Here is a 69,814-nt window from a genome sequence, read left to right as displayed (position 1 = left end):
CACCACCCAGCCTGTCGGCGCATGAGACAGACAGATGTGGCAGAGGTTCTGTCCGAGCAGTTCTGGTTTATTTGGGAAACACGAACTCTTATATAGGAACAGTGAACAGCCTCAGGCCAGGAGTTCCAGGAGAGGGAAGAGCTAATCACCGTGCGGAAGCCGCCTCCCCCAGACCAGGGGCAGGTGGGCACAGGGTGTTCAGGAGCACAGACACGGCCCTGGCCAGTCTTTCTCAGAACAACTGATCCCCGCCCTGGTTCATGCCCAGGCCTCTTCCACTGGTCACCATCTTGTTCGACACGTGTGACCCAGTGGCCTCTTTGTCCTAAAGCCACACAGCATGTGCACTGCAGGAGTGGAAGGGTGTGTGTGGACAGGAGCCCATCCCTTGCACGGGCATCCCACTGTGAGTGCAGCACTCTCACCTGTCACTGTCAGCACCGCTGGACTGGGGACTCCAACCCGGGAACTCTGGAGCACGTGTTCTCACACCGAGACACCCAGTCTAACCTCCTCCATCTCACGCTCCTAGGAGCTTTCAACACAGTGTGGAAAGCCGAGCTCGCTGCCTCACCGTGCGACTCACGGCTCTCCGAGCTGCTCCGCGTCCATCCGCAGTGCTGGTGCATCCCACCTTGCAGTTTTTGCTGCTGGGTACAATTTTGTGCCCCACAACCAACGACTCATTCAGTTCAGCGAGGACTCAGCGTTCATGATAAGATTGCTTATGCCTGTCCTCTCGGGAAACACGAAGGATGGAGGCGTGTCTCAGGTGACCCAAGCCCTCCCGACCTTGTTCTGAATGCCATCACTGGCAGCCTGAGAGTTTTAAAAGCTCATTTCACTTGCTACCACTGAAAGCAAAGAGTTCACGCCTTTGGAATATCACAGGAAGAAAGAATTTCAAATACTTACTTCCCAGCCCTTGGTTTTACAATTCATGTACCATTTTCAGTTCAACTGAATTGGCAAACAGGAAGATGAGGCTTCTGCAGCAATTTCTGTTCATTAGTTTTAATCTCTTGGAGACATTTCGTTTATTTAAAACAGCCTCAAACATTGTAAAGGCATGATTGGGTATAATCACACTAAATAACAGATTTTACCAACAAAAGTGTGTCACTGAAATTCGCTCCTCTTACTTTTTTTTAAAGTAACACTGATGAACCAGTGGCAGCAACTTCCCCTCTCTGTGAAGTCTATGTGTGTCAGTTGCACCTCCAATAAAAGTTCCATTGACAAATATTCTTGGAACCTGTCAGATAAATAAAAGGTAAATTAGGCCTCACTCAAACATTAGAAGTGCAAAGTCATCTCACAGCAGTAATAATAAATGTGCACATTCTGGTTACGATGCTTAGCCCTAGTGGAGGAAAAACGAGGAGGAACTGGTTCCAGATCATGGCAGTAAATGATGGAGCTGAGATTCAAATCTAGGACAATGTGACTCAGAGTCCTTCCTCCGGTGGAATTCTGACTCCTAGTAACGTCTAAGTGGTTCTTCTACATGTATCCATTAAAGAACAAACTTCCACGCACACATACCCAAGCATGAAAGCAACAACACTGCCCGCAGCCCTGAAGCAGCTGGCAGGTCATGCAGTTCTGCAGTGCCCAGATAAGGGCGGGGCACTCCGAGAGCACCCGCACGACGCACAGGTGACGGCTCAGACAGCGCCATCACCCCGCCGCGTCCCGGCCAACGCAGACACACAGACAGCGAGCGGTGCTGTTGTCATGTCTAACCCTTGCTTTCTCGATCGATGCATGATCCCTGGGGACGTCTGGCTCGTTCCTCTCCCCACCCACAATGCGGGAACAGCTCCAAGGTAGGTCTACTCACTGTTCTCTCTCCAGTCATTTTGTGAAGAGCATCCTGAAACTGGCTTCCGTACTCCAACATGTCCAGTTCCACCACTTTATAGTTGATATTCATATCGTGGAAAAGCTTTTTTGCCATCGTACAGTAAGAACAGGTTGTTTTTGAGAAAATCACCACACAATTATCAGAAATTGTTTCCTGTAATCAAACCCCAAAAATCATTTTAATTCGAGACATACATTTTGGGAAAGGAATTACAATACAATAGAAAGGGTGTTGATGGTAAAGTCCAATGAATCAGCACTCAGACTAAGCTGCTACCATCTATTCTATTCATCTATAGACAAAGGATAACAGTCATTTCAAAGGAATGTTACTGGAAAAACATGCAACCAACAGACAACAATTACCTGTCCATACCCACATTAAGAGTAGCTGAGTCTCATAGCCAGCAATGTGGTATAGCAGGTAAAGACGCCACCTGCGACTCTAGCATCTCATATGGGCTCCTCCCATTCAGCTCCATGCTGGTGGCCTAGGAAAAGTACTGGACGAAGGTCCAAATACTTGGGAGCCCAACACCCACCTAAGAGACCCAGATAAAGCTCCCAACTCCTGGCCAGGCTGTCACAGTCATGCTCAAGCAGCTGGACCCTTGCTACACATGTGGGAGACCTGGATGGAGTTTCCCAACCCCAGCAGGTGTGGGCATTTGGGGGATGAACAAGCAGGTCAGAGCTTGATGTGTATATCTCCCTTCTCCCTCTGCACCTGTCTGCTTTTCAAACAATTTAAACTTAATAAGTCTCATACTCAACTCACACACACCTGCATATGCCAGGCCCAGTGTTCCACACCTGGCCTCTTCCAGGTCACGTAAGCCTCGCCAGTCCTGAGGTCGCAGCATGCACCTTGCAAGGGAGCAAAGTGGGTCACTTCAAAGCAGAGCGAGCATGTGCTCACGGTCCTCAAGTTGTAAATGGGGGCGCCAGATGCCAAGCCTGGCCAGTAGACGTGGCTGTACGGCCGGGGCACTTCACCACTGTCTCACCACTCACACGCTCAGCAGGCATTCAGATCTTGGCTGCTCACCTCATGCAACTGCCAAAGCTGAGGAAGGATATGAGATTTCTCTGGGAGGTGAGGTTTTCACTAACCCAAGTGCAACAATAGCTGACTCCTCCCATATGTCCTCCCAGCACACCAGCTAGCCCAGGACACCGATAAGGTGTTCTCACACTGCTGGTCCCGGGAAAGCTCCTCTCGGACGCACAGGAAGCAGAGGCTAGCAGGAGTAGTTTGCAAAACTCCGGAGATGATGCCTCTCTCAGCCTGGTCTGGAAGCCTCCCGCCAGGCTCTCTCCACAAGAAGCACGAGGCTGCCCTGTGCATCTGCGCAGCCAGCGACACTGGGTTTGTTGTTCGCTTCTGGGAGTGTGGCGGTCCAGGTCCTCCCGGCAATCTGAATGGGTATAGCCAGCACCAGGCAGCTGTCTACGCTGCTCTTCCGTGTGGGCTGAAGAAAAGCACCTTCCAGACCAAGGTCACGAAACCAAGGAGAGTAACTAGGCAAAAATGCTGCCGAAGCTACACGCCAGCTTGGATGTCAGAGGGACTTGGCTCACAGACCCACTGTTGGTAGTCTGTCTAGTTATGCTTTCTCGTGGTTAAGTATACAAATATCTCAGGAAGGACCACTCACCTTAGGAAAGTGTTCACAAATCCATTTTACAGATGACAAAACTGAGGCAGTGGGATTCACAATATCTGAATGCTCTTTTTCAAAAACTTCCCTTAATATTCCAACACTTTACTTATTTGCATTTTATTGAAAATCAGGGACAGATCTTCCATCCTCTGGTTCATTTCCCACATGACTCTAAGAGCCAGGACAACTCTGGCTCTCCCACATGGGTAGCAGGGACCAAAGTATTTCAGCCGCTGCCGGATGCCTCCTGGGATGTACGGCAGGCAGGGGCTGGGAGTAGGACATCATCCCAGGCGCTCTGACACCGGACATGGGGAGGTCTCAACTACTGCACTAAGCACCTGCCCCATTCCAGAAAATTCCTAAAAATCAGATTCAGGACAGGAAGGAAGGGAAGGTGTGGGAAGGCAGAAGGGAGAAGGAGAGAAGGAATGACTGATGGCATCTGCTGGTTACACGCATGTTCACAACAGCCAGGACTGGCCCAGGCCAAGGTCAGGACTGAGGACCTCCACCAGCTCTCCGACATGGGTGGGTAGATCATCCACGCAGCAGCACAGGTGGGCCGGAGCAGAGGCCGGCCTCCACCCAGGCACACCAGGGTGGAATGCAAGCCTCTCCAGCACTGCTTCACCCGCTCCATCACAACACACACCCTCCCTTCTCACACACTTTAATTACCCAAATGATCTAGGGCTGCTTGGGCTCAGGGATTGTTTTAATAGCAGATTTAAAAATGAGTATTAATTCAGTAGCTCATTTGATGAGCGATGCCTGGTTTGGACATTGAGTGAGCATAACATGTATGTGTCAAGACCCAATTCTGTTCCAGAACATGGTTCTTGCCCTTGTGTCTCCCACACACCACTCACCTGGATCTGGTTCACAGGAGAGGTTGCTGACGACCCCAAGGACGTCGATGTGCTGCTTCCCATCCTGAAGAGAATTAGAAAGGACGGTACAGTTCAGTAAGCAGTAGTCAAAATACAGTGCATGTGTTATCTGAGGAAAATTTTTAAGCACCAATACATCCAAACTGGGAAGGGCCAGAGTTGCAGCACAGTGCGTTGGTTCACATCCAGCTGCTTTGCCTCCAATTCAGCCCCCGGCTAGTGCACCTGAGACCGGGGGCTAAAGCACCTGAGACCGGAGGCTAATGCACCTGAGACTGGAGGCTAGTGCACCTGAGACAGCCTCGAAATGCGGACCCTCGTACCACCCTGGCTCCTGGTTCTCCCTCTTTGTCATTCTATAGCTTTTATTTTTAAAGATGTATTTATTTGAAAGAGAGGGAGACACAGAGAGAGAAAGATCCTCCATCTGCTGAGTCATTCTTCAGGAAGTACAACTGCCAGGACTGAGTTGGGCAAAAGCCAGGAGTCCAAGGCTTGGGCCAGCCTGCTTCTCACAGGCTGTCAGCAGGAAGCTGGATCAGCAGTGTAGAAGCTGGGACTCGCACAGGTGCTATATGGGATGCCGGTGCTGCAGACAACGTCTTTATCCACTACACAGCAACACCAGCCCATCAATGCTTTTACATCAAGTTCTAGGATAAGAAACACACCTGCCAAGCAGCACCAACACCTGCGTGCAGTCCCAAGAAGGCTATTTTTACTACAGCTTCTTTTTATAAGGTCCCAATCAACCCTTTTTTTTCTTTTTCACTCAGTATGAACATGTAGTCCCGTTTGTCAGTGAATGTTTGAGCAGGCTACCCTGGGATGCCATTAGTCTATGCAGTGGACCTGCACATTCCGGGGTGGGGGGGGGGGGCGGAAGGAAGCTCTAACAACCACCAACTTCAGTTGTAACAAAAATGCATGAGACACTGCAACACTGCAACTACCCAGTGCCTCCAATCTGTTATTCCTTGCTTCTCAACAAATCAGCAAGGAAATCCAACAAACATAAAAATAGGAGCTGGCCCAGTGGTTAAGGCGCCCACCTCCCACCGCAGTACCTGGGTCCAACTCCATTCCCAGTGCTAACTCCAGTTTTCCACAGCTGGCCCTGCACTGAGTTCCTGCCTCCTAGCCCCAGCCCCGACTGATGCTGGCATTTAGGAGTGAATTGGCAGGCACGGACTCCTGCATACAACTCCCTCTGGGTGTGCGCTTATACTGGACAGGGCTGAGGAGTAACCAGATGAGGGGGCTGGACCAGGGCCACCATCACCGAAAACACCACTGTAGGCCGGTGGGGCGGGGGGGTGGGGGGGGAAGCAAAACGATTTGGCAGTTGACACTAACTTAAGGTTCTCTGACGGAATACATCAGCTTCTGGTCTGCTCAAAACCATCACTACAGCATTTACCCCTAAAAGAACAAGCCCTCTAGAACATTCCTAAGAGGTGGGGGGATGAGGCTAACTGAAGATTCTGAGTAGTACTCCTCGCTCACCTCCCCCACCGCATACAACAAGCTTCTAGAAGGACCTTTCGCCTTCCATTGCTAGCTGCGTCTAGGAACACCAGCTTCCCAGGCAAGGAAGGGGCCTGGAGAGACAGCGCATCACCAAAAGTAAGCAGTGGACGCAGAGCCTGCTTGGGGGCCAAGTGAGCCCATGTGTCCGCAGAGGCCAGTATGGGGGTCTCCCTGTGGTCGGCAGAGCGAACCCCGAGTCCCGGGGAGGCCGTGAGGGACTTAAAGCGGCACCGCCTCCCCCAACACACACCCAGGCCGGCCGCGGATCTCGCTCCAAAGCCCGCGGGGTGCCCAGGGCGAACACCTGATCAAGCCGTGCTGCTTGGGTCACCGGTTCCGACCGCAGACCCCCGCGTCCCCTCGCGTCCTTCCCGAGCAGCCGCCCCCGTACCCGGCTCTTCTCGCCGTGCCGACCAGCCGCTGGGCCGCGCCGCCCCCTCTCCGGAACAGCTGCGTCCCCACCAGCGCCGGGCGCCGCCAGGACATGGTGGGAGCTCGGGTCCGCGACCGGCGAAGGGGCCTGTGGCTGCGGCGCCGCACTGCCCGCCCGCTCCGCCGGGCCCCGCCTCCGGCCGCCGGGCGCCGCGCCCCGCCCCGGGCTGCCCGCGCCGCCGCCGGCCTCCTCGGGTCAGCCGGCCTCCTCGGGCCAGCCGAGCCCCGGGTGTCCCCGGCCATCGCGGCCCACGTGCCGCCGGCGCGCCAGCGTGGGCGCCGCTCACCTGCGCGCTGGGCCGGCGCGCTCCGGCTGGCCCCTGGATGCCACGCAATGCTCCTGGAGGCCACGCGCATTGCGCGAAGCAGCGCCAAGAGGACCCCTGACGGCGTGCGTGCTCACGGCCTGGGTGGAAGCATCCTCGCAGGGTCCGGCCACACGGGATTCCTGCGGCGTGGTACAAACTCTTCGGTTGCCACCCGCGGATCAGGCCCGGGGTTCAGGACCCTCAGAATTCATGCTGCACGGGGAGAGGTGGGGTGGGTTTCACGTTCAGAACTTTTAAATTGTGTTCCGGTGTTGAACAGTTCTGTTTCCAAAAACTACAGGTGACATTCGGGAACCAAAGGCAGTGGCTCCGAGGTGCTCCCTACCCCGGTGGCTCGGCGAGGGCCGCCGGTACACAGCTTCTGGTCTTGGTAATAAAGGCCTGTTGGTGCGTCACTCTCAAGTCACGGAGTCAGCCTTCATTTGTAAGGGGAACGCTCAGATCTTAGCATCAAGGGGAAGTAGTGGGTCTCAAACTCCATCCACTGGGATTGGGATCGAACACTTTGTCGCCACTAGTTTACTCCCCCAGCTCGCACGGCTGAATTTCCTTTCGCTCACGGGATGAGAAAGTCAGCTACAGAAACACATACTGCTCAACTGTGGTCGCTCTTCATAAATACAAACTCAAACTTTGTTTTTATTAAGGTATATCCTCTACAATGTTGCTTTTACTATTTTTTTTTTTAAGGCAAAACAGCTCTTTGGGCGACTTTATTTTTTGTTTAAGAATATTAACTAATTGTCTGAAATTTTATCTCAAAGATAAATGAGATGGGGCCCGGCGCGGTGGCGCAGTGTTTAAGGTCCTCGCCTTGCACGCCCGGGATCCCATATGGGTACCGGTTCTATCCCGGCAGCCCTGCTTCCCTTCCAGCTCCCTGCCTGTGGCCCGGGAAAGCAGTCGAGGACGGCCCAAAGCTTTGGGACCCTGCACCCGCATGGGAGACTTGGAAGAGACTTGGGGAGTGAATCATCAGGTGGAAGATCTTCCTCTGTCTCTCCTCCTCTCTGTATATCTTTGTAATGAAAATAAATAAATCGTTTTAAAAATACACATATTTTTATTGGAAAGGCAGAATTACAGAGAGGAGAGAAACAGATCTTTCATCCACTGGTTCACTCCCCAAATAGCTGCCATGGCTGGAGCTGAGCTGATCTAAAGCCAGGGACCAGGAGCATGGAAGTGGAGTAACTGGGACATAAACCAGCACCCATATGGGATCCTGACGCTTTAAGAGGTAGGATTAGCCAATTGAGCCTTTGTGCTGGGCGCAGGTCTCAATTTTTTTTTAAAGATTTATTTTATTTTTATTGGAAAGTCAGATATACAGAGGAGAGACCGAAAGAAAGATCTTCTATCCGATGATTCACTCCCCAAGTGAGCGCAACGGCTGATGCTATGCTGATCCTCAGGCAGGATCCAGGAACTTCCTCCAGGTCTCCCACATGGGTGCAGGGTCCCAAAGCCTTGGGTGACAATTTATACGTCTTTCCTAAGATCAAGGACAGTGCAGAGCGGGACAGACACAGCCCTCACAACAAGGGACGAGACTGAGGGTGTCACTGCTTAAGGAATGGAAGAACACTCAAGGAGAATGCAGGCAGCAGGGGCAGGAGGGCTAGCTGCTCACTGGCCACTAGCAAGGCCAGCGCCAGCAGAGAAGGGAGAGTAGACACCAGCAGGCTCCCTGGGCAGACAACTGCAGAAACCACAGAGCCTGCATGTGAGTGACCGCAGCCACGGGCGGGTCCAGCCAGGTAGTTGAATGGCAGGGAGCAGGTCTTGGGGGGGAGCTGGGGGTGCTTCCCTGTGCTCCTGGGGCTGAGGATCGGCTGGAAGCTCTGAGAACTTGCTTTCTGGTGGTCTCAAGGGCAGTTGGAGAGGCACAGTCTGGGTGTACAAGTCTGAGCATGGCTGCGCCAATGTTTTGGCATCTGGTGTGGACTGTGGAGTGACGGCTGAGCACAGGCAGGAGGCACATCAGAACAGCAGCCAGGAGGCAGCTGCTGTCATCTCAGAACCCAGCAAGCATGCAGAGGGGGAACTCATCAATCTAACATGCTGAAGTCAGGCATAACACTTTGGTCTGAAGTACAGTCCGGGAACATATATGTAATTATTTATGTTTATTATACAAATTTACAGATGAGAGAAAGATCTATCTGCTGGTTCACTCCCCAAGTGACTACAACAGCTGGAGCTGAAATTAAAACTCAAGAGCCAGGTACTTTTTCTGGGTCTTCCAGGTAGATGCAGGTTCCCAAGGCTTTGGGACACCCTCCACTGTTTTCCCAGGCCACAAGCAGGGAGCTGGATGGGAAATGAAGCAGCCGGGACACAAGCCAGCACCCTTATGGAATCCCAGTGCTTCAATGCTTAAAGATCAGCCAGTTGAGGCACTGTACTGGTTCCAGTCTGGGATCTTTCAAGATGAAAACATTCTGTCCATAGAATCTCGTGCTTAATACAGTGCCAGTCCTCTGCAAAAGTTAGATGGTAGGGACCAGCATGGTGGTATAGAGTGCTTAGCATCTGACTGCAGGGAGCAGTTCACATCCTGCTGCTCCAGTTGCAATCTGCCTCCTGCTTATGGCATAGGAAAGCCACCGAGGATGGCCCAAGTCCTTGGGACTCTACCCATGTGGGAGACCAGAAAGAAGCTCCTGGCCCCTGGCTTCAGATCAGCTCAGCTCTAACCATTGTGGCCATTTGGGGAGTGAACCAGTGGGTAGAAAATTTATCACTCCTTCTCTTTGTAACTCTGCCTTTCAAATATATGTAAGTCTTAACAATAAAATAGATTATAACCAAATTATTTTACAACATATTGATCTATAATATTCAGCCTTTGAAATGAAACTGAATCTCAGAAAAGCGTTTCACCAAAATTGTTCAGTTGATTTTTACAAGTTCTCGCTGAAGTTATAATTCAAGAAAATGTTAAGAATAATGTAAATACTAGGGTAAAATGACTCTTTTCTATATATACTCATATTGTAACTGCACAAAATATATATTTCTCTTTTTTGTACGCTAATGAACAAAATAAGCCCTGAGCCTATGACTATTTGTCTGTTCACCTCATTGATAACACTGGAATCACCACCACAGGGCTTTGTGGCTTTCAGATCTCAGCTCAGTAATGTCCTGTAGCTCTTGAGAAGAGCAGCCTGCTATCCTTTCCTCGTGATAAAGCCAATCTGCCTACCAGTTCCCCAAGGCCCTCTGTCCGCATCGGAGATGCCCTGTAATGAGCCTTGCACTGGGCTAGCATGTGGCCACCTGCTCCTGATGAGCCGAGAGTCACGCCCCCAGTCACCCTCCCTCAGGAGGAGGCTAGTTCTGTCCTACACCCATCTGATGTCCTCATCTACCGCCAATTCAACTTCATCTTTTTATTCTCAAACGTTGTCTTCATTATTCTGGAACAATGAGGAATATGCCCCACTGACAAGGACGCAGGGAGCTATGTCTCTTCCAATGTCTGTGATGGACAGGGTTGCACTGCGCCAAAGTCAGGAGCCAGGATCCCCATTTGGGTCACACACATGAATGGCACATAAAGAGAGGTAATTGTGTGCTTGGAAAACCAAAAGATTCTACTTTGAAAATCCATTGTACCAAGAAAATTTAATGAGGTAATCACACAAAATAAATGTATGAAATTCAAAAGCTGTTCACGCACTAGCAATTCACACAGTAGCAATAAGCAAAGCACTGTGGCAATAGTAAGTCAAGTCTACAGTGCCACACCCCATATGAGCACTGGTTCAAATCCTGGCTGCTCCATTTACAATGCGGCTTCCTGTAATGCAGCTGGGAAAGCAGGCAAGGCTGGTCCAAGTCCTTGGGTTTCTGCCCCCATGTAGAACTCAAAGGAAATGAATTCTGCATATGAGAAGGGATCTGTAATCCTATATTTACAGCAGCACAAATAGCAAAGACATGGAAACAACCCAGATGCTAAAGAAACCCAGTGGCTAAAGAAACTGTGGTAAATTTACTCCATGGAATATTACTCAGCCACTAAAAAGAATGAAATCCTACAATTTGCAACTAGATGGTCCCAACTAGACACCATTATACTCAGTGAAATAAGTGAATCCATATATTCTGACATAAGGCAGCGTTTATGTAAGTTGTAAGATCAATAACCCTTTCCATACTGTTTTTGCTGCATCCCATATTTTGAGGTTTTGTTTTTACTTTCATTTCTTCCAAATACTTTATTTTTTTCTAATCAAATTCATCGCTGGCTCATCGATCACACAGTGGCGTCATTTACCCAAGAGGCTTTTGCGTTTTTTCATTTCTTCATCCTTGCATCGGTAATCCAGTTGCACATTTTTTGACTCCATGGTGCTGTAATTTTTTTTATCTTAATACCTGTTGTTGACTTAGTTTCATGGCTTCTCATTTAAGGGAATGTACAGTGATGGTGTAATAGATCATCACATCCAGATGTGAAGATACAATGCAGTATGCATCTCTGCTTCCAAATCAAAGACAAATTCCCAAAGAAACTGTTGGACATATCTAGACAATAGAATGCTGGATGGTCTCACATTGTCTGTCCCAGCAATGTCAGGGAACACTTAAATAAGTAACTGATGGACTTATGACTGCTTATGAAGGACTATACTATTGTAATAATATGGAGAAAATCAGTTGAGTGGTGGTAATTTAGGCAGGGTGTAGGGAAATCCCAGACCCTATGGAATTGTATCATAACATTCAAAAATTTTAAAAATCTGTAAAGAAAAAAAGCCCAAACTATGTTGTTCAAAGATGAAGGGCCTTGGATTTTAAAAACATACAACCACCACAAAATTCGTACTTTCTTTAGATTTATTCATTTGCAAGCTAAGAGTTTGGTGGACAGAGATGTCATGCATCCACTGGCTCACCCTCCAATGGTGGCTGCTGCCAGGAGCTACATCTGAGTCTCGCTTGGTGTGGCAGTGTCCAAGCAATTGAACCATCTTCCACTGCTTTTCTTACAGTGTTAGCAGTGAACAAGGTGGACACTAACTGGCTGTCACAGGTAGATACTCTGCTCATTACGCCACAAGAATGGACTGAAAATTCAGTTACTGAAGAAAAGAGACGCTTTCTTGATGTGCATAGTGTTTATTTGGTACACATATTAACGTCTACAATAATGAACTGATGAGTAACAGTCCACCTGTATCCCAGGCCTACAGCAATTTACAAGTTGAGCATCCTTAGTCCAAAAAACAAATGCTCCAAAGCCCAAGACCTTGTTGAGTACTGACAAGATGTCACCAAGTGGGAAACTCAACAGGTGGATCTCTGTAACAGGTTACACTGGAAACAGTGCCCAAGATTAGCGTCTCAGGAATTTGTGAACTGTTTCCCAAGCACTTCACTGGGTAAATGGAAACAGAAGCCCACAACCATTATGGCCCATGTTGCGGACGAGGGATACTCCAACCTGCGTGAAGTAGGAGTGTGTAGGGCTGGAAAGGAGAAGTGGAAGATTTTACAGTATTAGTGAAAACTTGCATCATTAAATAAACTGACACATTAGTACATTCACCCATTTCCCACGAGCAAACAGAATTATTACATACTAGCTGTACTACTTACAGTGAGAAGTTGGAAGCATCAGTTTGTTAACAAACCTAGGAAACTCCCATCCCGCCCACCTTGCCCTTTCAGTTTTCTGGAAATGAAATAACTTTGTTACATATCAGATTTATACTTTTTTAAGCAACACCTTGACAATTTACAGTTTTCTTTCAGTTTTATAAAATATTTCTTCTTTGAAAGGTGAATATAAAAGAGTCCATGTAAATATACCGCTGGCCTGTTTTAATGAAGTCACTACTGTATCCGTTTCTGTGTATGAATTTGCTTGTAGATTCAAAACAGTCTGTTTTTAAGAATCACCTTAAAAATAAGTCGTTTTGGAGTTGTGCAACTCTTACATTTCATTGTTAAATATGGAACTTGGTCCCTGGAGGCCACAGAATAGTCAAAGTTCAGCTTCTTGGATGACTGGTTATATGAAACAGTAAGAAAGCAAAAACACTTTAATCTGCAACAGGCTTGGATGTGTAACAGTGCAGCCAGAGTATCATGTTTAGATCACTGAAGTACAATCAGCTTTTAAAACTTAATAAATTCGGATTCATTTGGGGTAACATTAAGAGTGTTAAGAGACCCTTTGAGTCCCAAACTTCTGATATGTTAAAACATTATTAAGGCATCACTTCACACACAGACCCTGTGCTAACGGAAGAGACAAACAACAATGCCGGTGCTGGATAGCTAGTCAGATTTTAAGGCAGGCAAAAGGCTCCTCTTTCTTTTTTTCCACTTTAAGGCTTGCATTCTTAAACTGAATCTATGCTGACATTATTTCATGTAATTTATACATTAACTAATAGTCAATTGTGGAAATCAAACCTCTGATATAGTTTAGAACTAACACACTGTCCCTCTGATTCTTTAAAAAAAAAAAAAAGATTTATTTTATTTTTATTGGAAAGTCAAACATACAGAGAGAAAGATCTTCCGCCTGGTGATTCACTCCCCAAGTGACCTCAACGGCCGGTGCTGTGCCAATCCAAAGCCAGAATTCAGGAGCCTCTTCCAGGTCTCCCACGCGGGTGCAGGGTCCCAAGGCTTTGGGCCGTCCTCGACTGCTTTTCCAGGCCACAAGCAGGGGGCTGGATGGGAAGTGGAGCTGCTGGGATTAGAACCGGCGTTCATATGGGATCCTAGTGCGTTCAAAGTGAGGACTTTAGCTGCTAGGCTGCAGGGCGCCAGATCCCCTCTGATTCTTTTTTTAAAAGATGATTCCACATTTTGGGTGATTTCATCATTTTGGGTGAATTTCTTCATTATCAGAGGCAGCCAATAAAAATATAACTTGAAACATTATAGAACTTGTATATTTAGAATCATGACATTAAAGTCTACATTTAGAATGGTTATTGCCACTCATTAATTCTATATTTCTAATTTAATTTGATTGTGTATAGATTGTGAAGTTTACAAATTGCAAATAAAGTCTAAAAATTTGTATCAATAAATTGTATCTTTTTAATCTCATTCATCATCCTAGCAATTCAAGTGTTCATTAAGTGAAGCCAGCAGAAATGTTATTTCATTAGCATCTTCTTGGTTACAATACAGATTCGGGTAATTTCCACAAGTGCAGGAAATGTAAACAATTTAAAACTAACATGTATTCATGAAATTAAATTTGATGCACAGCATGGCTAAGACAAGTCGAAGCAAGGGAGTCTAGGATCTAAACCCACTTTTTAATATTTTTCTTGCACTTACAAATCCATTCACATTGAAACTTTTCATGATAATTTAAAAACTGTTTTTAAAATGAAAGATATATTTTACTTTTATTTGGAAGGCAGTCAGAGAAGGACAGAGAGAGAGCTTTCACAGACTGGTTCACTCCCTAATGGCTGGCCTGGGCCAGGCCACAGCCAGGAGCCAAGGTCAAAGCCAGCAGCCAAGAGGTTTTTCCAGGTCTCTCACATGCCCCAGTGCTTCAAATCAACAGGGAGTTCTCATTTGCAAGTCCTCAAAATTTTACTTTTTATAGAAATATTAATCATTTCTTTTATGACCCAAGCATTAGATGTTATTTTTTCGAGATAGAAAAATAGTTAGTATAGGTTACACTGGTTATCTATCATCTCACAGTTAAGTTAGAGAGAAGCAGTTCCAAAGGGATGACATTAAACGCCATTCACTGGCACACTGCCTCAGTAACATTCTTGTAAAAGTTTCTAGACTAGTGTAAGTGGTGATAAATGAAACTGGCAAAGAACTTCAAATTCTAAGACAGGGTAAGATTATAACAGCAGTTTCTGTTTTACTAGTTACAACTCTATGCTGGATATATTTACATACTAGCTAGGAAAGAAAGCTTCTCCTAGGATTGTTTTTAAAGCAGATTTCCCCAAATATCAATTTAACTGCATTTGTAAAATTTAGAAAATAAAACGTTTATCACTCAAGTACATTCTCTTTATAATGAGGTAATTCTTTTCCATAGGACTAGGTTAAACAGCAACAGTTTATTAAAAACAATACTAACTGTACTTGAGGATCATTACAGATTACAAAATTAAGTGTTCACAATCTGTTCTCCTATTCCTACAACTGTGTATAACTATTATTTTCTACAGTCTAAGAGGTGTCAGTCCTTTCCTTTGGAGTCAGGGTGTGCTCATGCTAGAGGCATGCACACTGGAATGGGTGCCAAGAGACTGGGATCCCTAATTGCAGGTCCCGGAGCCACCCTGGGCTGCACCCCGGCTCTCCCGGAGCTATCCCGGGCCGGACCCCGGCTCTCCCGGAGCCATCCCGGGCCGGACCCCGGCTCTCCCGGAGCCATCCCGGGCCGGACCCCGGCTCTCCCGGAGCCATCGCGGGATGCACCCCGGCTCTCCCGGAGCCATCCCGGGCTGGACCCCGGCTCTCCCGGAGCCACCCCGGGCCGGACCCTGGCTCTCCCAGGCTGGACCCCGGGCCGGACCTCGGCCTTCCAACCAAATCACAAAGTTTGTTTTCATGGTGTGAACACTTGTTTCACCTCTAGTTCTGTGGTTTGAAAAGAGAGCTACTTTCTGTGGTTGCATCTCTTAATTTTTTTCTGAAATCTTACAATAATCCATCTAACCAGACCGACTTAAAACAAGCAATAGATAGTCCTTGATGGATTTAATATTAGTGCCTTGATATACTGCATTTGTCTAAAAGCACTATGAAAACAGTATATAATGGAAGGATATAGACATGTATTTTCTGCTTCATATTTCTATTATGAATAAAAAATTTAGTTTCAGGAAATTCTGAAGAATTTCAGAACTATTGCATAATTCTATGGTTGTTTAGAAAGATTTATTTCTTTTTATTGGAAACTGAGATATACAGAGAAGAGGAGAGACAGAGGGGAAGATTTTCCATCTGATGATTCATTCCCCAGGTGGCTGTAATAGCTGGAGCTGAGCCGATCCGAAGCCAGGAGCCTGGAGTTTCCTCCGGGTTTCCCTCGTGGGTGCAGGGTCCCAAGGCTTTGGGCCGTCCTCGACTGCTTTCCTAGGCCACAAGCAGGGAGCTGGGTGGGAAGTGGGGCTGATGCAATTAGAACTGGTGCCCACATGGGATCCTAGCACATGCAAGGCGAAGGACTTCAGTTGCTAGGCTACCGTGCCAGACTATATGTTGTTTATTTTTAAAAAATATATAGTCTCAACAGAATTTTCATGTATCAAAAATAGTTAACATGAAACTCCATGACTGATAGAACCAGAATAAAATCAATGGCAAAGCCTGTCTGTGTATGTATATGTGTGTCTGTCTATGTAGAGGGAGGGAGTTGTCACTGGCTCTGCGGACCAAAGATATCTCGAGGCAATTCACATTTAAAAAGTGTTACCAGCTTTTGCCTTGAAGGAATGGTTACATATCAAAGCCATCATTAATATGTCTAGTACACTGAAAAGAATATTCTTAATTCCTGTTTCCCAGTTACCCATGAAACAGAATATACTCATAAATTCTCATTCTACTCACTTCCCTTTCCCCAAACACATAAAAGCTTAAGCTGAATCACATAACAGACTATAACTTATTTACCCGAGTTTGATTTATACCTTCAATTAATATTTCAAGAATGAAAAACTGCAATTTCATATGTGAGCTATTTTAGGCAACTGATAAAGTTATGAGGAAAGAGATGAACATTTCAATAGACAGCCTAAATGTGTCTGCCAGTGAAAGGCTACTTGTTTAAGAAAATAATGCAGTTAGTGTAAAGAACAGCGTGTGTGACGCACACAGGCACAGACGAGCTGCTAGCAGGGCCCTGAAATACTGCCTTTCAAATCTCGCCTAGTTTTCTACACAATTTCTTTATCAAAAAAGAATGTTTTGTCACAAAATGAGTCATGGAAATAAGCAGCTGCTGAGAAGTTTACAATTGGAAAACATCAAAATCCACATTTAAATGACTAAAGAAATAATTAACAGGAAAGCAATTTATAAGAGGAAGGACAAAACTAAGGTTAAATGGAGACTCTACCTTTCAGCATCAAGAACGGGGAACTTGAAATGTTGTTTTCACTCATGGAATATAGAAAAGTGACTACATGTTACTAGCTCAAATCAGAAAACAGTTACAATCCTCATACAAAATAAAATATAGTAAAACAAAACAAAAAGCAAACCAAATAAAATTCCTCAGCCAATATAAGCTTTAGTGTTTCAGGAGTTTCAATATTCCTGGTTAATTGTAACAGACTCTACAAGTACAAACAAAATATCCAAACTACAACATCCTTTTCATTGAATAACAAAACTAATGTGAAAGGAACCTGTAAAACTTATTGCCAACCTAATCAAATGCAGCGCAGCTGCCACCGTTGCACGCACAGTGCAGAAGCTCCCAGGTGAGCCGACTTCCATCACAGTTACGTGGTCTGGTGCATCTCCGAGGGTTTGAACATGATCAAGGCTGCGCTTTCCCAGGGATAATGTTTAAGAAAACGCTAAGCATTTCTCCAAACAAGTGACGTGATGTGCATTGGGGTCATCGCTTTGTTTTAAAAATACAAACGAACTCACCAAAATAGCAGAGTTTGACTTTTGCACGGTCTATGGACAGGGAGTTCACGGCGGGAGGAGCTACAGTGTCCTGGCTGTTTCCCAGGACCGAGTGTAGTAGATGAACATTGGGCTAATCTTGCTTTGCCTGCAGCTGGTGAGGTAAGCGTCTCTATGCACACACCACACCACCACGTGTAATGGAACTGGGACTCGGCGGGAAGTCACTGCGTATTTTTGGTGAGCTCACTGCTCGGCGTGGGGCTCTCAGATCATGCTGGTGCTCGTGACTAAATCACACCCAAGGTGAAATTTCGCATCACATCCAGAGCTGCAGCATCAAAGCCACACATATCCAACATGCCCCTGTCATCTGGGTCTGCAACGGTGAAACCATTGGATGTCATTCCACAAACTATCAATTTAGCTGGAATATCCATTTTCTGTGGGGGGGAAAAAAAACAAATCAAAATACATCATTAAGGAATTAAGGAAAAGCAAAAAAAAAAAAAAAAAAAACCTGCCAAAATTAAAACATTAAAATTTATTTCTCTAATACACCTTTTATTATAAACCAGTTTTTTTTTGTTTTAGCCAATAATTTAGGGTCAGACTGAATTTTAGAAAAATGGAAAATCGAATTTCTACCTATTCTATATTTTGATTTGTCCTTCAGAGTAGATTTCTGAGCTGCCTAGGCACTTCGTAGCTCTGAGGTCTGTCAGGACAGTCAGGGAGGCCAGAATTTCCTTTCTTTTTTTTTTTTTTAAATCAGCAAATCAACTGCTGGGAAAATGTTTTGACTACAAGTAAATATAAAGAAGCTATTTCTTTGAGTTTATCAGTATATGGTACGTATAACATGTCCCATGAAACAACCTGTTTCTTCACAGATGCATTTAAGATTAAAATAACTGATTTGTTGAGGCTGTTCCAGACACCATCATGAACTCTAGGTGGTGAAGATTCAGCTCACGGCCTTTCACCCGGAAGGGCTTGTGTAACAGAGCGCCAGGCAGAGTGGGCTCAGAGTGTACCTACGAGGCCTCAGCAATTGAATTTTAACAGGTCCACATGATGCCAAGGCCACAGGTAGGAAGCCAAGCGCCAAGAATCATGGTCCTTCATCAACAAACTCCTTTCGACTTCCAGCCACTGCAGTGACATCTCAGTGCTCAGTATGCCCTGTTAGCAGGAGCTGCCATTGGGGAGCAAGCAGCTGGCCATGCGTGTCATTCAGAAAGCTCGAACGGAAGGCACTAGCTCGAACACAGGTGTGTATGCAAACCTCACACACAGATCTTAGCTTTGCTTTGAATTTCTGTAGTCATTCAGCAGAATTCACAAACACTTTCCCTGGGAACACAAGAAATTGCTTTTAAAAGATAAGGTAAGACATTTTCTTTTCCAACAATATGCTCTGCAAAGGATATTCCTTGTAATGTTTAATGCTGGAATTTATTAAAGTGCCAATAAATTATATGTGTAGGCAATGCTTTCTCTTATTTCAAGTATTGCTGCATGCATTTCTGATGCTAGTTTCCTACAAGTAGGGTGCTGGATGACCTGTAGTGATATTTTGAAAAACACAGTGAAAGAAAATGGGGCTGTGGCTAGGCGAGGAGCAGGGAGCTGGGTTTACCTGGCGATAGTCCCTCAGAGCCACAGCGGGACGGACGCCGCCAGCGCAGGCCTCGCTGCCCGTGAAGACGACGAAGACATCAGCGGCCGTGCCCGTCCTCTGCGCCCAGAGCATCGGGAGGGCGCAGTCCGTCCCTCCTGCGGGGATCTAGATCACAAACAGAACCGAGGACGTCTGCGATAACTAAGTCTTAAAAAAATCAGGACACAGGACTCTTCCCAAAGTCTAACTGCATTTTTTTATTTTGTGTTTTTCATGGGAAGAATCAAGATAAAACTAGACATGACATCAACACAACACAAGGTAAGTACCGTAGCAGACGCCGCACGGCCCCATCGGATGGGTTCTCACCTGATTCAGAGCTGAAACAACCTGAGGCAGGGTCATGTCTGCAGTCACCGCACAGGGCTGCATTCCGTGGGAAAACGCAACCACACAGGGATCTGGCTCTGTGCGGGCGGCAACCTGAAAAGTTCAGCAGTGGCAACTATCAGCAGACTTGTCGGGGAAACAGAACACCTTGAAGTTTGAGAAGAGACAAAGAGGAAGATCTTCCGTCCGGCGATTCACTCCCCAAGTGACCGCAAAGGCCAGAGTTGAGCCAATCCAAAGCCAGGAGCTTCTTCCGGGTCTCCCACACAGGTGCAGGGTCCCAAGGCTTTGGATCATCCTTGACTGCTTATCCAGGCCACAAGCAGGGAACTAGATGGGAAGTGGGCTGCTGGGATTAGAACTGGTGTCCATACAGGATCCCGGCGCGTTCAAGGCAAGGACTTTAGCCACTAGGCTACCGCACAGGGTCCTACAGCATAGTTCCAAAACAGTGATAAAAATTTAGAAATAAGGTGTTACAGTATTCTTTTAAAGATATGCTAGTATAGGCCTGGCATGGTAGCCTAGCAGCTGAAGTCCTCACCTTGACCGTGCTGGGATCCCATATGGGTGCCGGTTCTAATCCCAGCAGCCCTGCTTCCCATCCAACTGCCTGCTTGTGGCCTGGGAAAGCAGTAGAGGACAACCGAAAACCTTGGGACCCTGTGCCCACATGGAAGACCTGGAGGAAGCTCCTGGCTCCTGGCTTCAGATTGGCTCAGCTCCGGCCATTGCAGCTGCTTGGGGAGTGAAACATCGGACGGAAGATCTTCCTCTCTGTTTCTCCTCCTCTCTGTATACCTGCCTTTCCAATAAAACTAAATTAAAAAAAAAAAAAACTATACTGTAACAGTATAGTTTTATATACAGTAATATACTTGTCAAAGTACCTCCCACTAATTCTTAAACTGGTTTTACAATAATCATTTGCAGCAAATTTCATAATTGATCTTCAAAGTTCATAGCAAAATGTCTATCATGAAAAAAACCTACATGGATTTCAAAATTTTTCACCAAAATAAATTTACCTTTAATTTTATTTTCCTTCAATTTTCTTGAAGTAACTCACATATTCATTTCATTTCAAGCTGTACAAACTACAAAAGTCCCTAGGAGTTTGTCTGAGATTTGACTGTCTGGTCCTCAATGACAGGCTCGGGCTAGAACTAAAGTTTTATCACTCATATTAGCCGCTTACTATTTAATCTTAGAAAAATTAAAGTTTCTACGAATTATTGCTTAAACATGCTTTTACAATACACTTAAAATTTTGCTTTATAAACATTATCTTTGCATATAAAAAGTGCCAAAAAAGCCGAAAGACCAAAATAAGCGAACACATAATTCTTTATCATATCTAACTTTACAGTTCTGGCCCATGGTAAACACACTTAGGTTCTTGGATTTTTCTCACCATGCACATTGCTGCAGCCACTGTGCTTGCGCTGAGCGTGCTCCCCAGCACTCTTTGGTTCATAGAAGCACTAACATCCACAGCAAGCAGCAAACGCTTCCCAGTCGGCTCGACCGTCTACAGGGAGAACAAGTTAGAAGCAACCAGGAAGTGTAAGTAAATGATGTCTTGCGAATCACACTTACTTGCCTCAGATACACACTTCTTTTGTAGGTGCGTTAAAATTAGCAAGGAGCTCTCCAAGCCACATCCCCGGGGGCCAGGGACCACATTTACAGGCGGTAGCTTCATTTCCATGTCAGTATGCCAGCCCCCGAAGGGGAATTTCTACCAAACACATTCTGAGCTAAATGGTAACATCTCATTTCCACCTTCCCCTACCTCTTGGTACCTTCTATTCCATTTTCTGTCTTGATATTTTTGCTAATTCTAGATACTTCATCTAACAAATTCATGAAATACTTGTCCTTTTAATGTCTGGTGTATTTCACTTGATATGTTTCAAGGTTTATCTGTGTTATAATAAGCACATTTCATTACGTTTGGAGGCTGAATAATAATTTTACTATATGTCTATAATACATTTTATTCAGGTGTTGGACAGACACTTGATTGTAGCTGTGGACTATTGTGACGGATGTATGACATCAATGGACAAGGATTTGTTAAAGCAGTGATATTCAAGTCCTTTGGGAATGTTCTAGACCTGCTACATGTTACTTCTGAGCACCATTTTACACTGCTGAATTTTGTAAACTGCTTCCTCTTCAAGTAAGACGACCATGTGGACGCCACAATGGCCTGTGAGAGGGAGGCATTATCAACTCCAGCTTTCATGGAGAACTAGCCTGACAAGCCAGCAGTATTACTTGGTGCTGCTGTATAAGCCTTGTAGTTTACTGATGGGTTTCATTATCTATTAGGAACATTTTAAAAATCAGTACTTTTAATTTATAGCTCTGATGTAAATTTCCATTTTAAAAACTATCCAGTCAGATACACTTACCAATTGAGGTTAAAAAAGACTAACCACAAGCACCTCATAGAAATGCACATTTTTAAACTTAGCAAACTTTCAAACAGATTTATCAAAATGATGTGATAAAAATGTTACTGCCCAAAGGTAAGTGAAAAACACTGTCCATCAACTTTCAGTGTGGATTACAGAACCAGCTTCCCATGAACGGAGGAAAAAGAAATGACCAATGTAATCAAGAACTAAAATACGGTAAGGTGTATTAGCCACTAGACTAAGCCCTATGTCATCTGTCTTAAAATAAAAATCGCACCAATACCTTGAATGTTTTATAAAAAGCAGTGTCCAAAGCTTTCAAGATTTCTTCATCAGGGTGCCACTTCAGCTTTCCTCTGAGAGCGTGACCTGTTTTGTAAGTTTCTAGAGCAATTAAAACATGAAGTGGATGTATACAAGCCTGGAAGCAAGACAAAGACAGAAAGCGCAAAATTCAAGCAAAAAATGGTCATTCCGTGTCTCAGACTGACGCTACTACATTTCATAAAGAAGCAAGTGCAATGAGGGAGTCTCCTTCGCTTTACTAGTCAAGGGCAGTGTGGTCCACAGCTCAGCACAGCTTCGCACACCGATCCCATCTCCCAGCTCGGAGCTGACCGAGGCCGTGGGCGGTGCTCACCTTCTGTAGAAGCTGTTCATCGCACAGTTTTTCACACACTAGTGATACTTCTGAGCTGCCTGGTCCAAGCACCGAGTTCGCAGTCATCTTTCCTAGGTTTCTCAGCAATGTGGTCAGAGGCATTTCTTGTAGCAAAGCCTTCCACACCTTTCACAGTAACAGAAACAAAACATTTAGGGGAACATGATTCATTGTAACAGAGCTACACCGAACCTGCATAACACATTCACTTAAGTCTTTTCACTTGGAATTCAGAATATTTTCAGAATTAAACTTTTCTTAATTGATAAAAAATTTATCAAACAAGCTAAATTGATTCTTTAGTAGACTAAAGAAGTAAAGTATATTTTACAATGAAAATGCACGGAATTTTTTTTTAATTAGGACAACGTATGTTCTGGAGTATATGTAATACGAAATCGATACTGACAACTAACTTTGGGTGTCATTGCAGGTTTTCAAAGCAGACATTAATTTTAGGGTTTATCGGTGTCACGCGCCCCTCCCCCGCCCCGAGCGTGGCTGACTCACCTCTCTGGACTTGAGGTGATCCGTCAGCAGGTGCTCCCGACCCAACCTGTGCTCCTCTATCAGATGGCTGACTTCCAGCTCGTCTCTCGTGCGCTTCACCTTCTCCACCGCCTCCAGGTACTTCAACAGCTTCTCCGATTCCACAGAGAGCGCTTTTTCTTTGTATGATTCACGGACTTCTTTCCAGCCCTTTGTAATGTATTTGGTCACAATGGCAAGTCCTTTAACAAGACACATAATTGAAAAGGCAAGTAGAAGTACTACGTCAAACACATTGTATTTTCTGAGAGTGTATAAGGCAGGCTTAACTAGACAGAAGTTTTACGCAGGCTCGAACTCCCTGACACGGGGACTCTGTCTTCCGTGTTAGCATGAATACATTATCCTTTGGTTATCCCATTACTGTACTGTTTAAACATGGCACTTTGCTGAAAACTGAAGCTCTTAATATTCTGAGTAATAAAATCAAAGAGGTTTCTTTTTGGAGACACCAACATTGTAAACTGTGGCTGAGTGTTTACGTCAGGTCCACAAATCTGAGAACCACTGACAATAAAACCTCTCTCAATGAATATCATATTGACTCGGGCCTCTTTCCTGCTGAATAAATTTGTATTTATGAATAAAGGAGATGGCAGGTCCAGACAAGCTGATAGGTCTTTTCAAAGCACTCTTTAGACGTCTTCTCATGCCTTTCCCAAGCGGAAGTGGAAGAACCCAGGGACAATGCATCCCGTATGGATGCCGGCATCCGCAGGCCACGGCTTCAGGAGTTTTACCATGACGCCAGTCCCGTGGCCAAATATTTTTAAAAAGGGAACATAATCATTTTTTTTTTTTTTTTTTACGGTACAGTTCTTTCAACAGTAGAAAGAGCTTTGGATTGAGGGTAGGAAAATCTGGGTTCTACTCTTTCAATAAGTGGTAGTCCTTTTAGGTCCACTTTTTAAAAAGGTAGAGATGAAATCCTAATCTCCAAATGCTCACGATGGCAAGCAGGGAAAATACAGACGTGAAACTGATCATGTGATAGAATAGTCTCAGGACTGTGCAAAACTAAAGACAGCATCTACTGTCAAGCACTTCGGTCAAGTCTTCACTCAGCGTCACTAAAAACATGACGCAAGGAGCTGGAATACAGATTTTTATGTTGTCTTCTGATTTCTCTTTTAGGATTTATCTTTATTGGAAAGTCAGATTTACAGAAAGATCTCTCACTCGCCACTTCACTCCCCGAGTGGCCACAACTGCTAGAATCAAGCTGAACCAAAGCCAGTTTTTATGTCAGTCGATTTCCAAATGTCCACAATTCTTACAGTTTATCAAACTAGCTAAGGGGTTTACAATGTCAAGATGAGGTTTCTCATGGTGTAAGATGTCATTTCTCTCTCTTTTTATAAATATTCATTGATTTTTATTGGAAAGGCTGGTTTACAGACAGAGGAGAAACAGGAAGACCTTTCATCTGCTGGTTCATGCCCCAAATGGCTGTAATGGCCAAAGCTGAGCTGTTCTGAAGCCAGGAGCCAGGAACTTCTTCTGGGTCTCCCACGCAGGTGTAGGATCCCAAGGTTCTGAGCCATTCACTACTACTTTCTCAGACCACAAGTAGAGAGCTTGATGCGAAACGGAGCAGCCAGGATATGAACCAGCATTCATACGGGATCCTAGTGCATGCAAGGCAAGGACCATAGCCATTAGATTACCATGTGCCAGGCCCGTTGTCTTCTGATTTTTAAAAATATTGACAAATAATCCATTCCATATCCCATCTCCATCACTGTGTAGGTCAAAATGAAACACAGCTCTGAGCCAGACTGAGCCTATCTGCTTTGTGAACTCTAAAGTTAGTGCCCATATACAGGAACTTCTAACATACTGTGACTGCTGCTACTTTCCAGATTTTGGCATAAAAATGTCCTTAAGCTCTGGGCTGCTTCAATTCCCATCCTGTGTCCTGGTAATGTGCCTGGGAAGGCAGCAGAATATGGGCCAAGTGAGTGGGCCCGGCCACGTACATGGGAGAAACTCCTCCTGGTCCAGCCTCAGCAGTCATGTCCATTGGGGGAATGAATTAGTAGATACAATATCAAACTTTCTCTATTTACTTCTTCAAATGAATAAATAAGTTTTATAAAATCCTAACTTCTCCATGCCAAAAACACTTCCAACCACGTCATAAAAAAAGAACTCCATACGACAAAGAAAAAATTGGGTGGGTGGGTGGGGGGCTTCTGCCAGGGTTGGGGAAATGGGCCTGGGGACTTGCGCACACTTTTGGGTCTCAGGTGGGTAGGGTCCTAGACCACCGGGTTGGTATGGGCCAGAGGACTCCTACACACTTGGGTACCAGGTGGGTAGAGGCATAGGGAACCAGGCTGGTACGTTGGCATGGTGTGTTGGTGGACTGGGTCTGAGGACCTGTGCATGCTTTTGAGTCCCATGTGGATTGGTAGAGTTCCAGGTTAGCATGCTACCGTGCCATAGCACTGGGCTGGGGAACCCATGTACTTGTGGGCACAGGGCTACAGACTGGTTAGGAGAGGAGGTACAGGAATGTGTGTGGGGGGGTACAGTTGAGGGACTGTGTCATAGCTGAGAAATGACTTCTGGGGACTTCCACTGAGCAGGCCACTGTATCTGCAGGCAAGTGAGGGCGATTTGGAAGGCAAGTGTATCTGCAGGCAAGTGAGGGCTGGAGGACCTTTCGGGTCAGACCTATGCGCCCACCCACACGGGAGAACTGAGCTCGGTCAGTTAGCATTAACTGACTGCCGCCCATTGCTCACCAGAGTACACAAAACCAGGGCTGGGGGACCTGCCTGGCAGGGCTAGACCACAGTATCCGCTAGTGAATTTCCAAGCAGAGGATGGGTCATGTTTGGCTGGACCATGACACTAAGCGACACATGCCTGTGTCAGTACTGGGCCTTCTCGGCTGCTGTAGCCTGTGCGGTGGATGGCATGCAGCTGGACACGGGGGACATGAAAGCTCACTGCGGCCTGCAGAGGACACACAGTACCACAGCAGAGGAAAGAGGGCAGAAGAAACCGGACAGCTCTCCCTGCCAAGCTTTGACAGCAAGTATCTGGGTGAGTGGAGACTCTAAGGTGGACCATGTCATCCGGTGGACCTTGGAAGGATTTACTCAAGCCTGGAGCAACAAAATTAACACCATCTCAGAACTATCAAAACCGCTTAAGCAATACTGTTAGAACACGCTCCACACCGGGGACCTTAGGATGACACTGAGCGGCTGTCTCCCGTCCCTGGGTACTGATGCGGCTAGGCGGCTGGAGTAGTCCCCTCCTCTTCTTCTTCTCCCTCCCCCATCACAGAGGAAGAAAAAACACCAGAAGCACCTGTCCCATGTACTTCCCCTCCCACCTTGACCTGCCCATGCTAATCAAAAGTCTACATAAACACACATTCTTCTTGACTATGCAAACATTATCAAAAACAAATTTATTAAATTAAAAAGTTTTAAAAACGGTACATAATATATATGAAACGACTCATCTCTCTGTGTCCAGTTTTTAGCAGCGTCCTCCATAACAGGTGCTACATGAATACTAAATGGATGCTTACCATGATCAGTATTACAGATAGGATGTTTAGTCACAGGAACTCCTGAGGCTTGCTTTCCTTTCCTCTTCACAAAAACTCAGAAAGCTTGTTACAAAGTAACAGGCATATCTTGGGCCCAGCCCTGTAGCCTAGCTGCTAAAGTCCTCACCTTATATGCACTGGGATCCCATATGGTCGCCGGTTCTAATCCCGGCAATCTGCTTCCCATCCAGCTCCCTGCCTGTGGCCTGTGAAAGCAGTCGAGGATGGCCTAAAGCCTTGGGACCTTGCACCCGCGTGGGAGACCTGGAAGAGACTCCTGGCTCCTGGATTGGCTCAGCTCTGGCCGTTGCAGCCGTTTGGGGAGTGAATTAGAGGATGGAAGATTGTTCTGTCTTTCCTCTTCCTCCCTGTATGAATGACTTACAATACAAACAACAACAAAACCACAAAGTAATAGGCATATCTAAACTTTCAGTGGTTTTCTTTAGTTCAGTGTTCATACTACTCCAGCCCGGGAGTTTCTATTTCTCTCCAGAGTTGGACCATTAATTATGATAGATCTGCTGAGGCTGTCATAGGTTGTCTTCCCACAGTAGAGACAACCACCCCCAGCTTCCATGTCCCCCGGCTGAGTGTTCGGAAGCAATTCACCTGCTGAACTGGTAAGTTCAGCACTGTCTCAGGTAGCCCTTAGGTCGGCATGGAACACAGTCCTGGGAGACGGGGAGGGAAAGGCGGGACGAGTGGGGCAGCCTGGCTACCGCCACCTGCTGGCCGAGAGCTGTTCTGCTAACAACCTTCATCTTCACGCTGCTTTCACAACCCATCATCACTTGAGTGTGCATCCGGTCTGCCGTGATAACTTTTCAAGATTGAGAATATTAACCTGCAGATCTGTGATGAGATTCTTGACCGTTCGGGTCTGGACTGCCTGTTGTCCACGTCCTGCATGCATGTCCTGCCTGTACTCAGTCTGATCCTGATCATGTCTGAATGGATCTATCCGTGCACAATTTAACAATAAATGTGTATTTCTAAAAATGTTACAAAATGACGCCAAAGCAAACATTTCCACGTGCGGGGCGCTCCGTCCCCACCCTCCCCCGAAGCCTTACCTTCACTGGAAGGCTTGAGGTGCGACAGCCGTAACAGATCCTTGTGAGCCCAGCCATTTCTCTGTTTGTATTTCGTAACTGCCAGAGCCAGGGCCATGCCGCCTTTCTCGTTGTACCAGTCAGCGACTGCCTTCCGCAGAGCGCGCCCCCACATGCCACACTTCATGCTCTCCCTCAGATCTTTCTTAAACTGAATGAAAGTAAAGAGATGGCTGGGGACGCGGCAAACTTCAGAAACGGCTTTGAAGGCCGCCTGCTTCGTGCCCGCGTCGGAACACTGGGAGCACACGGCAAGCGCGAAGAGCACGGGCTCCGGCCTGGCGGTCCTGCCCTCCTGACTGAAGAGCTTTATGTCCTGGATCACCTCGCAGCCCCTGCCGTCCTCGATGAGCCTCACCAGAGCCTCGGCTTTCTCCAGGCTCAGTTTCTGCTCTCTGACGGAGTAGGTTCCGCCTTCAGAGCCGAAGCACAGGAAGCGGCGCAGCCTGCTCTCGTCGGTGACCTTCCACCCACAGCCGTCCTTAGAGCTGCCAGGCCGCCTGGCATCCGCGTCCTCCATGGCCGCTGTCCTGCAGAGTACCTAGCAAACAAAAAGCAAAATATCATCATGATTACGTCAACACAACATAACTGTGCAGAGGAAAACCACACTTATTATATGTTTACTGAAATCTGTAACGGAATAGTCTTATTTTTAAAGAGTTTATTTATTTTTATTGGAAAGGAGGATATATGGAAAGAAGGAGAGACAGAGAGGAAGATCTTCCGTCCGTTGGTTCATTCCCCAAGTGGCTGCAACAGCCAGAGCTGAGCCACTCCGAAGCCAGGAGCTCTTCCGGGTCTCCCAGGCGTGTGCAGGTTTCTCAGGCTTTGGGCCGTCCTCAACTGCTTTCCCGGGCCACAGACAGGGAGATGGATGAGAAGCGGGGCTGCCAGGATTAGAACCTGCACCCATATGGGATCCCAGCGCATGCAAGGCGAGGATTTTAACCACTATGCTATCGTGCTCGGCCCCTGTTATGGAATATTTGTAAGATTTTACTGAAAAGGGAGAGTTACGGAGAACGAGACCAGCAGCCAGGGCAGGAGCAAGCGAGAGAGATACCAACACTATTTCCCACCCGATGGTTGGCTCCCCAGGCAGCCGCGCAGGCAGGGCGGACCAGGCTCAGCAAGGAGCCCTGAGCTGCCTCTGTTCTCCCACACATGTGAAGGATTCCAGCACCAGGGCTACCCTCTGATCCCTCCCCAGGCGCTTTAGCAGGGAGCTGGACTGGTGGTGGAGCAGCCAGGACTTTCACAAACGTGCAGAGTACACCGGTGTTGCAGGGAACAGCTTAACGTGCTGTTTCCGAAGCCAACTCACTATGGACTTTGCTTCTGAAAGACTTAATTCTATGTGAAAGGCAGAGACAAGGAGAGACAGAAACTTGTCATCCACCCCCTGGTTCATATCCCGAATGGCCACAAAGGCTGGAGCTGAGCTGATCAGCAGCCAGGAGCTCTGCACAGGTCTCCCATGCGGGTACGGGAGCCCAAGCACTTGGGCCAGCCTCCACTGCGTTCACAGGTCACTAGCAAGCAGCTGGAAAGGAAGTAGAACAACTGGCACGTGAACTGGTACCCAGGTGGGTACCAGTCCTGCCAAAGCCAGGAGCCAAGAGCTTCCTCCAGGTCCCCCAGGTTGTTACAGTGGCCCAGGGACTTGGGCCATTCTCTGCTGCTTTCCCAAGCCATAATCAGGGAGCTGGACTGGAATTGGAGCAGCCAGTGATTAGCCTACCACAGCACCGCTGCAGCCCATCAGACTGACTCTTGCCCCTATTTCACTTTGGCTTTTGTCTTTCAAACCAAATACATATGAGAACAGTTTCCTCTTCGGGAGATGACGTTTTTAAAAAACATTTATTTTGATTGAAAAGACAGATATACAGAGAGGAGGAGAGACAGAGAAAGATCTTCCGTTTGCTGATTCACTCCCCAAGTGGCTGCCCAGCCGGAACTAAGCTGAGCTGAAGCTAACAGCCGAGAGCCTCTTGTGGGTCTGCCATGTGGATGCAGGGTCCCAAGGCTTTGGGCCATCCTCGACTGTCCCTGACTGTTTTCCCAGGCCACAGGCAGGGAGCTGGATGGGAAGCGCGGCAGTCAGGGCATGAACCAGTGCCCATATGGGATAACAGCTAGGCTACCACGTCGGGCCCAGGAGATGACATCTTAAACTGACAATTGCAGCAGTTTTGTCTTAGTTTGACCATGACATTGTGCTGTCCATTTCCAGCCTCTCCGTCGGCAGGTCCACCCAAGCTCACTGGTTTCATGTTGGAAGAACACTGGAGTCCCATAACGCTAGCCCTTGCAGTCACATCTACTTCCCTGCGCCAAGGCCCACCGGCTAGAGCAAGGGTCCCACCCACGCCTCGGGCTTCACCCACCGGCTAGAGCAAGGGTCCCACCCACGCCTCGGGCTTCACCCACCGGCTAGAGCAAGGGTCCCACCCACGCCTCGGGCTTCACCCACCGGCTAGAGCAAGGGTCCCACCCACGTCGGGCTTCACCCACCGGCTAGAGCAAGGGTCCCACCCACGCCTCGGGCTTCACCCACCGGCTAGAGCAAGGGTCCCACCCACGCCTCGGGCTTCACCCACCGGCTAGAGCAAGGGTCCCACCCACGCCTCGGGCTTCACCCACCGGCTAGAGCAAGGGTCCCACCCACGCCTCGGGCTTCACCCACCGGCTAGAGCAAGGGTCCCACCCACGCCTCGGGCTCACCACGGCTAGAGCAAGGGTCCCACCCACGCCTCGGGCTTCACCCACCGGCTAGAGCAAGGGTCCCACCCACGCCTCGGGCTTCACCCACCGGCTAGAGCAAGGGTCCCACCCACGCCTCAGGCTTCACCCACTGGCTAGAGCAAGGGTCCCACCCACGCCTCGGGCTTCACCCACTGGCTAGAGCAAGGGTCCCACCCACGCCTCGGGCTTCACCCACCCCCAGCCACAGCTCACTGTGACAATGTCGAGCGACATCATTGGTCCCTTGGACCGCAGGAAGCAGGCCTGACTTTTAAGTAATTAGTAACACCTAAGGACAATGAAATCGCATTAGAGGCAATTTTTGGAAGCATTTGTTTAAGGATTAGGTATGACTGGTGTCCTTTCCTATAACGCATTTATTTTGAAAATAAGAATCTCAACACACATGATGAAAAAAATACAGGCATTCAAATCAAATTTTATAGTGAGAATAAATAAATGTGCTATATACAAGTGATGGGAACAAAAGAGAAAAGAAAAAGGGAAGCAATGAGTAATGAATACCGAGTCAAATGATCATGCGAGACAGCAGTTCTCTGTTAAGGCGGTCTTACTCTCACGGCCTATGCAGGTATCTTTTGTAGAGCAAACAGCTCAATCGATTTTTAAAATTAGGAAGGATGCCGAGAGAGGTAGTCCCCAAATAAACTCGCTGTAATTCCTATTACACGTATCACTCAACATGGGAGCTCACTGTTCCTGTGTTGAACTGGGCCTTTTTCCTGAAAGTAGGAGAGCCCAGGCCACTTGAGTCGGCAAGGGATCTCGCCCTCCCCACCAGGCTGCACACAGGGCAGGCCCCAGCTCGCCCTCCCCACCAGGCTGCACACAGGGCAGGCCCCAGCTCGCCCTCCCCACCAGGCTGCACACAGGGCAGGCCCCAGCTCGCCTTCCCCACCAGGCTGCACACAGGGCAGGCCCCAGCTCGCCTTCCCCACCAGGCTGCACATAGGGCAGGCCCCAACGCACTGCGCCGAGCAGTCAGCTTGCTCCTGTCCCTGTCACCTGTTCCCACCCAACAAAACCCACTGTGCGCTACTGCCCACTGGAAACACCCCTCTGCTTTTACAGAATAAGGTGCTGCCGGATTCCAAAAGAACAAATAGAAGTCAAATGACACTCTTAAACTTACTTTGGTTGTAATTTTGCTTTTTGACAAAAGATGTCTTTTCCACAGCAATGCAGAAGGAATATTCCACATTTCTACACAATACATCAACAACTGCCATGAAGAGCCATGCGTCCTGCCAGCAGACCCTGCTTAGCCCCTCATGCACTCCTGTGATCCGACTCTCCAGGGTTCAACACAAAGCAGTGAAACAGCTCACACCAGCGACAGCCAGGGCGCCCTTCAATTTGCGTGTGTAAATTCAAGAGGCTCAGACTGTTCAGTGAGAGACGGACGAAGGAACGGGCACCACATGCTACACTACATTTTTCTGTCACTTCGTCTAATACACAAACTAACTTCATCATCGGCGAGGTGACATGACCCTGTGCTATAATAAAAACACCGGGCCTCCGTGCTTGGATCCTGACAGTTTAAACAACGAAACCCTGAGAATTCCCTGAGTGACAGCAGTGTCCTTGTTGTGCTAACAGGGAACTGGTCGGAGGCTTCCAGAAAGCTCCAGGGGAGTGGATTCCTACAAGGAGGGCACACGTGATTACAGCATGGGAACCCTGGCGCAGCCGCACATCCTGCAATGGCAGGAAGTGACACGGCATCCTAGCACGTGTCCCACAATTAATCAACCATGCCAGCACAAAGAAACCCCACTTCAAGCCTCGGGACACCGATGCGCGCTGGCACTGCCCGAGTGCTGCTGGGATCCCACGAGGAGCGCCAGATACTCTGACTCATTTCCCTGCCTTGACTTCATGGGATCCCCGACGCTTAGTTCCTCAGCTGTGTCCCTTTAACAAAACTGTCATGCTAGATGGAGCTTGCAGGCTTGCGAGGGCTGTAAGCACCAGTGGCCCTCAGGGCTGGTGGCCGTGGGAGTTGGGCCTCTGCTTGCAGCTGCCAGCTCCCGGTCAGGCAATCGTCCTGAGCGCTGCACCAGCCCGGCTGGGTCATGTCAGAATGCAGCCGAGTTGTGGGACACTCAGCCAGGCCCAGAAAAGTGTTTCTACCACAGACATCAAAACCACTACTGACAAACAAAGCAAATAACCAAACCAAACCTAACTTAATCAAAATCGTGCTTAAATGACACCACCTAGAAAACAAAAAGACAACTCATGCAATAGAGGGGACATCTGCAAATCATACGTATAATAACTACATCTACAATATATAAACAACACTCACATATCAATAATCGAGCAGTAAAACACCCAGCTTAGCAAACAAGCTAACGGCTGAGGCAGACGTAAAAGATACACAAAGGGGCCAAGAACTTCTCATGACCTTCACTGTGGCCCTCCTTGTTGGGCGGTGTCTCACCAACTGGCTCCTGTCTTCTACCTGGGAACAAATTTCTTCGGTTAAACTTCTGTCTATGGGCCAGGTGCAGTAGCCTAGCAGTTAAAGTCCTAGTCTTGCATTTGATGGGATCCCATATGGGCGCTGGTTCTAATCCCGGCAGCCCCACTTCCCATCCGGCTCCCTGCTTGTGGCCTGGGAAAGCAGTGGAGGACGGCCCAAAGCCTTGGGACTCTGCACTCACATGGGAGACCCGGACGAAGTTCCTGGCTCCTGGCTGTGGGAGTGGCTCAGCTCCAGCTGTTGCAGCCACTTGGGAAGTGAACCAGTGGATGGAAGATCTTTTTCTCTGTCTCTTCTCCTCTCTGTATGTCTGCCTTTCCAATAAAAACAAAATAAATCTTAAAAAAAAAAAAAGAAATAGAAATGCTAACACGTTTACTTCCAGAATGTTCAGAGATTAAATTCTGCATGGTGTTTCTACCGTAGGTGTCTAAGTTCAGTGTTCCAAATTTTCGTTCTGATGTTTCTATGTAGCACAGGAAACAATTCTTTCCACAGATATAATTATGCCACAGACAGCTTTTGCATTGTCATAAAGCATTCCTGGTATGTTCAATGAGGAAATAAGGTTAGAATCCTGTGCTTCTCACGTTGCCAGTGAGATATCTCCATGAAAACGAACCCCGGGGCTGTGTCAGCCACGCGGGCAGCGGGCTCAGCCGTTGGCGCTAGGCCTGTTCCACAGGGACACCGGGACATCCCACCTGCTCCACTTCCAATCTAGTCGCCTGCTTAAGCACTCGGGAAAGCAGATCTCCGGCCCAAGTGCGCCCAAGTGCGAGGCTCGGACCCAACTTCACGCTGCTGGGTTCTCCCGGCCGAGTCCTGGATGCCGTAGCAATCGGGGCAGTGAAGCAAATTCTGCCTTACAAATATTTTAAAAACAGAACACGCTGCCCCCAGCTTGGGGGCTGGAGGAAACTCGATGTCTCAAAGGAAACAAAGGGGTGGTTCTGTGCCGCTGGCTCAGGTGGAGCAGCAGACCGGGGCGGGGCGCGGGGCAGGGCTCAGTGCGCTCACACACCGAGCCACACCCGGCTCCAGGGAAAAACTCACTGCAGTCCAACATTCCCCAGTGCGCTCAGGCTTGTTCTAACACGAGGGCCGTGCTGCTGCGTCCGTCTGTAAGACGTCAGCCGGTGCGCCCTGCGCCTCCACACAGCGCTGCCACTGGCCACTGCGAGGCAGGGCACTGGTCACTGCGGGGAAGGCCAGCAGTCGCACCTGCATCTTTTTCAGTGTGTTTTTCCCCCTTTGGAGGGCAACAAAGACGCTTCTTGCAGGCGCAGCTTTTCAAAGACCCTTGGCTCCGCTGTGGGTCGGGGCCTGCCCCCCGAGGCCGGCAGTTCGCACCCTCAGAGTCTGCACACACTTCTCCGGCACGGCCGCCCTCCCGACGGCCGCAGCTCGGGGCGCCCTCCCCTCCCTCTCCATCCCTGCAGGATGCATTTACCTGGTGCCGTCCGACCAGGGAGCCTGCCTCCCAAGCCTGGAAGCCGCGGGACCCGCCTGGCCACGCAGACACCGCGGGAGCAGGCGAGCGGGCTGGCGGACGGTGGCCTCCCGGATCCCGGCGTCCACCCAGGCCCGCCCAGGCCCCTGACCACCGACCAGCCGCCGGTGGAGCCTCCGCAGCCGCAGCTCCGGGACCGCCGAGCAGCTACGGCCTGCAGCAGCGCCCACTCTCCGCGCCCCGCCCCTCGGCGCAGGCCCCGCCCCGGAAGTCCCCGCGCCCCGGCCTCCTGGGTCCCGCCTCTTCCGCGTCGTCTCCAAGTGCGAGCGGGCTCCGCGTCTCGCTGTCGGCCAGCTGGCTAGAGCGTCCTCCCGCGTCGCGGCGCGCTGACGGGGCGCGGCGCGGAGGCTGTCGGGAAGTAGGCGGGGTGACGTGGGTCTGAGCGGCGCGGCGGCGGGCTGGCGAGGCGTCGGGCCGGTGGCCGCTGGACTCGCGGGGGGATCCGGGCGGCTGTGTGCGGCTGCGGCCATGACGGGCAACGCCGGGGAATGGTGCCTCATGGAGAGCGACCCCGGGGTCTTCACGGAGCTCATCAAAGGGTTCGGTGAGCAGCAGGCGGACGGCCCCGGGCCGGGGGTCGAGGCGCCTGGCCGAGGTTCGAGGCCCCGGGCCGGGCGTGCGGTGGCTGGCCGCGGCCACTGCAGCGGGGAGCGGCTCGGGGCGCCTGGAGCCCGGGCCGGAGGTGGACGGGCGCTCGGGGGCGGGACTCGCCTGCGGGGTGGTCAGGTGCAGTGCGCAGGACGGCGCCCCGGCTGCATGGAGGTGCGGCCACCGTCCCGTCGGGGGACACGCGCTCGGGCAGTAGAACCGGCCGCCTCGGGCCTCCGGCGTCCTCATGACTGTCCCCACGGCCTGCCGTCCTGACCCACACGGTGGCTTGTCTTATCCTCGTCAGACCCGAAACTTCCTCTTTGGGCAGGGAGGTTTTTTTTTCTGTAATTATTTTAACTATCATTGTTGTAGGTTTTTTTTTTTTTTAAGGATTTACTTATTTTTGTCTGCAAAAAGATCTTCCATCCACTGTTTCATTCCCCAAATGGCCACAACGGCTGGGGCTGAGCTGATCCGAAGCCGGGAGCCAGGAACTTCCTCCGGGACTCGCACGCCGGTGCAGGGTCCCAAGGCCGTGGGCCGTCCTAGACTGCTTTCCCAGGCCACAAGCAGGGAGCTGGATGGGAAGCGAGGCTGCCGGGATTAGAACTGGCATCCACATGGGATCCCGGCGTGTAGACAGAGGATTAGCCCTTCCATTCCTCTGGCCCCCTAGCTGTGAAGTGCAAACTTAACTTGGCCTGCTGCCGACACTGGCGCCTCCAGCGGGCTTCCCCGAGTGACAGCTTCTGTGGACACCCTGGCGGACGGCACGCGGTGATGGCCCAAGGACCCGGTCCCTGTGCCCCAGTGGGGGACGCCCGTTCAGTGCCCAGTCACTGCAGACAGTTGGATGCACGACAGCTGTGGTACTTATTCCCCCTACCTCTGGAATGTTAGCGAAACCCACTGAACTGTTACCTTAAAAACTCCATAGAAGGCCTGGGCAGGTCGCCTAGTGGCTAAAGTTCTGCCGTTTTACGTGCCCGGATCCCATGTGGGCACTGGTTCTGATCCCAGCGGCCCTACTTCCTACTCAGCTCCCGTCTTGTGTCCTGGGAAAGCAGTGGAGGGTGGCCCAAATCCTTGAGACCCCGCACCCATGTGGGAGACCTGGAAAGAGCTCTTGGCTCCTGGATTTCGACTGGCTCAGCTCCAGCTGTTGCTGCCGCTTGGGGAGTGAATCAGAGGATGGAAGATCTTCCTCTCTGTCTCTCCTCTCTGCATATCCACTTTTCCAATAAAAACAAATCAATAAATAACACCTCCATAGAACTTGAAATAGCATTTTACCGACATTTGCATGTTGTCTCCAAGGCTTAGTATTTGAACAGATCAGGTCTGTATTACTGGCTGTGTTTCGGACATGCTGATGAAAGCTGTACGTTTGTAATGCAGCTTAACTATGACTGCTGCTCTGAAGGACTGACAGATTCTGCTGTGGGGTGTTCACAGTTCAGCACAGATTGACCAGTGTGGAAGGATACCAGTCAAGGGCTCAGGCGGAAGGAGACAGTATTGCGCAGGAAACTGCCTGCCAGGTGACGGTGGCACACAGGAGTGTGCTGGAGCTCTGCCTGGGTCTGAGGTGGATGCAGTTAGCCGCCATAGTGTGTGCCAACTTGCACACTTTGCATTGCTCTTGGTGGCCGATGGCATTGAAGTGTTGCCTGTGTTGCAGGGAGGGGATTGGAGGGGAGTGGTGACCTCACATGGGCCGAGTCTGAGGTGGTTGACCGTCTGGACATGATGGGATGCTGAGTGGAACAGGTGGCTCTAGTGTGCAGTGTTTAAACCAGCCGTTGCATGTGGAAATCCCTTCTCCTCGCTCCTTGGGGAGGAGGAATCCATCCGTTACATGCTACATTACCGGAGTTCTCAGGGCTGCCCGCCTTCCAGGAGAGGCTGAGCAGTAGTATATTGCTCCAACACAAGGAAAAGAATTAGCAGGCTGCTGACCTATGAGATGGAGAAGAGATGACAAGGACTGCTGGGGTCTGGTTTGGGTGTCTGGTGAAGTGCAGGGAGTGAAAGTGCAAGCTCGCTGTACAAGAACATTGGTTGTTCTGGACATACACTGAGTTAGGGGTGTTTCTGGGTTGGAAACCTCAACTGTTGGCAATACTGGATTGGATAAGCTCCATTAGTTCATTAGTAGCTATTGCTTCAATATCCAGGAAGCTTGGAATTAAAAACAACTTGAAGTGTTAGAAAATAAAGAATGTTGTTTTTTTTTTTTTTTTTTAAGATTTATTTTTATTATTTTTTTCATTGGAAAGGCGGATATACAGAGAGGAGAGACAGAGAGGAAGATCTTCCGTCCGATGGGCCGATACTATGCCGATCCGAAGCCAGGAGACTCTTCTGGGTCTCCCACGCGGGTGCAGGTTCCCAAAGCATTGGGCCGTCCTCGACTGCTTTCCCAGGCCACAGGCAGGGAGCTGGAAGGGAAGCGGGGCTGCCGGGCTAGAACCGGCGCCCATATGGGATCCCGGGCGTGCAAGGCGAGGACCTTTAACCACTTGCGCCACCGCGCCGGGCCCTGTTTTTTTTTTTTTTTTTTTTTTAAGTTATTTTTATTTGAAAAGCAGAATTAGAGGCATGGGGGACGAGCCAGAGAGCAGTCTTCCACTGGTTCACTCCCCCACGTGGTGGCAGTGTCCAAAACTGAACTGATGCCAAGCCAGGCGCCAGGAGCTTCCTTGCAGTCAGCCAGTGCATGCAGGGGCCCTAGGATTTGAACCATCCTCACTGCTTTCCCAGGCCATAAGCAGGGAGCTGGACTGGAAGCCTAGTAGCTGGAACTTGAACCAGTGTCCATATGGGAGGCCAGTGCTGCAGGCAGAGGCTTAGCGTGCTATGTTGTGTTGCTGTGCTTTAATGAATATGTTCTAAACACGTATTCTACACTAGGAAATACTTGTGAAAAACAAAGCAGGAGTTATTCATGGATTTTTATTTTTCAAAAAAGAACCTGGCAAAGCATCTGATGATGGCTTGATGGTGGTAATAGACCATCATGAGATGCTTCAAACGCAAATCATTTCAGCAAGTTCCAGTTTTTAATTTAAGGATTTTAAAAAACTTTTGGAAGCAGATTCTTTCAAAGGAAAAACATTTTGTACCAGCCAGCAGAGCCAGTAACGTGGACACTGCGGGAGTCTGAGGGATGAGGCAGCAACTGGAGACCAGTGATGGTGGAAGTCTCTCAAGCCTCCCTGTATTATGCCTTACATACTCTTTGCCCAAGCCCTTTAGCAGAACAATAGGATGCTAATGAGTCTGATTAGACCAGGTGCTACTAGCCCCAAGCCCATTTCTTGTAGGTGCTCAGTTTAATGAGTGCTAATCAACTCCTTAGCCCACAACATTTGATTGTTTTGTGAATGCTGTTGGAAATTCATTTTAAAAGTTCCAGGGTTGGATGAGTGAATATACAAGTACAGATTTTGGTGGAATATGAAAACAGAATGTTTGCGTCATCTAGAAAGTGATAGGGCAGAGCTGCAGTCTTTAGCATGTCTGTGGCGTGTCCCGAGGCACTCTGCTGGCCTGGCTACGCAGTGAGCGCTGTGTGGGCGAGGCTGTGGCCTGTTTGGACGTCTGTCCCCTGCCGGAGTGCCTGGGTTTCACTGCTGGCCCCAGCTTCCTGGTACTGGATCCGGGAAGCAGCAGTGAAGCCCGAGTGATGGGTGCTGCTGCCCACGTGGGAGCACAGCCACCCACCGTGGAGCAGGCCAGAGGATGCAGCTGTCTGCTAAGTAACAATGAAGTAAATGCTTGAAACATTAGCAGCTGTGAACTTGCTTCTAGTCAGGATGGAGTAATGGGGACTAGATTTACTTTTCTTGCAACAGACCAATGATCCCACCGAGCTTTCATTTTCAGAAACTAGAAGATCAAACTGCGAAAGTCAAGTAATAGAGATTAGAATGGAAATTAATGAGAAGATTAAAAGAAAGTGGGGAAAACCAGTGCAAAAGCTGTTTTCTTTGAGAACAGTAAAACTTGGTAAACATCTGGCCAAACTGATTAGAAAAAGAGAGGATGAGATCCCATATGGGCGCTGGTTCTAATCCCGCTGTCGCGCTTCCCGTCCAGCTCCCTGTTTGTGGCCTGGGAAAGCAGTGGAGGACGGCCCAAAGCCCTGGGACCCTGCACCCATGCAGGACCTGAAAGAAGCTCCTGGCTCCTGGCTCCTGGCTTTGGATTGGTGCAGATTTGGCCATTGGGGCCGCCTGGGGAGTGAACCATTGGATGGAAGATCTTCCTCTCTGTCTCTCCTCCTCTCTGCATATCTGACTTTGCAATAAACATAAATAAATCTTAAAAAAATAAAGAGGAGACACTATCCAACATAGGAATGAGAGATAAGACATAGTAACTGTAGATTTTGCAGCTATTAAAAGGATAGTAAAGGGATAACATGGACACCTGTGTGCCAATGCTTAAAGACTGTGATTACCAAAGTGCTCTCCAACAGAATAACCCATATAGCTCCTTATTTATTTTAATAAAATTGAGCTTGTGGTTTTAAATCCTCCCATCAAGGAACTAGCGACGATGGCCTTACTAGTAAATTCTGTCAAATATGTGAGGAATAAATAATAACCAATTCTATACATACACTTTCCCAGAATGTTAGAAGTATTGCCCAGTGTGAAGGCCAGTGTTACCCTGAGGCCAAAACCAAAGACCGTGAGAAAGCTGTGGTCTCATATGCATCACCCACATGGATATAAAACTATACAAAATGTTCACCTGCGCCTCCTTAAAAGGACCATGCATCATGTCTAAGAGGAGTTCAGCCTTGGTTTAAGTCATATTGTAATACACTCAAAAACCAGTTGGCAGATTGTAACAGCTGTTAAGAATGGTGACGTGTCAGGGCTGTCCTGCTGCCAGCTCCCAGGTAGGCCCTGGGTCAACCTGTGGGTGCTGTCTGCCGGCTCCCAGGTAGGCCTGTCAGCCTGTGGGTGCTCTCTGCCAGCTCCCAGGTAGGGCCGACAGCCTGTGGGTGCTGTCTGCCAGCTCCCATGTAGGGCCAACAGCCTGTGGGTGCTGTCTGCCAGCTCCTGGTCCAGGGTTCAAGGACCATGTGACTCACACAGGATCAGCAGGGGACTCACCATTCAGTGCATGCCCTCTGACTGAGTGGGTGGACCTGCAGGTGGACCCAGGGGTGCCACAGGGCAGCATGCTGGGAAGCAGGAGCTTCAAGAGCTGCAGGTTTAAGAAGGGGCTGCTGACCAACCTCTGCTGCTGCGGACACAGCTTTGTCATCCTGGACCCAGCGGACGGCTTCTCTCCATCCTGGAGAGAGATCCTGTTGGATTTTCCCACTCTTTACAGTTGGAACTTTCTTGAACAGATGATCCCGAGGAAAGAGTAATTTTTTTCCCCCAGGCTTGTAGAAACAGGAGAACTCTCAACAGTATCCACAGATCACATAGACCAAAGGATGGGAGAGGCAGGATTGGTAACAGTTTCTGTTGCCTTTATGTTAGAATGTCATTTTGTTTTTTTTTTCCCATGTGGCTAAAGGTATTAATCCAGGCAGGGCGGGTGTCTAGGGCTCTGCATGAGATGGCCTGAAGATGGAAGTGCGAAGTAAGGAGGTCCTTTGTGGTAACTCTGAGCTCCAGGAGTTAGGGCATCCCTGAATGGCTGTGGGACCAAAGGGATGCTTCCTGGACATGAAGGTCTGTTAGGACTGTTCCTAAGGTGCCTTTTACCTGATTTTGAAGAAGGAGTCAAGTTTCTGTCTCACTTCCTGCACGGAGTAGAAACGCAGCTTTGGGGGTGCACAGGGCGCCTCTGGAAGCGAGGGGACTCTCCCCGTGGAAGCGGAGCAGGTCAGATGCAGTGTCTGAGTTAGGGCTCCAGTTGGTGCTTGGCATCTGAGAGGCTGGGTTCTGCCCACCGTCTCTTGTGTTCCTTCACATCACTGGCAGATGACCTGTGTGTCAGGGATGACCGAGAGAGGGTGTTCTTTGCGGATGTTGGAAAAGCTGAGGCCTCCCGCGCCCCCTGGTGTGCTGCTCCGTGAGGCTAGGAGGTGTGAAAACAGCTGGAGGGAGCGCCTCTAGTGGCTGCTGAAGGCACTGGAAAAACCCCCGAGAGCTGTTGGGGAAGAGTCCAAATATATTTTCAGAAAATTACTTTGGTATACTTTTAGAATAGAACGATGTTATAGACCCACCAGTATAATCATGATTATCATGTTTAGGGCCCCGTTCAGTTACCCATGGTGGTTTTTCTGGCCAGCACAGATCATCTCCCCTGTGGAATGGCTTAGGACGGCTCCTGCCCTTTGTATGTAATTTCTGCATGCTGAGCTCTGGGTTGCATGTGCTGGCTCCTGTAGGTTGTGAGTTTAAATGTTGTGATGATTGCTCAGTAATTCTGTGCTTGCTAGGGTCCATGCTTTTCACACAAAACATTTTTGATAAATGCCAGTGTTTCGTTAACCTGTTGAAAGCTTTCCCTCTTCCCAACTCCTCACGTGATTCTGTGTTGAGCCTTTGTTAACCTTGTGTCCTTAGGTCAGTGCCTTACTGCATTGTAGTAGTTTTCATTTAGTTTTATTTAATGGTACAGGGAAATACGATTCATTTTCTGAAGAAAATAATGTATTTCAGGTTGCCGAGGAGCCCAAGTAGAAGAAATATGGAGTTTAGAGCCTGAGAGTTTTGAAAAATTAAAGTAAGTACAATTTCAGTTACATTTAAAAAAGTGTCTAGGTGCCAGCATGGTCTTGAAGCTTCTGTCTGCAGCCACACATGCCATGGGGCACTGGTTCGTTTCCTGGCTGCTCCATCTGAGCCCCAGCTGCCTGCTGATCGCCTGGGAGAAGCAATGGAAGGTGGACCAAGTGCTTTGGGCCTGTCACCTCCATGGGAGACCTGGAGGAAGCTCCTGGGCTTATGGGACCATTGGCAGAAGAGGATAGCCCAGTGCTTGGGTCCCTGCATCCACACAGGAGGTCCAGAAGAAGCCCCTGGCTCCTGGCTTTGGCCTGCCCAGCCTTGACCATTGTAGTCATTTGGGGAATGAACTGGTGAATGAAAATTCATCTCTGGGGCCCGGCGCGATGGTGCACTGGTTAAGGTCCTCGCCTTGCATGCCCAGGATCCCATATGGGCGGCGGTTCTGATCCCGGCGGTCCTGCTTCCCATCCAGCTCCCTGCTTGTGGCCTGGGAAAGCAAGCCCAAGGCTTTGGGACCCTGCACCAGTGTGGGAGACCCGGAAGAGGCTCCTGGCTTCGAATTGGCTCAGCTCCAGCCATTGCGGCCGCCTGGGGAGTGAATCATCGGACGGAAGATCTTCCTCTCTGTCTCTCCTCTCTGTATACCCGCCTTTCCAATAAAAATAAAATAAATCTTTAAAAAAAAAAAAGAAAAGAAAATTCATCTCTGACTGTCTCTTCCCTCCCTCTGTAACTCTTTTTACTAAGTAAATCTTTTAATTGGAAGAGGCGCAGTGAGGTGATTCCTGTCAGAGCCGGTGTTCTAGCACAGTGTGTGAAGACGCTGCCTGCAACACTGGCAGCCCATAGGGGCACTGGGTCAAGTTTCAGCTGTTCCACTTCTAAACCAGCACCCTGATAATGTGCCTAGGAAGCAGGCAATGCTGGGTCAAGTGCTTGGGTCTCCACACCCACTGGGAGGCCGGGGTGGAGTTTCTGCTCCCAACTTCAGCCTGTACCAGTCTTGGCTCTTGTGTGACCACTTGTGGAGTGAACCAGCAGCTGGAAGATTTCTCCATTTTCTTTCTGTAACTCTTTCAAACTTATAAGTATGTCGTTAGAGAAAAGAACATGGAAAGAAAGAGACAAGATCGTTGTGAAAAAAAACAAAAAACGGGCCAGGACGAGTTGTTGTTGCTGTGTGCCATAAGAGCGTGGCCCAGCGCCTTCCCAGGCGGCAGTGTGCCAGTGCACAGATGAGCTCTGGACTGCCATCCATGGGCATCGTCAGTTCAGCTTCGAATGTTCAAAAAGGAGAAATATAGAGAGGCCAGAGGAAGAGAAAGGGATGCTCTGGGCTGGTTTACTTCCCAGAAGGCTGCAACATCTGGGAAGCCAGGAGCCAGGAGCCCAGCCCAGGGCTCCTGTGCGGATGGCAGGGCCCAGCGCTCAACCCTAGTGTGCAGTAGCATGGAGCTGCACCAGAAGAGCAGCCAGGATGTGAACCAGCACCAAGAGATGCATGTGAAGTGATGCAGGCAATGGCTTGCCAGCAGTGTCACGGTGCTGGCCCCTGTTCTTTGTTCTTATCTTCTTCATTTGTGAAAAACCAGCCGGTCAGTACTCTGGATGTGCTAGTAGGACGGGTGTGAATCCTTTGCAAACTGTTTATCTGTGAGCCTCAAGCCTTGTTCATAAAATGGGAATATCTCTCTCACAGGATTGAAAAGAAAGAGAACTTAAAGGACTTAATGTATTCAGCCTAGCATGATCTAAAATAAAGAGTAATAACTAAAATAATTACCATTTACGAGTTAGCTATCGGGACCACTGCCTTGGTATAGGACCAGGCTTTTGCCACTGCACCAGCATCCCACATGAGCACTGGTTCAAGTCCTGGCGCCTCCAGTTCTGTTCCCTGTTGGTTTGTTTGTTTTTTTCCTGGGGAAGCAGTGGAGGATGACTGATATCCTTGGGCCCCTCCACCCATGTGGGAAGCCCAGAGAGGGCTCCTGGCTCCCCGTCGGCTCAGCTCAGCCATTGCAGTCATCGGGGGAGTGACCCAGGGGTTGAGATGCCTCTGTCTCCCCCTCTTTTTTCTGTGACAATGGCTTAACAGTTAAATCGTTAAATGATTTTGTGAAAGTCTATTTCAAACTTTTTTTAGGACTTTCTTGTTGTTTGAAAGGGAGAGTTCCAGGGAGATACATTAGCAGGGAGCCAGATTGGAATTAGAGTAGCCTGGACTTGAACTGGCGCCCGTGTAAGAGGCTGCCATGCAGCGGGCAGCTTGAGCTGCTGGCCCACAGCCTGTCTTCCTGCAGCCCCCACACGTGCTCTCAGCCTCGCATCTGCAAGTGAGAGAGTGTTTTTGGATGGGAGAGTCCTTGGGTTCTGGGAATGTGGACAGAGAAAGGCTCTTAAAGGGAAAACGGGGACTTAAGCGTTGGTTACAGTAAGAAGGAAATGGCTTGCTACCTGCATCCTGCACAAGAGAGCAGTCACCTTACAAAGAAAAAGAGGTCAGTTAAAAGTGCTGTGTCTGCACTGTGCTGATTTTTAAGGTTTATTTATTTGAAAGGCAGAGTTAGAGATTTTTATCTGAGAGCTCTGTTCCCAAATGGCCGTGAGCCCCGCCCCCCTCCAGTGCCAGGCTGAAGGCAGGAACCAGGCGCTTCTTCCTGGTCTCCCTACGTGAGTGCAGGGGTGCAAGCACATGGGCATCCTCTGCTGCTTTCCCAGGCACGTTTGCAGGGATCTGGATCAGAAGCAAAGCAGCTGGGTCTCAAACTAGCACGCCTGCGGAATGCCGGCTGTGTAGGCAGTGGTTTTCCCCGCTGCATCACAGTGTAGGTAGGAAGGGTTTTGTTGAGTGATGGCAGTTGTGGAAGGTAGACTGGGAGGGACCGATGGACTGATTGGCTGTCTCATGCACAGTGTGTTTTCTGAGTGTGAATGACTCCATGATGTGTGAAGATTGCACAGGAATCCCATAATTATATGAAAGACTTGCTGTGTTTAGCGGCACCTGCTGTCAGCCACTTACTGTCTGTACACTGCAACTGAACCTAGGGTTCTCACCGAGCTGCTGGTTCTGCTAGGGTTGTGTTTTCTGTGAGGTGATGGAAGTGGAAATGCATAGTTGACAGATTTGGAAAGCAACTTTTTATTGTAATTCTGTTGCAATAGGTGTTATTTTTTAGGTTTATTAACATGGAAGTCAGCATTCTAGTGACTGAGTGACAGTAGTGAACTTAGAAAGCAAATTTATATTAATATTTGTACCATACTTACTAAATGATCACCTATAATTTATTAGTGATGTGCTACAAGGGAAGCAGGAGTTGGTGTCACTTGCTTGCATTTTATTTTACAGGCCAGTTCATGGGTTAATTTTTCTGTTCAAGTGGCAGCCGGGAGAGGAACCAGCAGGCTCTGTGGTTCAGGACTCGAGATTGGACACGATCTTTTTTGCCAAGCAGGTACGGTCCGTGATGCCCCGCGGAGGCGGGGGCGGTGGGGCTCTGGTGGGCTGTGTGCCTCTGGGGAGCAGGCCTGAGAGCTTTCTTGTCTGGGAACCCAAACCCCTCTTAAAGAAATATTGTGACCTACAAAAATATTTTGTCTATGGGATCATCCATTAATGTTATACCATATCAGACTTAAATAAAACAGTTGAAGAATCTATCAATTATTTAAAAAATAAACTTGTTACATGTTAATATGAATACTGTTTTTAAATGAAAACAATGAGCTTTTTAATGTTTTCACACCCCTTTTACGTGCCTGACTTCCTGACTTCCTGCTGGCTCGGGGTGTGTGCTGGTGTCTGTGTGGTGTGTTAGATGTGCCTGGAGAAGAGGGGTATGTGATGGTGGGAGTGGAAATGGCCCTCCCAGCTGTTATTCTCTGACACTGTTGTTAAAACTGAGTAGCTGTTGCTTTTCTGAATATTCAGGACAGTAAGACATTTGTAGTTTGTTGTGTTAAAATTCTTGGGGTTATCTTGCTCTTCAGATGAATTTTGTGTACTTGTGTCATTTTGTACCATCAGACATTGCCTATTGGGAATTCACTGGATTGTGCATTTTCTTCATTTCTTGACACATTTGATATGGCTTGGCATTAACTAATCATATTGACTAATATCAAATCTTCACTATCAGAAAAGTCACTAAATGTCACACATTTTAAACTGACAGTGGTGGACGTTTCCTCAAATCCTAATTTTCACTTAAAGTTCAGTGTTGTCTGGTGACGACAGATAGCATCAGGTGTCTTCCTTAAAGGCTTGGGCTCATTTCACTCTTTCTCAAGAAACTGCCAACTATCCTTGTCTGAAAACCATACGGTTTGATTCTTCTTTCAGGTAAGAATGCCACCAATAAAAGCTGCCATCTCGGCCCACAGTTCGAGCAACATTTGAATTTCTGTTACTCTAACACAAAGAGCTTATTTAATAATTAGCATTATACGTTCAAATACCTGTGTTAACATCATGATGTTTTCAAGAATTGTGATTTTAGAACCATAGTTGTCATGGTGTTGCTGTTTGGCTAAGGGAGGACCTTTGGCACATGATGGAAGCGTCTGGAGATGCCTGGCTTTGAGTCCCATCTGCTTCTGAGCTGCCCTCCTGCTGAGGTGCACCCTGGGAGCAGCAGGTCGTGGTTCTGGTCCATGGGCTGGACCCGGACTTGGACCTGGCCTGACCTCCAGGCTTCTGGCTGGGCTGGTCGTTTGGAGAGTGAAGCAGCCGATGGCAGCTCTGGCTGTTACTCTGCCTTGAGGGGGGAAACAGACGTGGGTGGGCTGGGGCTTGAATAGTTTTAGTAGTTCTTCGAGTTGTTTATCCCCTTGCTAAAAAACGCTTTTATTATTTCTTTTTTTTTTTTTTTTAAAGATTTATTTATTTTTATTGGAAAGTCAGATATACAGAGGAAGAGAGACAATGAGAAAGATCTTCCGTCCGATGATTCACTCCCGAAGTGAGCACAACGGCTGATGCTATGCCAATCCGAAGCCAGGATCCAGGAGCCTCCTCCAGGTCTCCCACGCGGTGCAGAGTCCCAAGGCTTTGGGCCATCCTCAGCTGCTTTCCCAGGCCACAAGCAGGGAGCTGGATGGGAAGTGGAGCTGCCGGAATTAGAACCGGTGCCCATATGGGATCCCGGTGTGTGCAAAGCAAGGACTTTAACTGCTAGACCATGCCGCCAGGCCCGCTTTTATTATTTCTTTAACGTGTATGGGAATGTATGCTCATTATACCAATTTACGCAGTGTGGAATGTAAGAAGTAGAAGATGCTTCTTGTCCTCACTCCAGAGAGAAACAGTTTCTGTCTTCACACACTTGTGTGTGTATGTTTCTTGGTATTTGTTTCTTCTACACTAAATTCTAAACCTGAGAATCAAGGCTTTTGTTTTGTGCCTGTTTTCTCCTGCACACTGACCTGTCTCTCTCTAAGGTGGTTATTACAAATTGTGTTGCAAATCTCCAAGTTCAAGATGCTGGTGGTATCTAATTGTAAAGATGATGTTTAATTTTGAAGATTTATGTGTTTGAAAGAGTTGCAGAGAGGAGAGTGAGAGAAAGAATCTTATCTACTGGTTCACTCCCTGTGATTGGGTTAGGCTAGATCTTGGAGACAGGCCCTTCCTGCAGATCGCTAATGTAGGTGCAGGGGCCCAGGCATTTGGGCCTCTTTTGTTGCATTAGAAAGAACTGGATGGGCCCGGCACAGCAGCCTAGTGGCTAAAGTCCTTGCCTTGCATGCACCAGAATCCCATATGGGAGCTGGTTCTAATCTTGGCCACCCTGCTTCCCATCTAGCTCCCTGCCTCTGACCTGGGAAGGCAGTAGAGGTGTTGGGACTCTGCACCTGCATGGGAGACCTGGGAGTGGCTCTAGGTTCCTGGCTTCGGATTGGCTCAGCTCCAGCCATTGCAGCCACTTGGGGAGTGAATCAATGGACAGAAAGTCTTCCTCTGTCTTTCTTCCTCTCTGTGTATCTGACTTTGTAATAAGAATAAATCTTATAACAAAGGAGCTATATCAACAGTGGAGCTGCTGGTGCCGTGTGGGGTGCTGTGCCACAGTGCCATGCCTAGGCCTGGCTCTGCTTGAGGCTTCACAAAGTGTTAGTAAAGAAAAGGAAATTATTTTAAAGTAGGGATTTACTTCCTGGAGTCTGTTGATATTTTTTTCACTTTTTTGTTAAATTTGTGATTACTATCATTTGATGTTTTGTTTGTAGTATTTTGGATGTCAGGTTGCAAAATTCCAGATGATACCATTTTTGATACTGGCTTATGGTAAATGTTCCTGTTAGACTGGTGTCAGTAAATTGCAAATAGATCCTTGGTTACTATATGTCTCCTAGGAGCCTATACTAGGAGTATATGGTAAATGGTGCGTGAATATACAATCCTTGGTTGTAGGTCTCAGGAACAGATGCCTGTTGTCTTGGAGTGGTTTCAGAATTTGAAAAATTAAAAGCATGTTTACTTGTGATAAGGTTACCTGGTTTAAAGGAATGTGTATTTACACATGGCAGTGCTTTCAGTTTAGAGGGCACACTGGCCACCTGGTGCTGAGCATAGGTTCTGTTGGGAGGACGCGTGTCTGGTCATATGTTCTATTTGGTAGCATGTGTGTCCGTGTTATTGATTTATAAAATACGGAGCAAGTTCGTGCTCCACTATTTGCAATTTGTGTGTAAATGTTCAGGAATGATACTTAGACAGTGCTTCTCTGCGCAACGTAGTCATCTTGTTTCTGATTTGCTGCTGAAAACAGGCGTGGTTTACCTGGGTAAGGCTCTGATACAGTGATACTAGGCCTGCCTGACTCTGATCTGTTCGTCCTTCTAGAAAGAGCGCTATAGTGTGTCAGTCCTGTGCTTGGTACTTGGAGAAAAGAAAGCTGTCGTGATTCCCGCCCTCAGGGGGCCGAGGGTGTGATGCAGAGCAGTGTGTGTCAGCTCACCGTAAACCCGATGTACCAGGAAGTGAGACTGTTCCAGCTGGGGGGTAATCCACCTGACTCCTCCCCCTGGGAGCATGCGTTGTAGTTGGAGGTCCCTGTGGTGGTCCCTTCTTCTGATGGCAGTGACAGGCTCTGTACTTCACTGGGAAGACGTGCAGACTTCATCGAAAGTAGTTACATTCATGCTTATGCTTTACTGCAGTACAAGACTATAGATTAAAATTGGCCAAGAGAAGGGAAACGGTGCACACAGAATCAGGCAAGTTCCATCCATAGAACCTCCAGAAGTTTTGTTTTTTTATCCATTTGCGTCACCATGGTGCTCGCTTTCCTGGCAGCACCACGGGGCGATATACAGACTTGCCGTTCCAAGAGTCCCAACCGACTCTTTGTGCTCAGTTTTGATTGGGCTTTTCCACCGTGGACTTGGCTGGCTGTCCATGTGTCTCGTCTCAGTCGCCTCTAGGAAGTGGAGTGCTGGTGTTGATCCTTACCCCTGCCTAAGTCATATTTAGACTCCAGTGAGTTTGTGGGACAGGGTCCTAGACAAGGATGCTTTTCTCAGGTAAGATTCTTTCTGAGGCCTGGGAGATTACGCTCTAGGGCTGAGGGTAATGGCCAGACTTCCGTTGGAGCAAGGATGAGTACACCAGGAACTTGACCTTGTCAGGTGAATCTGAGAGGGCTTCTCTTAACTGATTAGGTGAACTCCAAGGTAAAGCAGCTGTTAACTAGGAGACAGAGATTGAGGATTATCCTGGATTAAGAACAGCTTTGCAGCAAAAGCAAGTAAAAGATACTAGAAGACCGTTGTAACCAGGGCACGGGAGCCCCAGACAGTGTCAGGCAGGCTTAGGTGCAGTTAGGTTTATGAAAAAAAAGGGAGGGGATCATGAAGACTAGTGTTTTTCATATTGTACCATTCACTGCAAATTTTATTTATTTATTTCAGTTTTTTGCTTTCTGTGTTTTTCTTTATTATTAGTGTTTTATTCTGATAATCTTTACATTAGGGCACAAAAGGTCAGGGATTACAGGGAAGTGGGTATCATTGTCGTTTCCAGATTCTCTCTCTTTTTTTTCCCCTCTGTATCTGGGATTAAGGGGGGGAGATAAAGGGAGAAGCCCCACTTAGCCTCCCCCCCATCCCAGGGTCCCCCATGTGGGGTGTGCTCCGAGGGCACTGCTCAAGTGGTTTGTGAGGTTGTAGGTTACTTCACGACCCAAGGTGACCATTCTGTCTCAGTTCCAACTTACAGGCAATAAGGCAACTCCCCTCCACGTCCTTTACCCTTAAGTACATTTTTGAATTTGCCTGTCATGTGCTTATTTGCCTTTGGCAGCAAAGGTAACTAGGTAACTAACTTTCATCATTTCACATGGTAAGGAGCCCAGATGAAATGTGTGGGCGCAAATCCGGTGTGAGGAGATGTGTTTCAGGTTGCATTTGCTGACATAACACGTTCCTAGAAAACTGAATTCCAGAAAAGTCTCGCGAATTCCTGAAGATAGGCAAAAGTAGAATTAAATGTGCTTAGTATGTTTTTGCTGACTTGAAGACTGTTAATTCCTGTTTTGGAGGTCATTACCACCAGTACGAAGCTGCTTTGTTTTGAATTGGCACCGCCTCTGTTCTCCTCTCCAGGTGATCAATAATGCGTGTGCTACACAAGCCATAGTAAGTGTGTTGCTGAACTGCACCCATCAGGATGTCCACCTGGGAGAGACGCTGTCCGAGTTCAAAGAATTTTCACAGAGTTTTGATGCGGCCGTAAGTGCAGTCCCTTCCCTGACCCAGTGCACGGCTGCTTTGGTGGCACTTGTGTTGACACTACTTTCATATTGTCGCAGATGAAAGGCTTGGCCCTGAGCAATTCGGACGTGATCCGGCAAGTCCACAACAGCTTCGCCAGGTAAACAGGCTGCTGGTTGGTGCACGCCGCTCCTCTCTGCTCCTTGTTTCTCACCCTTTTCTCTCTTTAGACAGCAGATGTTTGAGTTTGATGCAAAGACGTCAGCCAAAGAAGAAGATGCGTTTCACTTTGTCAGTTACGTTCCTGTCAATGGACGGCTATATGAATTGGATGGATTAAGAGAAGGACCGATAGATTTAGGTAATCTAAATCCTGGCGTTTCACTTCTGACAAGGGAAAAGTGACAGGCATTCACCGGAGCCGCAGTACTGCTGAACGTGTGACACCGTGCAGGTGAAAGTGACCACGAGTCAGTGTGAGATGAAAGTCTTAGGGTCTTCAGTGCTTATGAAATTAAAATATGCAAAGAATGTATTGATTTATGGCCGTAAGAGAAAATAAACACATAGATCACATTATTTTTTAGTTAACTTTTAAGGGGTACTGTTTGTGAGTTGATTGGTACAGCAGTTAGGATAGTCCTTGGCTGCCTGCATTCCTTTATGGGCTGCTGCTGATCACGGCTTCCTGCTGGACTGGGCACCGGCAGGCCCCGGGGGCTGCTGCTGATCACGGCTTCCTGCTGGACTGGGCACCGGCAGGCCCCGGGTGTCGCTTGGGTATCAGGGCCCTGTCGCCCGTGGAGTCGCTCGGGTCCTTAGGGCCCTGTCGCCCTTGGGGAACACCAGCCCCTGGCTTCAGCTTGGTCCGGTCAGCTCTGGCAGGCAAGGGGGAAGTGAATCATCAGTCTGTCTGTCTGTCTCTGATTTAAACATGAAACAACAAATGAGGAACAACAAGCAAACTATTTTCATTTGAATTGAATTACTTCAATTCATTGTTTATCAGCCTCTTTTTTCAAAGTTTGAATTTATATAGTGCACTTGTATGCTATCCTTTATGTCAAAGGATAGATTTATACTGACCCCGCCCTCTGTGTCCTGGAGCAAATGTAATCAGATTGTTGATGTTAGGGGTATTGTCTGTAATTCTGAAACAATAGGCCAGCAAAAGAATTCTGACTCCTTATTTTGACCTTACTATATTTTCTTATTTGTTTTTTAAAATTAAGTTTAAAGTTCAATAAAAGTTATTTTAGCTGACTCCAATGTTTTGTGCTGTTTATAAAACTATATACTTCTGGAATTTAAAAGAATAAACCATATTGATTTTGTTTGTACTGTGTGATCATGGGCCATGTATAGAACTCATAGTTTTGGAGCACATTTACATATTACTATTGTGCTTTAAAATATTTATTTTATAATTCTGTGGAAGCTGTTTTTCCTTAATTTTTTTAAAAAATATTTTTATTGGAAAGGCGGAAAGACAGGAAGATATTCCATCCAATAGTTCACTCCCCAAGTGAGTGCAACAGCTGGAGCTGAGCCAGTCCAAAGCCAGGAGCCTCTTCCGGGTCTCCCATATGCTACTTTCCCAGGCTACCAGCAGAGAGCTGGGTGGGAAGTGGGGCTGCTGGGATTAGAACCGGTGCCCATATGGGATCCTGGCACGTTCAAGGCGAGGACTTTAGCTGCTATGCTATCATGCCAGGCCCTGTTTTTCCTTAATTAACAGTCTCTGTTGGCTTCTATCTACTCAGTCATTGTTCATTGGAACCATCAAATGACAGAAGTTAAATGATCAGACAGACTGCTAGTTTTACTGTAAAGCTGGTGGCCACGTTACACTTTCAGGGGAAAAAAAACAAGGATTAAGATAACTTAATAAAACTGGTTTGTATTATAGTGGATTTGCATTTTTATTTTATTACTGCTTTTATTCAGACAAATCACAGAATCCTTGTGGTCACTATCATGTGGGCTGGCTTTTCATTAGTCTTATTTTTTCAAAAGATTTATTTGTTTATTATTGGAAAGTCAGATTTACAGAGAGGAGGAGAGACAGAAACATCTTCCATCTGCTGGTTCACTCCCCAAATGGTCTCAACGGCTGGAGCTGAGCCAATCTGAAGCAGGAGCTTCCTCTGGGTCTCCCACGTGGGTGCAGGGTCCCAAAGCTTTCGGCCGCCTTCTCCTGCTGTCTCAGGCCACAGGCAGGGAGCTGGATGGGAAGTGGAGCTGCCAGTGTCCAGATGGAACCAGTGTCCAGATGGAATCCCTGTGCTGTGAGGCAAGGACTTCAGCCACTAGGCTACCACACTGGGCCTTAGTCTTAACTTTTGTCATCTGTAAGGTGAAGAGTGAGTTAACTGTTTATTACTTCGTCACGTTTGTAAATGGCAATGCAAATCATGATTTCACCTCACAGTTACGTAGGAAATAAGGATTAAAGTTTAGCACAGTTATTTTAGAAATAGTTTTACTGCCCTGTTTGCAGGAATATTTGAAAAAAATATTTTAGGTCACACTTTTGAAATAATAGTGAATGTTAACTTTTCTTACTTATGTTTAACTATTTTTAAATTCCTTTTTAGGTGCATGCAATCAAGATGACTGGATCAGTGCAGTAAGACCAGTCATAGAAAAAAGGATACAAAAGTAAATATTTCAGCTCATCTCATTGCCTAACGTTCTGGCTTTACAGCATGCTTTGTTTTACTTTTAACCTTGCTCCTTGTATGTGTGTCGAACACCTGCTTGTAAGTTGGTTGCTGCAGTCCGGAAGTCTGTGTGGGAGAATCTCTGCCTTCTGCAGAGCAGTGTGGCGGCCTGGCCTCAGAGCGCCTGCGCGTTGGCCTCGCTGGGAGACGCCGCAGAGTTTGTGCTGTTACCTGGTTGCTAGTTTTGTTTTGACGATTTAGGCAGTCTCCTAGTCCATGATCTGTGTGCTCATCTTGAATTGACTGCTGATGTTTGTCTTTTACTTGGTATATTTAAATCATTTATATTAACTAATGTTCTATGAAGTTACATATAAATTAGATATTTAGAGTAATTATTTTTTGTTAGGCTGCTTAATCTTTTTATCTTTTCATTTTTTCCTTTTTGTGAAATACTGCAGAATAGAATAGAATCTTACATTTATCTGAGAAAAAAATTAAGATTTATTTATTATACTTGAAAGTTAACGGAGAGGGAGAGAAAAAGAGGACGCTCTTCCGTGCACTGATTGAGTCTGCAGTGGCTAGAGCTGGGCTGGTCTGAAGCGGGAGTCGGCGCACTCACCCGCTCTGCTCACCACTGTCTCATTCCTGCTAGCTGAGAGCAAGTCTGCATGTGCCCGAGGTGAAAACAAAGGTTCTGGATGTTCAGGCAGAGGTGGGAATTGCAGCTTCCGCCAGGGCTTCCCGAGTGCTGTGGCCGTCACCGCCACCGGGGGCGTTGACCCTGCTCCCCACATGCCTCGGCCGAGGCTGAAGAGCTCGAGCTTGGTGACACCTTGGTGGTGACACTGGCTGCTGCTGTGGTGGTCCCGACCTGGGTAGGGTGCAGCGTTTCTGCTGACTGGTTAGTGTGTTCAGGCTTCCTGTTTGTGAGACGCCCCCGACTTGTTTGGCTAGGAGGCAGATACTGCTGCTTTTGGCCTGTGTGTGTGCTGACCCTATGGCTGCCTGGCTTCCGCACCTGCTGCTCAGGGGTCTGGGGATGGAAGGTGAGCCCAGCGCGTCACCGCCATGCCTGGCTGCTCCTGCCTGTCAGAGGTTTCCAATAAGTATGATTACGTCAAATGCCACTGTAATTATCCATCAAATGAGGCTTCTTCCTAGCTTGATTGCTGACATATTGATGACAGTGTTATTATTTTATTTTTAAAATTATTTCTGATGTTTCAAATGGCACTTGGCATTACTTTAGAACATTAAAAAAATTTTGTGATTTGTGAAACCTAGCTCTTTTTGTCGTCAGTTCTACTTTTGGTAAGTTCATAGATTAGTTTTGTTTATCCAGATAATCAAGACGTAAGCAGTTAGATTAATAGTGGTGATTTTATAATTTGTATTTTCTTATAAACTTTAAAATGTTTTTTACTAGGTACAGTGAAGGTGAAATTCGATTTAACTTGATGGCCATTGTGTCTGACAGAAAAATGATATACGAACAGAAGATAGCAGAGTTACAGAGACAGCTGGCGGAGGTTTGTGGCCATTGTTTTTTTTAAAGACATTTATTTTATTGGAAAGGCAGATCTACAGAGAGAAGGAGACACAGAGAGAAAGATCTTCCATCCACTGGTTCACTCCCCAAATGGCTGCAACAACCCGAGCTGAGCCGATCTGAAGCCAGGAGCCAGGAGCTTCCTCTGGGTCTCCCAAGCTGGTGCAGCGTCCCAAAGCTTTGAGCCATACTCTGCTGCTTTCCCGGGCCACAGGTGGGGAGCTGGATGGGAAATACAGCAGCTAGGACAGGAACCTTCAACCATGTGGGATCCCGGCTCAAACAAGGCAAGAATTTAGCCAGTAGGCTACTGCTCCAGGCCCCGTGGCCATATTTTTAAGTGTAAAGTTATAGCTTTATTACTCTCAGTAAAAGTGTTTACTTTGGTTTATGATTTCTGGCTTTGCCATCTAGTGGATGCATGCATTTCTCAGTTGCTTTGTATAGCGCGAGAGGAGCATTTCCCTTGTAAGTTTGTCACGAGGACTAAATGAAATACTCAAGTTACATGACCAGGTTACAAGTGCTGTATAAAAGTTAGCAATTGACTGCATTGAGTATTCACTGTGACTTCATCTTACTTATAAGTAAACAAGTTAAATTATATTTCTCTTAATTAGACTTTACTTTCGCATGTAGCCTGTATGATTGAACATCTGTAATAGATGGACTTGGAGCAGAGAATCAGTAATAGGCAAAGTCATTTTTATGATCGTTGATCACCTTTGTTGAGTGTATTTGAGCAAGGTGTAGCTTACTACGCAAGTGGCAGTATGGTATAACTCATTGTTTTCAGGTGAACATTTAGACATATTTTAGAACTTGGATGTGTGGAATGCACAGGTCCATGCTTTTATCAGTTAAAGTTACTGTTGTTATACTGATGTTCTCTTACTAGTATCCAAAGTAGAAATTTGAAAATAGACTTTTGACCATTTTCACCTCTGCACTTAAGCCTCAATTCTTAGGGTGTGTTGTTTCTTTTTCTTTGCCCTAAGGAGGAACCCATGGATACAGATCAGGGCAGTAATATGTTGAGCGCCATCCAATCAGAAGTTGCCAAAAACCAGATGCTAATTGAAGAAGAAGTTCAGAAATTAAAAAGATACAAGGTATGCTTTTCAGACCACTTGGCTGGGAAGTTGCTGGGCAGACCAGGGAGCCTTGAGATGAGAAGGTGTGTCCCCTGTGTTCCCACCTGGCTTTTCCTGCAGTGTGGACAGTCCTTGCTTGGCCGGTACCCTGTAAAGATAAGTCAGGAGCTTTTAAGAAAACATTTATCACGAACTGGATTTTAACCTGTTTGTGGCTTCAGTTTGCTGGAGTTATCTTAATTACACACAGATTAAGCCCAGCCATTGGGAGCCACTTCACCCTGGCACCTGTACCCTAGTGGCCCTGAGCTTTGGCGTGCTCCCGTTTCCTTACTGGTGGGATGCTTCGGGTCCCCTGCTGTATCTTCTGCCTCAGACATTATCAGATATCCCTGGAACCCTTCCATGCCCTCGTTGTTTCTAGGTCTTTGCCCAGCTAAAAATACTTTTTTTGTTTCTTGTTCTGTTTTTGAAGAGAAAATGCAGTATGAATTCCCATTAATATGATTATGTGCTGCATATTGCCATTTCAATTGGGGAGGGACTGTTCAGGGTCCCAGCAGTGCACTGTGGGGTGTGCGTGACAGAATTGTCTAATGCCGTTGTTTTTGATAATGTCATTGTGCACCTGCAGTCTGACTTGCATGAAGGCAGTGGAGGGGACTTTCATTTTGGTGTGATATGGTAGAATTCTGAATCTTTTGTGAAGCTCATCTGAAAGCAAGAGGTGCCAACTGCATTTGTTGTTCAGCACAGTGTAGGCATAGTTCTCTCTCTCTCTTTTTTTTTAAGATTTTTATTTATTTTTATTGGAAAGTCAGATGTGCAGAGAGGAAGATCTTCTGTCCGATGATTCACTCCCCAAGTAGCCACAATGGCTGGAATGGGGGTGGTGAACTGGACTGGATATAGCTGTAGCATCCCTTAGCATGGGTGTGGACTGGATCTGGCGTGTGCCAGGCTGAACTAGGCTCTAGCATCTGCTGGTTCTCACAAGAGCAAGGGCAAGTGTAGGACAGGCTGGGCCAGGTTTCCTGACACTGGGCCTTGCGATAGCTAGGTCTGGGAGTAGGCCAGGCAGGGCTGGGCTACACCACCAAAGGGAAAGAGCCAGAATGGGTGTAGCCTGGTCAGGCAAGGCCACTGCATCTGTCAGGACAGGAGGTGGGGCAAGTCAGGATGGGCCAAGGACCCACGAGTGTGTGCCAGATCTGCAATTTTAACTTGATAAAGGAGCTTAGGGCATAGTCCTTGCAGGTGAGTGCTAGAACCAAGGCTGGGAGTAGCCCAGTTTGTAGCACCCCACTGTAGATGTGAGAACCAGGACGTGGTGCAGTGCAGGCTGAATCTGGCTAGAACACCAGCCAGTTCACATTAGGACCAGTACTAGAAGCATTTCAGGCTGGGCTAGGCTATAGCACCCACCAGCATGAGCTGGGAATGAATCAGGCTACAGTACCCACTGGCAAATTCAGGTCATGTCATGCCAAACTGGGCCGCAGCACCAACCAGCATGTGTAAAACCCAGAGAGTGGTCATAAGTCCAGTAGGGGGTCTGCAGAGGGCTCTCCAGCTAGGCCACGTCCAGGGGTGACCATGAGATCTGGGACTGGGGAACACCAGGCTAGACAGGGCTACAAAATCTGCTGGTCTGCATTGAGTTGCATTGGAGGAAAAGTCAAGCTGCGATAAGCGACCATATCCACTGGTACATGCAATAGTTAGAGTAAGTGCAGGCTGGTGGGATACTGCTGCAGCATTAGCTGGCAAGTGCTGTGATTGGGGCAAGTCCAGTCAAGACTAGGCCACAGAACCACCTGACAAGTGCAAAATCTAGGGTGGGAGTGGGCTGAGTACAGCTCACCCAGGAGTAGATGGCAGCCCCTACCAGTGAACATGGGGACTAGGGCTGGGAGTGAGCCTGGCTGGACAGGCAGTGGTAACCATCAGTATAAGTGTGGGCTGCATAGTGGGGTTTGTCAGGCTGAGGTAGGCTCCAACACCCACCGATGTGTAAAAGAGCCAAATGAGATGCAGGACGGACCAGACCAATCTGCTGCACACACCAGCATGTGCAAGAACAGGGGCTGGGAGCATGCCTGGCGGGTGGGGGTTGCTTGAGTTAGGCAGTAGTTCCTGCTGGGGTACATGAGAGCTGAGCATATGCACGCAGCAGGAATGGGCTGGGCTGCACCATTCATTGGTTTGTGTATGAGATGAAACTGGAGACAAAACTGACCAGGTGACTGCAACCATCAGTGTGTATGTTGCCTGATGTGGCTGACAGACCAAGCTGGACCCCATGCTGGCTGGCACACACAGGACAGAGGTCTGGGGTCACATCTGGTGAGGTTTCTTTGGGCACCCCTAACTGAACCACTGAACCCAGAACTACAACCACAGGAAAAATCACAGTAATGCAGTCTGACCCCGAAGGCATGTGTCAGAACTGGGTCTACGTGGTTGTTGAAACCTAGGTAGTGGACAGCATGCCCAGATGCACATGTGGAATAAGACAACCTTGCTTCTTTTGTCTGCCACAAGGATGCAGGGACCCCCACACTTGGGCTGTCTTCCGCTGCTTTCTCAAGTGTAAAGCAGAGAGCTGGATCATAAGTGGACCAGCCAGGTCTTGAACCAGCTTTCATGTGAGATGCTGTTGCCACAGGTGATAGCTTTACCGCCTGTGCCACGACTCTAGCCCTACGTTCCATGGAAGACCTCATATATTCCTGCTCGCTGGGAGTGAAAGCCTAGGACATCCCGTAACTTGAAGGGGTCTGGACAGTGCATGTTTTTCTGTGATGCACAAACTTTTCCATAAAGTCTGTCTTCTTTCTATAAAAAGCAAAGGAAGATTACTCTTGACCACAACAAAGCTTGTCCTGCTCGACTTGATCTGATTTGCATAGGTATAAAGGCAAGAGTGTTAATTTATCATGGAAATCTTAAATTTGCTTTTGAGGCACATTTTTGTAAGTGATCTGAGGTCAGACTTGGTTAAATAAAGGCTTGGCATCCAAATTTAAGAAATTTTACCCCCTTACTCTGTTTTTTTTTTTTTAAGATTTATTTCTATTATTTTTTTTTATTGGAAAGGCGTATATACAGAGAGGAGGAGAGACAGAGAGGAAGATCCTCCGTCCGATGATTCACTCCCCAAATGAGTGCAACGGCCGATGCTATGCTGATTCAAAGCCAGGAGACTCTTCCAGGTCTCCCACGTGGGTGCAGGGTCCCAAAGCTTTGGGCTGTACTGGACTGCCTTCCCGGGCCACAGGCAGGGAGCTGGAAGGGAAGCGGGGCTGCCGGGATAGAACCGGCGCCCATATGGGATCCCGGGCGTGCAAGGCAAGGACCTCAACCACTGCACCGGGCCCCCCCTTTTTTTTTTTTTTTTTAATTCTCATTGAGAACAAATTTGATTATTTCTCATAATTTCTTCTTAGTAAGGAGAGTGGAAGAGTTTATCAGATTTCTAAGTTGAATGTAAAAGTGAAATACCAAAAAAAAAAAATTTGTGGCTATTTATTTTATTTTCAGATTGAAAACATCAGAAGGAAGCATAATTATCTGCCTTTTATCATGGAACTGCTGAAGACCTTGGCGGAGCATCAACAGCTAATCCCGCTGGTGGAGAAGGTCAGTACTCCTAGGGAGGATTTAGACCGGTCAGAAGTGCAACACGCAGTGTTTCATGTGAATAGAGGCAAAACACTTTAGTTTTAGTTTTGCCAGTTCTTTGTATTCTGTGAAAATTAATTACAGAATTATCACAAGATTAATTGCTCAGCTGCTTTCAGATTTCTTCAGGAATTCAGGTTGAGCTATATTAGCATTTCAAACACTACCTTTTTTTTTTTAAAGGAAAACCAGATTTTTTCATGTTATTTACTTGAAGCAGGTTTTTCCACTTAATTTAGCAAAATTTGAATTAGCATCGTAAAATTTAAAGCTAGAATGGACATTGATGGGAGAAAAACAAGTAGCCTTGAACTGAGACCTAAGTTGTATCGTTTCTGCTGAGGGTAAACCAGCATAAGTTAGTGAAAATTTTTTATTTATTTATTTTTTCAATTTCAGACACTTCGCAAAATATTTGTGGAATAAATGAAATTGCACTTGTTATTTCTAAGTTTATACTGTAAATCAGTGTTTCTGATAGTCACCAATGCTGAGTATTCTTTCAAATGCATGTTACCTGGCCTTCCCCACATATCTGATGTAGGGAAGGAGTCTTTATTAAGCCCCCCAGGCGGGTCTAACGCAGCTGCTCTGGGCACCACATTTGAGAAACACTTTTGAGAAGATACCACTAGGCAAATAAAATTTTGGACCATTAATTTAAAGACCAGAATATATGGTAGGTATATTTTTCTTACTAATTTTTAAAATTACTACACCCAGCTGTTTCATATTATAAATTTCAAATAATATGAGATATGTTAATACATATTTTTGCATATACCTTATTACTTGAGCGATGTGACCCCACTTTGAGCTCGCGAGGCCGCCGAGTCTCATGCTTCTCACAGGGATCTCTCTGTGTGTGCATCTCGGGCTATTTCAGTGTGGGAAACGGATTTCTGAAATGTTAGTTAACATTTAGTGATATATGATTCTCAAAGTGTCACTGCTTATAGAATGCCTAGATAATGATGTTCTTTATATAAAACCGTACAAAATTCTATGTTAAAAAAAGCCTTAAAAATATGAGGGGACTTGTGAAAGAGGACCTAAACCGGAATTAACAAGTAAGTTTATTTCAGTGCAAAAATATTTTGGAATCCATGCATAGTTGTTTCGTAACATACATTTCCCTTGAACTTTTGGAAGGCTGCTTGTTTGTGTGGATTTCAGAAAAACTTTGCAGCAAAAACTTGCCTTTCCACTTTGTTTTCCTGAAGCTTGTCGGTGGCCGTTTGTGTATGTTGTGCTAAAGGTGCGATGGACTGGATTTTCTTGCTGGAGAAGTGTCCTCGGGGAGCCGCTGGCTGTGACTGGTGTGTGCCACACAGGAGCGATCCCTGTGTGATTGTGACAGTCCAGTGTCTCCTCCCGCCTGGGTGTGAACCTGAGTTCTTTGCTTGATTTTGGACACCAGATGGCAGTAGGTGAATGCTGCCAGTGGACCCATTGTCGCAGGCTGGCCTTTGAATTGGTGCGAGTGATTTTTTTATTTTGGTAAAGATTTTTCTTGAAAGTGAGAATTACAGAGATGGAGACATCCACCCCCTGCCTGGCCACCCCCTAAATGGCTGTAAAGAGCAGAGCCAGGCTGGTCGGAAGCCGGAAGCCAGGAGAGGGGTGAAGGACGTGGTCGGTCCTCTGCTGCTTTCCCAGGTCATGAGCAGGGAGGGCATGGCAAGTGGACTAGTGTTACATGAGCGGCACAGCAGGCAGAGGGTTAGCTTGCTGCCACACCGCACTGACCCTGCATTGGTGTTTCTGAGTAAAGTGCTTCATGACCTCAGTTTGCCCTAAGTTCTTCAATTGATAATATTGTATAGGCAATATTGAGATAAACTTACTTCTTGAATAATCTATTCTCCTAGGTTCTGAGGAAAATTCAGACTCATTTGATTGCAGATCTTGAAATGTCTGTTCATTAGGCCTGACTCCGCACACGCATTCCTGTCACTCTTGTTAGGCCTGGGGATGTAAATGTAACTGAACACATTCTTTTCTCCTCAACAACTTCGAGTATAGCTTGGCAAGGAAGCGGATAGGGTTCGTTTGGTGCTGAATATTGTCGTTCTGACAAGTACCAGCATGGAGTGAGATCACATTCCGAAAAGTACAGGACAGCTGCTCCACAGCCTGCCAGCGATTCAGAACTCCATACCCACAGCAGCCATGCTTGGGACTCAGTGCCAGTCTGTTCTGATGGGCGGCATTCTTATCAGAAAGACAGATTTACAGAGAGGAGAAGAGACGGAGAGAAAGATCTGCCTTCTGCTTCACTCCCCAAATGGTTGGAGCCAGGATCCTCTTCCTGGTCCCCCATGTAGGTGCAGAATCCCAAGGCCGTGAGCTGTGCTCCGCTGCTGCCTAGGCTAGAAGCAGGGAGCTGAATCGGAAGTGGTGCAGCTGGGACGCCAGCGGGAGCCCGGGTGGGACGGTAGCACCACGGGTGGGAGGATACTGCACTGGCTCCTCTTTTTCTTATTTAAAAAAAAATCGTTATGCCATAAGGATGTATCCCACATTTCCGAATCACATATAAAGTTTGGGATCAAAAATCTAAAAGAATTGTAAGTATGAAATAAATAATAGAATAGAAATGAATAAAAGTTTCATAAATAGAATCTGAACCCTGCTGATTCTATTTTATATTTTAAGAAGTAGATTTGGTATATGATACAAGGATGGGTTTTTTTTTTTACTGTATTTTTAGGTTACCTCCTGAGCAGTTCAAATGTAATGTATATACCGTGATGATGCAAGCAGCTGAGATACTGCACCCCGTGTGAGACCGGTGGGGCTGACCCAGTCCCAGCTGTGGTCGGTTGTTGCAGTTATTTGAGCAAATGAACCAGTCAACGAGAGGGAGCTCCTTGTCTCTCTGCATACATCTTGAATATATTAGAAAAAGAAAAAGAAAAAATGCAGAACTTTAAACATACACGAATCTGCATTTTAGCAGGGTTCCCAAGTCATTGGCATGTGTTTTGAGAAACAGTGCTACAGTCCAAGAGATTTAAGTGTTGTGAAAGCTTCTCTGGCTGTTGGGTATGAGACTGGCTATGTCGACAGCATAGGGGAGCTCTGGTGTCCTCATTGACTAGAATGAAATGGAATTACTGTGCTTAAGCTGTATAGTTAGGATCAGATGACATGTAAACACTTTTGTAAATCGTGTAAGGTAAGTTGATTGGTCCCACAGTTATGTAAATTGTTATGTTAAACGTGTGTGTGTGTGTGTCTATGTCTATCTGTATCAGCTTATTGAGTATAATATCAGTTTATACTCAATTTGAATAGGAAGTCAGAAAATGTGTGTGTGTGTTTTGTTTTGGAATGCCCTTTAGTAATGGCCTTTGGAGTAATTTCACATTTTAAAATTATTGCTACTGTAATAATGTATTTTCAACTTGAGATGAGAACGCCAACCACCATGCTGGTTTCTGATTGGGGCAGAAAATGACTGACTAACTAGCAAAAGTTTGTTGCAGGTCTGAAGTTGAAGTACAGTGCTCTAGAAATCTTGGGAACACTGTGTTTTACGCTCTTGGTCTTGGTATGCCCTCTCATGGACATTTGTTTTAATACAATCTAAACAGACTTAACACTATCTTTTATTTTTAGGCAAAAGAAAAACAGAATGCAAAGAAAGCTCAGGAAACGAAGTGAAGATGGCCCTTTGGCTGCGTCTGCCTTTCTGCTTCTGCACTGCTGTTCATGGAGACCATTGGGTGTAACAGACTTTGAACAGCCTCCTGCTCGGCTCGGTGCACGTGTGGCCTAGTGCCCGTCTGTGTTGTCTTTAATGCATGGATCCTTAAGCTTTTCCCCTAGCTGCATCATGTGCATGTAGTGCATATTTAATAAAAGTCATAATAAGAATGCTTGCCCAGATGCCCAAATTCCGTTATTTGACACTGGATTTGAGAACTGCTGGTGACTCTGAACATGTATGGTGCCATGATGAACTTAGAAGATGCACAAATGATATTCTGTACCTGCAACTTATAATTTTCTGATCTTCATATTCAGTTGCATAGTACAGTTTACAAATTGCAGATCTCAACTAAGCTGATTTCTCATCATTAATAGGAAAAAAAATCACTATTTCTGTCTTTGATATGAGTGATTTGAGGACTTTAAAACTGAATTTTGTCTCTTATACCAACTGTTTGAGAAAAGTTTGATTTTTAAGGCAGATAATTTGAAATGAACAGAAGTATAATTTGCATCAGAATTTTATTAAACATTCTTTAGGTGTTTGGGATTATTCATTTAAATATTGTATTATTTTAGGAAATGTCACAGTATTGTGTTTCAAAGCAAAATTTCAAATTAAGTTGTAAATCTTGATGTATTTTGATGTTATTTTCAGTTTGTCAACTTTTTCAAGCTGTCAGCCTGTATATTGAAAATGGTTACAGTTCCGGTTACCTTCTGAAGCAGTGACGGTGGGGCAGTAAGCCCTCTGTGCCAACTGAACAAAACTAGTACAGCCTGCAGTTTTTTAGAGGCATGCACGATTTGCTTACAATTGGTTATTTTAAATTAAAAAAAATTGCTTTAGAGTTGCTTTGTTTTTTCTTACAGAATAATGCTGTACTATATTCTTAATTCTGATGTTTTCCAAGTTAAAAGGAAGTTTTATAAAAGTTTTTATAAGAAAATCTACCTTTTTCTTTACAAGGCACATAACTGAAGTTTATTCATGACTTTTTAAGCATCTATTATTTATTATAAAAAGATTTCACATAATTTATTTTATTAGAGAAAACTGTGCCCATCTTTTAGCTTCAACATGTGAATTTTGAAATTTGCTCATGGTATTATTAGATGACTTTAATGAAGGGAAAGTTGGGACATTGAATAGAAAATGAATGAATTATTTTTCATACATAATTTCAGTTGGTAATAAAGAGTAATGTATAATTTTCAGCTATTTATGGGAAAATATATTTTGTTTGTGATGCAGTAGTAATTATGGAATGTTTTAAAGGTCTAACACAACTTTTAAAATATCATCCTGAGGTGTGTTTTAGGCTCCTCTTGATCTCATTAGTTTATTTCAGATTGAGTTATGTATCTTATTGACGCCAAGTAAGGATTACTGTAGTAAGAAATATGCATTAATCAATACGATGTTATTGGCGTAAGGATGAACTGATTAAATCCGTGGATTCGGAGAGAGCCTAGACACAGACACACAGTAGGCCAGCACTCGATTCTCAGCAAAGGCGGCAGAGCAGTCCGACAGGAAGGAAATCCTTTTCAAAGAATAGAAGAGCTGAATATTCAACCTATGTGAATCAATGAACATGACCCCCACCTCACAAAAATTAATTGTAGTTGCTTCATAGACCTAAATGTACCTACTAAAACGTGTAACTCCTTTCACACATGGGTAAGTAGCTTTGTGACTAGGGATAGCCCCGTGTTTCTTAGGTCACAAGAATAACCCCAAGAGTTCTAAAATTAGAATTCATTACATTTTAAAACTTGTCAGTGAAAGACACTGTTAACAAGAGTAATTATCAAATAGTATTTTAAAAATAACTTTATAAAGCTATTATGTTCATAGACATAGAGATCTTTGTTTATTAATCTAATTCTAATAAAATTCCTTGATATGAATTTCCATAGCTTTAGAATGGCTTATTTCATTTTCCTCTTCTTTGATGATTGCAAATGCATTGTGACACTTCATGATTATTTTCTGCCTGTAAATAAAACGTATGACAAGATGTTGTCTGGGTCCTTCCTTTGTGTTGCTGGCTTGAAACAAAGACTTGAAGATGGGGGATAAAGAACTTAAAGGAATCGGGAGGATATTTTAAAGAAAATCTATTTTGTTCATTTTTACTTTTGAAATCTGAAAGTTATTGAAATCTTGTGAAATCTCCGTTATTGATTGAGTAGGTGGAGGTACTCTGATTCTGTTTCAGCTTTGCTAATAGAAACAATGAGAGCTTGTGAACAGCTGCGTTGCTGGCTAGTCTCACCTCATAGATTTAAGTCCCAAGATAGCTGCCCTTTTCCTAGCAGAGAGCAGTCAGCTGGGTCGTGCCACCAGAAAAGACAAATATTTGTTCTGGGCTCAGGACCGTGGGGATTTGCTCCCCTTTTAGGACCAAGCTATGTATTTCTTTGTATATTTTGGTGTTCCATGCAGACTGGTACCTTTGGTTAATCTTAATTGCCAATAGCATTTCAAGATAGACTTGAAGTGTTTTCTGTTCTTTTGGGAGGATGTTCTGTTTGATAGAAAGTTTAGACAAAACAGAAGAGCGAAAGCAAAGTTTCCATTGCACATAGTTCTCCCAAATGGGCTGACCGTGTTCAATATGTGTAGTGTCCCTTTTCTGCTTGTATGTACCCATTTCTGTGTTAGCCTTGGCATCTCTCCCTGTACTGTGCTTTAGATTTATGTAATATAGTGTGATTTTTAAGCTTAGTAATACTTAATTTTTACATTGATGTCGGTGATGACTTGCTTTCAGGAAACCAAGATAGCTTTTTAAGTTGAACAATTTGAGGTTAATACAGGGAAATTTGAAAGTGCCTACTAGTTCCTTGGTTTGGAGGAGTGAGCTTGAGCTTGGAGCTCCAGCCAGGACTCCCAGCAAAGCATATGCTGTGATGAGGCAGGCAGTCCCTAAGGATGCTAAAAAGTACAACATGGATAGTTTGGCTCTGGTAGAATGTCATCTTTCAAAGTATTATGAATTAATAGATCAATGCGATGTGAATGGCCTTATGTTATTTCCCTAATATATTATTAACACCTATGTTCACTGGCTAACAACATGCCTGGCCATCTTTGTTCTGGTTATATTAACTCTTTGACAGTGATAAAAATGCACAATTAAAATAATGCAGACCCAATGCGATAGTGTAGTGGTTAAAGTCCTCACCTTGCACACACCAGGATCCCATATGGGCGCCGATTCTAGTCCCTGCAGCCCCACTTCCCTTCCAGCTCCCTGCTTGTGGCCCAAGAAAACAGTCGAGGATGGCCCAAAGCCTTGGGACCCTGCACCCACTTGGGAGACCCGGGGGAGCCCCTGGCTCCTGGATTAGCACGGCTCCAGCCGTTGTGGCCTCTTGGGGAGTGAACCATCGAACAGAGGATCTTTCTGTCTCTCCTCCTCTCTGTATATCTGCCTTTCCAACAAAAATAAATCTTTAAAAATAGTAATAATGCAGTACCTTCTGTCATGATCAGAAAGTCAAAGTGATTGCAGGTATTCATTTTACAGCAGGGGCTTAAATGGACTGGCCCGTGGTAAGTACTTTGCAGTCTGTGCTGCTTTGAGAAAATACAATGCAGGGATGCCTGTTGGAGAAATCCCACCCATCACCTTGTAATAGCAGGTAATCTGAGACATTGAAAGTGGTAGCAGAGGAAGGCTAGCTGTCGTAGTTGGGAAGATCATGTAGTCACTACAAGAGTGAGCTTGTCCCTGTGTGCTAGCATTGGAGGAGGCAGTGAATACCTTGGCCGAGGAAATGGAAATTGTATCACAGTGACATAGTATGTATGACCCACTGAGTGAAGAAAAACTTCATATGTATGTATATGTATATATATGTATAAGGAAAATGTTTTGAGCTTTTACACCAAATTCTTCCTGGCTTAGGCATCAGACCAAAATTAAAATGGCTTTCTTGTGCCCTAACAGTAAGTGAATGACAGTAATAAATTAACCAATTATTGTAACTTCTCCCTAAATTCATATGAACTAGAATATAGGCAAATGCAGCTCATATTGAATAATATTGTTCCTGTGTAGTTCCTTGATACCTGCAATGCCATCCTTGTAACACTACTATTGATTCTGAGTGCTCCGTACTTGTGGCCATCCTCCATATATTTCCCATGTATTTCGTTTTACCTTAAAGCAATCCTATGATTTATTATTATCTTCCTTTCACAGAGTCTACTGTCTTTCTTGGCTCCCAGCTCAGGCAGGTGTTGGAATGCCAAGGTCATGGACTGATGGTGCTGGGAGGGCAGAGGACGCACAGGAGGTGGGGGTTGCTAGATCACGGGGACTGAGTCAGCTGCAGTTCATCTGTACTGTCTCATCTTCCTCATCTGTACTTCTTCCCATGCCCTCTCCCAGCCTTACCAGATACTCGAGCCTGTGGGACCCTCCGAGTGTGAATTGCAAATCTTCGAAACCGTGAGCCAAAATAAATCTCCTTCCTTTATAAGTAGCTGCTGTTAGATCTTTGGTTGACGTTGTGAGAAGCTGGCTAGTACGTTCATTGCAGTTATTTTTCTCCCTTAGAATTACATCATTTGTGACCTGGTGAGTGAGAGAGATCTGCAGATCAGCAGAAACAGGCATCTCTGAGGCCTTTGCTGGACAGTCACATCCTGAACCCGGGGCTCTGGTTGGACAGTAACATTCTGAGTCCTAGCCCAGAGCTGGGAAATCATGCCCACTCTACCAGGTCTCGTGTGTGCTGTGGGTGCTGCAGCTCAGCCTGGCATGGCCCATCTCACCTCAGCATTTGCCAGTGGGTGCTGTAACCTGGCATGGCCCGGTCTGCTTCTACTTCCATCTTGCACTGGTGGGTGCTGCTGTCCAACCTGGCTCGGCTAGCTCCCAGTCCCGGCCCTAATGTGTACTGGCTGATGCTGTGGTCTGACCTGGGCCATCCCGCCCCCCGTCCTGGTTCTCAGATCTGCCAGTGGGTGTTATGAACTTGCCCGCCTGGCCTGACCCCAAATCTGAGTCACACATATGCCGGTGGGTACAGTAACTTAGCCTGGTCTGAACTGCTTGTTGCCTTGGTTCTGTGCTTGCCCACAGGGACTGCATCCTGAAAAAGGAATTCCCCAAGCTTCTCTATCAGCTCTTCTCCCAGTGGCAGATACACACACTGGTGGGTCCCCAGCCCAGCTGACTTGGTCCACCTCCTGTTGTGGCCTAACTGAATGCTTTCATTTTCAACCCATCTCCATGTCAGGAGGCAATTTCCTATCAAGAAAGAATTGCTATCTCTGGTTAATATTGTCAACATACATTTCTTAATAGTTTTCCCCTGAAGTAGTGTATCTTATTTGCCAGTTATGACGCTCTGCATGTTTATTTTGGCGTGGTGAGCTTTTAGCACACTGAAGATTGTTGTTGAAATAGCTTCCAGAAATCTGGCTGCTCCTTCACATGTCAGGCAGAGGAGTACTTAATTGACAACTTAGGTATCCTCATCATGTCTTTCATGGGTAGCTTGGTCATTCTAGCCCGAACTACACTTCCTCGACAAAACTGTTGAAATCCAGTGTTAAGATGCTGAGTGTTGTGCATGCTGTGGATGTAGCATTCTCGAATTGTGTCTCCAAGTTGGAGATTGTTGGTGAGGCAGACTGTTGGGCTTAGGCATGGGCAGCTTGGACGTCTAACCCTGCTAGCCAGTGTGCGAGCTTGGCTCGATTTGAGTGTAGCACAAGTGTACTTTGTCTTTTGTTATCAAGTTCAAGTAGCATTACAGAGCAAGCAGTTGGTTTCTCTTAACAACTAGACCTTAAAACAAATATCACTGTATTAAAGCTTTATTGCCTTAAATTAAGATACACTATGGACCTCTCTTGTTTTCCCAAGGTTGGATCTAAATATGGGAAATCAGGTTATAAAGTTTCAATGCACACACACACACACACACACACACATTTAAAATTTAAAAAAAGTTTGGTTCCATTTCTAAAGCTGTTATGCCTACATGTGGGGAATCTGCCCTACTACTAACCAGCAAGCTCATAAATGTAATTGATGTTGTTATAAAGCAGTCCTCCTTGCTATTTTTAAACTCTTCAGATGGTGTGAAGGGTGTAAGCTGGTATAAACAATGTACATTCTGTCAGAGCTCCTCCAATTTGTAGCCATTTGCACACAGAATTTTTATAGCTGCTTTCCAGATGTATACTCCAAAAGGAAATGAATGCCTTTCTGTATTTGTCTTTCAATAATTGTAGACAGTTATGGAACCCAGCAACACCATGATTTAACATTTTGAATTACATGTTTTTAGCATCAATAACTAGTAAGACACGTGCCCTGCTGTAAACACTGCATGCATTCCTCTGTTATAATGATCAAGACTGAGCATTACCCATCCATTTGTTCATTCATTCATTGAAAACATATTTATGATCTGCTTGGAGTCGGGGTGAGTGCTGTGTGTTTGGGGATACATGGACAAAAAGATATGTCTGCATCATGCTTCCTGAATGACTGCAGGCTTGTGCTGGGCTGTAATTTTTTTTTTAAGATTTACTTATTTTTTATTGGGAAGACAGATCTTCAGAAAAAAGGAGAGACAAAGCTCTTCCATCCACTGGTTCACTCCCCAAATGGCTACAGT

At 46.7% G+C, this 69,814-nt stretch overlaps 3 protein-coding genes, 1 long non-coding RNA gene and 1 other non-coding gene across 8 annotated transcripts; 2 read left to right on the top strand and 3 right to left on the bottom strand.

Moving 5' to 3' along the window:
• Positions 1-998: 998 nt before the first annotated feature.
• On the bottom strand, positions 999-6,481 carry GLRX2 (glutaredoxin 2). The gene is made up of 4 exons (XM_040985397.1): positions 6,345-6,481; positions 4,403-4,466; positions 1,844-2,020; positions 999-1,255 (listed from the first exon to the last, which is right to left on the bottom strand). The coding sequence occupies exons 1-4, from the start codon at positions 6,437-6,439 to the stop codon at positions 1,139-1,141; spliced, it is 453 nt and encodes a 150-aa protein (XP_040841331.1). The 5' UTR covers positions 6,440-6,481; the 3' UTR covers positions 999-1,138.
• Positions 6,482-14,361: 7,880 nt separating this feature from the next.
• On the bottom strand, positions 14,362-15,637 carry LOC121159805. The gene is made up of 2 exons (XR_005884446.1): positions 15,218-15,637; positions 14,362-15,014 (listed from the first exon to the last, which is right to left on the bottom strand). It is a non-coding gene; the product is annotated as an uncharacterized LOC121159805 (long non-coding RNA).
• A 267-nt stretch (positions 15,638-15,904) lies between these two features.
• RO60 (Ro60, Y RNA binding protein) lies at positions 15,905-27,872 on the bottom strand. Of its 2 annotated transcripts, none has more exons than XM_040985396.1 (6): positions 22,400-22,903; positions 22,043-22,180; positions 20,748-20,864; positions 19,313-19,426; positions 18,962-19,108; positions 15,905-17,762 (listed from the first exon to the last, which is right to left on the bottom strand). In XM_040985396.1, exons 1-6 carry the CDS (start codon positions 22,520-22,522, stop codon positions 17,610-17,612), a joined length of 792 nt encoding a protein of 263 aa, XP_040841330.1. In that variant the 5' UTR covers positions 22,523-22,903; the 3' UTR covers positions 15,905-17,609. The 2 variants fall into 2 exon arrangements, with proteins under 2 accessions (XP_040841330.1, XP_040841329.1); XM_040985395.1 differs by lacking the exons at positions 15,905-17,762; positions 18,962-19,108 and adding exons at positions 22,931-23,151; positions 27,617-27,872 and having other exon boundaries at positions 19,134-19,426; positions 22,400-22,546.
• Positions 27,873-34,810: 6,938 nt separating this feature from the next.
• UCHL5 (ubiquitin C-terminal hydrolase L5) lies at positions 34,811-65,184 on the top strand. 3 transcript variants are annotated; one of them, XM_040985393.1, is made up of 11 exons: positions 34,811-34,975; positions 41,664-41,727; positions 45,088-45,193; positions 50,343-50,468; positions 50,549-50,610; positions 50,681-50,811; positions 53,048-53,111; positions 54,546-54,648; positions 55,670-55,780; positions 59,306-59,404; positions 63,071-65,184. In XM_040985393.1, exons 1-11 carry the CDS (start codon positions 34,900-34,902, stop codon positions 63,113-63,115), a joined length of 987 nt encoding a protein of 328 aa, XP_040841327.1. In that variant the 5' UTR covers positions 34,811-34,899; the 3' UTR covers positions 63,116-65,184. The 3 variants fall into 3 exon arrangements, with proteins under 3 accessions (XP_040841327.1, XP_040841326.1, XP_040841328.1); XM_040985392.1 differs by having other exon boundaries at positions 55,667-55,780; XM_040985394.1 differs by lacking the exon at positions 63,071-65,184 and adding an exon at positions 59,991-60,170 and having other exon boundaries at positions 55,667-55,780.
• LOC121160144 lies at positions 36,825-36,956 on the top strand. The gene has a single exon (XR_005884504.1). It is a non-coding gene; the product is annotated as a small nucleolar RNA U109 (small nucleolar RNA).
• Positions 65,185-69,814: the final 4,630 nt, after the last annotated feature.

The sequence above is a fragment of the Ochotona curzoniae genome, unplaced genomic scaffold (assembly GCF_017591425.1).
Source record: "Ochotona curzoniae isolate NIBS_2020 unplaced genomic scaffold, NIBS_Ocur_1.0 contig_430, whole genome shotgun sequence".
Classification (NCBI taxonomy): domain Eukaryota; kingdom Metazoa; phylum Chordata; class Mammalia; order Lagomorpha; family Ochotonidae; genus Ochotona; species Ochotona curzoniae.
Note: the sequence above shows the minus strand (reverse complement) of the source record. Positions and strands in the feature narration are given on the sequence as shown.

Excerpts from the sequence above, each read along its gene's own strand:
- GLRX2 (XM_040985397.1), bottom strand. The coding sequence starts at position 6,439 with ATGTCCTGGCGGCGCCCGGCGCTGGTGGGGACGCAGCTGTTCCGGAGA. Across the intron at positions 4,467-6,344 it reads GGCACGGCGAGAAGAGCCGG|GATGGGAAGCAGCACATCGA; the intron begins GTACGGGGGCGG and ends AATTCTCTTCAG. Across the intron at positions 1,256-1,843 it reads AAATGACTGGAGAGAGAACA|GTTCCAAGAATATTTGTCAA; the intron begins GTGAGTAGACCT and ends TTTATCTGACAG.
- RO60 (XM_040985395.1), bottom strand. The coding sequence starts at position 27,782 with ATGAAGTGTGGCATGTGGGGGCGCGCTCTGCGGAAGGCAGTCGCTGAC. Across the intron at positions 23,152-27,616 it reads CCTCAAGCCTTCCAGTGAAG|GACTTGCCATTGTGACCAAA; the intron begins GTAAGGCTTCGG and ends GTCTTGTTAAAG. Across the intron at positions 20,865-22,042 it reads CTTTTTATAAAACATTCAAG|ACGGTCGAGCCGACTGGGAA; the intron begins GTATTGGTGCGA and ends TTCTCCCTGTAG.
- UCHL5 (XM_040985392.1), top strand. The coding sequence starts at position 34,900 with ATGACGGGCAACGCCGGGGAATGGTGCCTCATGGAGAGCGACCCCGGG. Across the intron at positions 34,976-41,663 it reads GGAGCTCATCAAAGGGTTCG|GTTGCCGAGGAGCCCAAGTA; the intron begins GTGAGCAGCAGG and ends AATGTATTTCAG. Across the intron at positions 41,728-45,087 it reads GAGAGTTTTGAAAAATTAAA|GCCAGTTCATGGGTTAATTT; the intron begins GTAAGTACAATT and ends TTTATTTTACAG.